Source organism: Lygodium microphyllum, chromosome 27, assembly GCF_053477565.2.
Source record: "Lygodium microphyllum isolate KBCC chromosome 27, Lygodium_microphyllum_v1.1.10, whole genome shotgun sequence".
Taxonomy (NCBI): Eukaryota; Viridiplantae; Streptophyta; class Polypodiopsida; order Schizaeales; family Lygodiaceae; genus Lygodium; species Lygodium microphyllum.
In genome coordinates this window covers 23,923,080-23,995,168 of record NC_141161.1, presented here as the reverse complement: position 1 = coordinate 23,995,168, position 72,089 = coordinate 23,923,080, and positions in this window count along the sequence as shown.

Sequence of the window (72,089 nt, the reverse complement as noted above, 5' to 3'; positions counted from 1 at the left end):
ATTTAAGGAAGATTCAAGCAATTCAGAAGGTTGTAGTACCTACAACAGTTCAAGAAGTGATGCGCTTTGTGGGGCAGGTCAAATGGCATAGCAAGTATTTGAGGTATCTAGCTCATATTTGTGCTCCACTAACATTGCTAACCAAGAAAGGGGTTCAGTTTGTGTGGAGGCATGACCAGGATAAATCTTTTTCTATATTGAAAAAGATGTTGGTTGTAGCACCAATTTTGCAACCGCCACAATGGATATTCCGTTTCATGTATTTGTGGATGCATCTGATATTGCAGTAGGTGCAGTCTTGATGCAGGAAAGGGTTGTTGGTTCGTTCAGACCTGTCTATTATGCAAGCAGACGGCTTACAACATGTGAGAAGAATTATATTGTTACTGAACGGGAAGCTTTGGGGATGATCTTTGCATTGCAAAAATTTAGACATTACTTGTTGGGGAACCAAGTTATTTTTCATGTGGATCATCATGCTTTGTTGTATCTTATTAAGAAGTCGTAGCTTACAGGAAGATTGGCAAGGTGGATGTTATTATTGCAAGAGTTTGATTACAAAATAATACATACACCAGGTAAAAAGCATGCAGTGGCTGATTTTCTCAGTAGAATTGAGTCAGTGGACCCTGTATTGGGGGTGAATGATCAGTTGCCTGATGGAGAATTATTCAATGTTCAAGTAAGTCAATTCAATTCCTTCTATGATCAAATGTTACAGTTTTTGCTTCATGAAGTGATGCCTATAGATTTGTCTAGAGATCACCGTAGAAGATTGGCATTACAAAGCAAGAGTTATCAAGTTATTTTGGGAGTTCTTTACAAGAGAGGCATTGATAATGTGCTAAGAAGGTGTGTAACTGTTCAAGAGCAGCCTGCAGTTCTCCATGAAGGACATGCAGGAATCACTGGAGGGCATTTCTCTGGTCAGATTACAGCTAGAAAGGTTCTTCAAGCGGGATTGTGGTGGCCAACTGTACTCAAAGATGCTCATCAATATGCTAAAGAATGCATTACTTGTATGAAGGAGGGTCAACCTGAATCTCGGGATCGAATGTAAGATCATCCAGTTTTACCTTTGGAACCATTTCAAAAGTGGGGTATTGATTTTGTGGGCCCCATCAAGCCAGCTGCTCGTCAAAGTAAGAATCAGTATATTCTGGTCTGTACCAATTATTGTACTAAGTGGGTTGAAGCCAAAGCATTACGGGATAATAAAGCGGCAAGTGTAGCTCAATTTTTGTACTCTAATATCATGACCCATTTTGGATGCCCCATAGAGTTTGTAAGTGATCAGGGTAAACATTTTCTGAATGAAGTAATCAAAGAGCTTACTGCTAAGCATATGATCCTTCATAAGAAGTCTACACCCTATCACCCTCAGGCAAATGGACAAGCTGAAAGTTCAAATAAGATTTTACTCCGAATTCTTAAGAAAATTATTGCTGATAACTGTAAGGATTGGGATACAAAGTTAGATTCGGTATTATGGTCCTTTCATACAGCATATAAGGTGTCAATAGGCTTGACAATTTTTAAGTTGGTTTATGGACTTGAGGCAGTTGTCCCCATGGAGTTCTTGGTTCCTAGTTTGAGGATAGCGGTTGCTTATAGGTTGTGTCCTGAAGAATCACTTCATGATAGGCTACAGAAGTTGTTGCAGTTAGAGAAAGATCGGATTATAGCTCACTACCTTCAAGGGGTGGTGCAGTCAAGAAGACAGGCATGGGTTAATAGGCATATTAAAAAGAAGATAATCAAAGAAGGGGATTTGGTTATGGTGTATAATTCGCGGCTTGGGAAGCATCCAGGGAAGTTAAAGTCAAGGTACACCAGTCCCTATGAAGTTTTGAAAGATGTTGGTCAAGGCACTTTTGTGTTGACTACTTTATAGGGTGAAATTATTAAGCCTACAGTGAATGGATTTAGATTAAGAAGGTTAGTTCAATCGGATTATGATAAGGTACTCTATGAAGTTGAACAGGAACCTACAGTTGCACTAAATTTAGTTCAAATTCCAGCACTGTTGCCTCATGGAGTAACCTGTGGCATTTTACCTCATGGAGCACATTATGATTCTATGAGTCTCATTATTGTTTTTAGGGTTTCTTGGCTTGATTTTTGGCAAAAAGAACCACTCTTTTATTGTGAGTTATTAGCAGATAATTTTATCTTGTATATCACTTGTGGTGTACATGAAGAAGTTATCCAGACTTCAGTAGTGCTCTATGAAGTGCAAGCTATTTGGCAATTGTTCTATCTCATTTTAAAGGTTCAATGGTGCTACATGAAGTGGTGGCAATATATGACATTCAAAGTTGGCTCTTGGAATTTACTTTGTGAGGATTATTTTTTTAAAGTTTTTTGTCCTGCAATCATGATTGGGCAAAGTGGTATCATGGCCATGGAAGATTGTGCTTTGAAAAGATATTTACCTTCCAACTTGGGATGTTTATGTGATGGTTTAGAAGATCAACTGTCTTTAACTCCAGTTTTGTTGGTATTTTCATTGTGTGAACTTATAAAGTTTCAGTTGCATGAGGTGGGTTTGAAGCGACAAGACTCTCATGTTCAACTTATAGGGAGTACAAGTGGTAATCAGTATGTTACCATAACTCATAATCTGCTAAGGCAAGTGGAAAAAGGGCAAACTATTGCTAAGAAGAGTCATGTGCTGTCGCCTGCACCAATTCAGCAACGTCTCCCTGCGATTTCACGTCATCAGTCTTCATCATTTTCTCCATCTTTCTTCATTCCTAATCCGCAGCACGTCATCGGTGATGCAGCTATGGTGAAGACAAGGCAAAGGAAGAATTTGAAACTCCCACCTGACGCAACGCAAGTGGTTTTAAGGTCACCATATGTGGTAAAGTATCCAACATCATAAAAACTATACCAATCCATAGCCTTACCCTTGAAAGTTGCCGCAAACTGCTGTAATTTGACTTCATCCCCAAACATATTGTTGAAGCCACTGGCCACCCACCTTGTCTCAAACTGAGCGACATGGCAATCCGGGTCTTCTTTCTTCTTCCCTGAGAATTTAGATGTCCTAACCTTAGGGTTAAGTGGTGGATTGGGATTCATAGTTCGGAACTTCCTCTTCTTTAATGGGGGCAAGGGATCAAAAGTTAAAGACTTCCTAGCAGTACCCACTTGTCTCCTCAACAGGAATACACTTCCTAACGCCAAATGATGTAATTGCTATGCTGCACAATCCAGAGGAGTTGAAAGATCTTGCAAGTTAGGTACTCCTTTTGCTTCATCAGGAGAGCTTGAGGGAGATTCGGTGGATGACGCAGGGGAATGATATACAGTAGCGGTACTAGCAGAGATACCAACATCCTGGAACTCCTCTCAAAAAGATGGAAACTCCTCCTCATACAGGGTGTCAATTCCTCTTGCTTCCCGACTGTCATTCTGCAATAACTCCCTCTGTTGTCCTGCCAATAACTCCCGTAATTCTCTGGATTTGCTTTGAGTTAGAATAACATTTGATCGGTATGGGTAATTCTCTGACATATATGCAGAAATGCAAAGTTAAACCTTTAATCTGCATCATGCTGCTTGAAGCAATATACCACTGCCCCAAGAAGCAACTAGATTTTCAGATATATATCATCAAAGAAAAGTATTTCGACTATGGTTCAGCATCCAGAAATAGAAAACCACATAAAAAGAGTTGAATTGTCTTGATTCCGGTTCTTCATCTTTATGCAAAAAACTTCTGCTTCACGTAGAAAACTGTTGTTTCATGCAGCAACTTTGAACATCTGGGCTTAACCTTCATCATTTTGAATAATGTTTTGACACAGAGGTTCTAAGAAGGCAATGGCAGGATCGCCAAAGTGTTGCTTCCCTTTCTATGCAGAATACATAAAAGAATAGAGAATACTTCATGAAGCAAATACCTAATCCCAACCCAGAAATCATAGAAACTCAGAACTAACCATATGAAAGCATAGATACACTATATTCAACACTACTAATCAGAAAATAGAGAATGAATCACACAAGACATGCTACAAACGAGATCAAGACTCCAGCCATGATGGCGCCAATTGCCAGATCCTCTTCATAATTAGGTAGAAACATCATACATCAGGCGTAATCATCATAAGTGATCAGATAGACAAGAAGAACACACAAAATGCCTCATCAGGTCACGTTTTTGCAACTTTCCCAAAACTGCACTTCATGAGGCAGTGAACTTCATAAGACATATAAAGGCTGCTTCACATAGGAAATAGTAATAACTAAGGTAATACACCATTCTAAGGGTAAATGTAGTGTCAAGCCAACGGCTAATAGTAGATTCAAGACAGCAATGTGTTTTTCTGAAATTTTGTCAAAAGATCAAAGGGATTTTACTCCATCAAGTTCCCTGGAGCTTCTTCAACACTCAAGGAACTGACATTGATGCATTCTTAGACTTAAAGCTTCAAAGAATGGTGGGCTATGGAGTCAAAACAGGGCAGCAAGCTTTAAGAATCCAATTTTTGGATTATTTTCTTCAATTTCATGGGGCTTTTGCTCTAAAACACTTCAGGGATCTTCCTTATACTTCAACCACTTAAGATATTGAAGAATCCAAGTAATGTATTCAAGATTGAAGCTCAATCTTCTATTGGATTGCAACTATGACAGGGATTGAAGAAATTTACTGAAATCTTCATCAAATAGGCTTCAACTTTCAAGGATTATCATCTATGTTATTCAATGGAGTTGAAGACTTGATCTGTATTTCATTCTTGGATCAAATTTGGAGCTAATGAGTTGGTTATGGAGCTATTCTTCTCATGATCAACTATTTTATTCAAGAGGAAGGTCTATCAACCTTTGTAACTAAGGATTGACACATACAAGTATTCTTCATCAATCATATTCTTCATCAATCATTAAAAGAGGTATTTCTACTGCTCTTCTTAAATCTCTCCAACCTTCATTCAATTTTTGTTGCATTTCCTATTGTTGAAGGAGAGGTTAAGTAGAGTACTATTGCATTGTTGATTAATCATTGATTGATTACATTGAGCTTCAATTTCATCATTGATTGATTGAACCATAATGTTCAATTAACCAAGCATGAATTAATTGATAAATCATGTCAATTGCAATCATCCCATTGACATTGATTGATTCATTACTCCTTGCTTTGTTGCTTGATGAGACCATATTATAAACCCATGCAATTTCCTTTCACTGATGCTAAAGAATTGCTTAACCTCCAACTTTGGGGTCTTTTGTGATTCAATCCATTGATAACACCCAATAAATTGTAAAAGGTGAGCATAGTAAATCAGCAAGTCACTGATTACTATTGGTAAACCTTTCTCATCCTCATTTTCATACATTTTACCTTTCAATTCTTACATACCATGAAATGGAAAAATTGTGATTTAGCCATACATATCATGCCTTGATTGTTAGAACACTATCTCTACCATGTATATTCCGACCAAGGAAAAAGGTTGAAGCCGAACGAGATAGCAAGACAAAAGAGAGGTGACCCTCCCTTGCTATTTATGACTCCGTAGGGGTGCACAACCTGGCCTGAAAGGAACTTTGCACACCTTCCAGAGTTTCAGAGCCCATTTAGGTGCATGTCTTACCGTTTTATCCCTCACCACAGTTGGTGGACCATGGAAGACCACTTGGGAAAGAGTGGATGAAGATTTGAAGACTCATGGTACCAAACAGAGCAAAACAGGGAAGTTAATGACAATTTTGATCGGATATACAGGTCTATAGGTACTTTGCAGTTGACTCTAGGTGGATGATTGAGCCTCTAGGTCATAATTTAGTTCCCACGTGTGGTTCTTGATTATCTATGACTAAGGGGTTTGAAACAGGGTCCAAACATTGCATTTACAGACTATTACAGATTGCTGTCTAATACTGGATAGTCATAAATAATCAATTTAAAAAATGGAATATTTCACTCTATAATATCGGTTCTTATGCTCAATGCATAGAGGACAAATTTAGCTTCAACCCTAGCTATAGAACACTTCATTTGGACCAACGGATCAAATTTTTTTCCCATTTTAGTGACAGGTGGTCACTCTAGATAGCACTAGGACTAGTTGTTGTTTTGATCTAAAGCAACCACATACCTCTTCCAAACTTGTTATTTCAGTAAATCTGGTATATCTACGTGTTATTAGCTCCGTGTGGAGCTATCAAGCACTTAGATTGTGGGAGAATAGCTTTGGATATTGACCATTCTTTATCAGGCAGTCCTGAATTATCACAGTTTCTATGATGGCAAGGAACAAGAAGAAAGAGCATGTATTGGAGCCCATTAATGAAGGTTTATAAGATTACCATGCTGAAGCTAATCCTACCATTGGAGCCACGCATCAGGGACAATAATTTATGGAAAATAGTACAACAAATGAAGAGGCCCATTGGCCAAGGGTTTCCTATGACATTGAGCCCAAAACTGAAGCAAATGTCACCCATGATTCCAATGACTTCCAACAGTTATCAAAGCAAATTGGTAACATGAATGAAGGTTTAATCCAACTCACACATTCAATGGATAACAAATTGGGTAAGATGGTTACGCACATGGAATAGCAAAGCCATAGAATGGATGCCAAATTTGAACAGTTGGTCACAATATTTAGCAACTTGGGTAACAAATTGCAAAGCAATCCACTTTCCCATGCTAAAGATGTACCTATTGTTCATGGTAATGTGAGGTTCATAACAGACCATCAACATATACCATCAACTTTTGAACATGGAGGACCTTCTAAGATGAATGATTCAGTTCAATCTCATGCCAATTCTTGGAATAGGCCCAACTTTACTAGTTTGAGAGATAGACGACAACAAGATTATTCCCTACATGATGACAAAAATGAGTTTATACATGGATGTCATCCCTTTTACAAAGAGTTTGGTTCTCAATATACCCAAGTTCCTCAAGAGATGATCAAGGGCAATATGCACATGATAAAGCAAGGAAAGGAGGCATTTTCCAGCATCAAGAAGATAGGTTGCCATATGGGATATCCACTCATAACCAACATTCGCATGAAAACTCATTGTTTGGTCATCAACCTTTTGGAAATAATAGAAATGGACAGCATTCATCTACCCCTAATCATGGACAGTAAGCAATGAGTGATCATTTTAATAGACAACAATATTTTAGATATACCAACCATAATGGGCAGCACTATCATTATCATAAGGAATACAAGGACAAGATCAATATATCCAATTTCAAAGGAGATAACCCTTCACTGTCTGAACTTGAAGAATGGGTCAACAAGTTGGAAATGTATTTCACTCTCTATCCACGCAATGATCAAGCAAAGATTTGTTATGCAACCCTACACCTAGAGGGTTATGCGCATACGTGGTGGAGATACATAAGCAAGATTGGAGAGAATTTTCAATCTTGGGAGGACTTCAAATCAGCCATGACTCAAGTGTTTGTGTCACCAATGGAGAAGGAAAGGGGTTCTACCATGAGGGAGTATTCTAGTCAATTTTTAAAACTTTCCATATATGTGGAAGGCATTTTCGATTCAGCCAAATTGAACAAATGCATTTTTTGTCTTCATCCAAACCTTTCAACTAAAGTAGGGGCATCCAAGCCTACAAATGTTCACGCAGCCATTCAATATGTTGAGAGGTACAACCAAAAGTATAGAAGAGATTTGATCTCACTTCAGTCCAAAACAGGAATGAATTATCAATCCAATCAATCTATGAGATTTGGACAGCAATTCAACCAACAAAGAGAAGGATTTAGAGCTGAATCAGTCTATGAGATTTGGACAGCAATTCAGCCAACAAAGAGAAGGATTTAGAGCTGAAAACACGTTTCAAAACAATTTCAACAAGGTGCCAATCTATCCTACAGCATATGCTTCAAAACAGGGCAATAATTTCAGATATAATACTGATCTAAAAGAAGATTTCAAAAGGGTTGAAGGTGCAAATAGACAATATCCCAAAAACAACAGTAATAAGGCACTTCCTAATGATAAATCCAAGGGTCTATGTTACAAATGTGGGGAGAAATGGTCTCCTGAGCATAAGTAGAAGTGCAAGGGATATATAGCAAAGTCTAATGTGGGGAGAAATGGTCTCCTGAGCATAAGTAGAAGTGCAAGGGATATATAGCAAAGTCTAATAAGTTGAATATTAAAGACGCTCATGAAGAGGAGACACAAGAAGGGCATATTTTGCAAGTAGAGGCAGTTCCTACTTGTGATGAGATGCATGAGCATGATGATCAGGACACATAGGAGGAATTAGAGCCGATTTGTAATTTTCCTTATGATTCAGGTGGTCCACTTGATCCTGGTGGATCAAAGACTGATGATCTTTCTATGGTTACTTGTCAGCCCATGTTATGTACCATATCTCAGGATGCATGGTTGGGTGTTGTAAAGGTGAAATTACACTTCGACTGAAGAACACTACAAATTCAAAGGTTGCCCATATTCTCATTGATATGGGCAGCACACATAGTTTTGTCAATACCAAATCATTATATGAGCTAAAGTTACTACCTCAAGAGATAGAAGCTTCATTGAAGGTACAAATAGCTAATGGGGCCCAAGAGTTGAGCAAAGAGATATGCCGGCATCTCCTATTGAATTATCATAGACTTGCACTATTATGAATGACTTGATTATCCAAGATATGGGTCCTATTGACATCATCATTAGTTGTGATTGGCTTAAACAGCTTGGAAAATTTATTTGGATCTAAATCAGATGTTCATAGAGTTTAGTTGGAATGGGCAGCAAGTAAAACTAAATGGCATGGAGAGAAAGCAAGTGGAAATAATCAGCAAGAAGAAGATGAAGAAGGAAATTAATGCTATGTCTTGCATTTTCACACTTCTTCTATCAAAGGCAGATGAAAATCAGCAATGTACTTCACCTAAGGAGCAAGATCCATGTCTATGTAAACTCTTGGAAGAGTTTAAGGATATGTTTCAGCCACCTACGTCATTGCCTCCTCAACGAGAAGTAGATCATCCTATTGATTTAATGCCTGACACTAAATCCATCAACAAACCTCCTTACAAATTATCCAAGTATGAGAGAGAAGAAGTAGAGAGACAGGTTAAAGACTTGATGGAAATGGGGTTTATTCAGCCTAGTCAATCACCTTTTGCTTCTCCTATACTACTTGTCAAAAAGAAAGATGGGTCATTTAGGATGTATATTGATTATAGAGACTTAAACAAGAGCACCATAAAGAACAGGTACCCAATTCCCCACATTGATGATTTGTTGGATGGACTCAAAGATGCAAGAGTTTTCACAAAGATTGACTTAAGGTCAAGATATCACCAAATCAGGATGAAAGCAGGGGATGAGTACAAGACAGCTTTTAGAACAGAATGAGGTCTCTACCACTTCCTAGTTATGCCATTTGGACTTTCAAATGCACCTGCAACTTTCCAAGCTCTTATGAACAAGATTTTTCAGCCATGCTTGTATAAATCAGTCTTGGTATTCTTTGATGACATTCTCATCTATAGCAAGAATAGATATGGACATCTGAAGCATGTCAGAGAAGTTTTTCTTGCCTTGAGAAGACACAAGCTTTTAGCAAAGGAAAGAAAGTATACTTTTATGGCTAATGAAGTAGAATACTTGGGTCACATAGTTGGTGAGAAAGAGATTATGGTTGATCCAAAGAAGGTTCAGGGCATCAAGGATTGGCCTATACCATAGAATTCTACTTCACTACAATGATTTCTTGGACTATCTTCTTTCTATAGAAGATTCATCAAGAATTATGCCCATGTAGCAACTCCTCTTACTGATAGGTTGAAAAAGGAAGCTTTCTTTTGGGATGCTATAGCCACTAAGAGTTTCAATGAGCTGAAAAGTCTACTCGTTTCAGCACCTATTTTAGTGTGCCCAGACTTTTCCAAGGAGTTCACTATATTTGCTGATGCTAGTGGCAGAGGTATTGGGGTTGTTTTATGCCAAGACCATGGTGTTATTGCTTATGAAAGCAGGAAGTTGGATGATAAAGAAAGAGAGCTCCATGTCTATGAGCAGGAAATGTTAGCCATTATTCATGCGATCAAGAAGTGGCATCACTACATTTATGGCAGCCATTTTAAGGTGAAGAGCAACCATCATTTGCTTAAATATTTCCTATCTCAGTCAAATCTTTCTCCCAAACAAAGATGATGGTAAGCTACACTTCAGGGATATGATTTTGAGATTTCTTATATGGCATGCAAGGATAATGTAGTGGGGCTGATGCTTTATCCAGAATGTGGGCATGTTTTGTTTCTAGCATTTCTACCATACATAAGGATTGGATCCAGGACATTCAAGAAGAATATCTTTTAGATGAGCACACTGCCAATATTATGAAGAAATTACAACAAGATGATGGATCTGAATATCCCAATTTCAAATGGAAAAATGGACTTATTTGGTTTAAAGGGAGAGTATTTGGAAAGATGTCGAGGAATATGTGATGCAGTGATTACCATGCCAGCAGAATAAAGACTCAAATATATTGCCTAGTGGACTACTTTCAGTCTTTGCCTATTCCACATGGTAAATGGACTGATATCATCATGGATTTTATTACAGGACTTCCTACCACTAAGCAAGGCTAGAATAGTATTTTTGTTGTGGTTGATCATCTTACAAAATCAGCCCACTTCATACCTACCAATGTCCAATATTTAGCCAACGGCGGATCAATTCATGGATTACCTATGAAGATTATTTCTGATAGGGATTCCAAGTTCATGGGAAATTTTTGAAAATTTATTTTTACTTCCATGGGTACAAAACTAGCTCCAAGTACTGCCTATCATCCGCAAATAGATGACCAAACTGAAAGGGTCAATAAATGGTTAGAAATCTACCTCATACACTTTTGCCATGATACACACAAAATGTATGGCATCATTGGATTCATCTTGCGGAGTTCTGTTATGATAATACTCATCACATGAGTATTGGTATGTCACCATTTGAGGGATTATATGGATATAAAGTCCAAGTACCTTCAGCATTGTTTCATGATGAAGTGAATCCTCTTGCTCGAGAAAAGTTGAAAAAGATGGAAGCCTTAATGAAGTAATGCAAAGAAAATATCAGAAAGGCACAAGAGACAATGAAATCATATACGTATGATAAAAGAAGGCATGTGGCTTTTAAAGAAGGAGAATGGGTATTTTTGAAAGTACCTAAATCTCGTTATGCTTCTCTCAAGGGTGGACATAATAAGCTTGCTCATCGCTATTATGGTCCATATCAAATCATTAAGAAAGTTGGGGATCTTGTTTACCAACTTGATTTACCTTCTACCACATGCATTCACAATGTTTTTCATGTGTCTCAACTCAAGCAGTACATTGGACCTAACATACAAGTTCTTGAAGAACTATCTCCTCTTGATGAAGATGGCTTAATCATCTGTGAGCCCGAAAGAATTGTTGGCAAGAGAGAGAAAGCTCTAAGAAACCATATTGTTATGGAATATCTTGTCAAGTGGAAGGGATTGCCTATGGAAGAATCATCTTGGCAACATGCTACTTATTTGGATCAGTTTCCATGGCTTCTTCAAGAAGATAGTTAGTTCATTGCACAGAGGATAGCTTCATGTATTAATTTTTTATCATGAAAATAATTGACCTGCTAACATCAAACTTGGATTTTGATGTGGATAAATACCTTATCAAGTATACTTCATTTCTATATTTTAAATATGACATTCCGCCATTTCAGTCAAAAGTTATGGGTCATTTATTATCACTACCCTGTTCATGATAGCATTCCAAATTTCCACTATTTTGAGCTTATTTTGGAGATTTTTTTCAATGGAAGATTATGTTTTTCAATGGACAACTTCAACAAAGATATTCAGCATTGGCTTTTTGTTTCTTACCACTTACCATTCATTAGTTCTTTCACCCCTCCAAATTTCTTAGGACAAAACTTTTTGGGCAAGGATGGATTCTAATAAAGCAATTTTCATGTTGCTTTAATTAGGAAATTAGCCTAGTTTGGATTGGAGTATAAAAGGCAAGAGGGTTCCAATTCAAATCATCTTTTAATCATTTTACACATCTCCACTTCTTGGAGCTTGAAGGTATTTCCTTCCCCACCATTGTAAGGGATGAGTTCCTTGCAGCAGCCAACATCAATTGATTCTCAAGCTTCCATGGCTTCAAGATCTCTTGTAATTCTTGGTTGAAAGACATCTTGAAATAAGAAATGGCAAGCTATGGTTTCCAGCACTTCTTGTTAATTCAACATTTCTTATTAGTCCTATGTTAATTTCCATTGAAGTGGCAACCATCTTTACACTAGACTTACCTGGTATGTCAAAACGTTCCTTGGTTTTCCCTCGAGATTTGATGAGGTCACCCTTACTAAAGGTTGTGATTATCCTTACACTCGGTAGTGTCAAGTGTACCCTTTGTGCTACGTAATCAGCCTCACACTTCGTCTCCCTTTTGAAGGGCTATCCTAGGAGGGTTTCCTTTCCACAACTAGTGCTATTTGGAGGAACATGGAATAGGATAGGTAAGCTTTCAGCTTCAATAGTTACCAGGATTTTGCACTTTCCTACGAGTACTTGTGGGTGTCCCCCATACAGACTAAGAGTTTCATTCGTCGGTGTGAGCTCTAGTTGGCCTAGCAGAGTCCATGCTTTGTAGGTCAAGATATTAAAATTTGCTCCTTCATTGATGAGAGAATCGAGACTATGCTCTCTTTTTGCAGTGAGTTTGACCCTAAGATAAGCATGTGGTACTATGTCTTCATCTTCTAGGTCTTGGCTTGTAAATTAAAGCCTTCTGATGCATGGCCTTGGATCCCCTACTACACAGCTAGATTTGGATTCTGTACTGATGTCATGGGTGGTCTGTGCAGTGTCATTCAAGGTGCATCTCTTGTCAGGACTATCATGGCTAGCTATCCTCACAGTAGCTTGATGTTGTTGCATTCTGTTTTGACTAGATGCAATCCGAACACAACTTGTACATGTTTTTGTGGTATGGCCTTTTTTCCCTTGTTGGCTAGATTGGCCAATTGAGGCTCGAGAGTCTCTTGCAGCATCGTCTTACTCGTGTTAGCTTCACTTTGGGGTCTATGACTCCAATGGCTGCTGCTACAGTACTGATTCTTTCAGCAACCTACTCAGGCTGCTAAGTGGCTCTGTCTTCCAAATTCACCTATTCCTTACACCAGAATCAAGTTTTAGCATCGGGATGGCTCCCAAGGTTTGCACGATTGAGATCTAGCTGGGTCTGGTGCAATGTTCCAAGAAATTTGCAAAAATCTAACTCAGCCAAACTCGTCCGAATTACAGGGGCCGAGTGGTGGACTTGAACGGTTGAGAACTGAATATTAAGTTGGTCCGAATGGTTGACTCAGATGGGCCAATAGATGATTGTCCCAATCACATGGGCCTGGTGGGAGGCTCGAACAGGCCGAGGTGCGAGGGCCGAGGGCCAAATTTAAAGGTGTTGGCTAAGTTGTCCATTTGGACGGGCCAAGTCAAAAAGGGCCGACTGGTTGACTCGGATGTGTTGAGCAATAAGTGCCCGAATATTCTTCGGCAATTTCCTTCACTTGAGTTGCAATACTGAATTTGTGTTCTGCCTCATTGATTCGTTCTAATCTTTCTTGCGCTAGCTGCTCGTGGCTTTGGATCTCTGCAAGGTGCAGTCTTTGTTGCATGAAGGCCATGGCCATGAGGGCCTCTGTGGCTTCTTTGGCAACTTCCAACGCACCTTGCAGCCGTTGTACCTCCTGTTGTTGTCTTGCGCTTCCATTGCGAGGGTTGTAGGCCGGTCCCGTGCTAGGAATTCTATCTCTCTCTCTAGCCTATTTTGTTCCTCAAGCTCATACTGAAGATTTGCCATGGCATCCCCCTGCCCCTCGCTCAGCTCACCTTCTTGAGTTGCCAATAGTCCATACCCCTCCAGTCTGGCCGTTCTCTGCTCTAGGTCAGCATATTGCTGCACTAGCAACTTTAAGCTCCATTGCTCGGCCACCAGGTTTTGTTCTTTGTCCTCCAACCTCTCTCTTAGGCGTTTTTCGTTGTCCTGGGCCTCCTTCTTTTTTGCCTCCAGTTGATCTTGTAACGCCTTGACCTCCCTTTGCCGGTTAGCCTCTTGCTTTGAAACTTCGAGCTTCAGAGCCGTCGAGGTTTCCCTTTTCTTTTCCAACTCCAACAGGGCCACCTTCTTTTCCTCCTTTGCCGCCTCCAGCTACGCTAGGAGCTCGGCCACGTAGGTGTCGTAGTCTGCACCTGGTGACAGGGGGATAGGAGCTGTGGTGGTTAATGCTTTGAGTTTTTGCCATTTAGGGTCTTTCCTGGATTCAGTATCAGCAGTGGTAGGTCTTTTTGCTCCAGGTTCTGGGACAATCTCTACCACATTACTGACGAGCATCTGCATCATGCTCATCAGTTGGGCTGTGTCCAAAGAAGGCATGGGTTGTGGGGCATTTGGGGTGTTTGTTGGCCCTGTCACGGAGGGAGGCAGGGGGTGTAATAGCAACTTTCCCTTGCCTACGATCATTGGGGCTGCCCTCGCACTGCCACTCGCTTCGGCCTCATGGTGAGGACCATAGGGGTTGATTTCTCCTTTTCTGTGAGTTTCTTCAATAGACCTGCGAGTGGCCTCAGCCAACTCGGCCAGTTCCTTCATGCTCAAGTCGTGGGCTTTCTCTTCTGCCCTTCTTTGCCGTTCCTCTTCCGCCTTTTTTGACTCCTCTTTAACTCTTGCGAGTTCTTCCTCCTCCTTTTGTAGTTGTTCTTCCAACCTACATGACTCTTTTCGAGCCCTCTTCACCTCGGCCTACTCCCCTTTGCTCAATGTCTTCCCCTTCTTTTGGCCCTTGCCGTCCTTCATTTGCTTCTGAGGCCCGGCCTTTTGCGTGGGTGGTACTTCACGTTCTCCTTCATTGCTAGCTGTCCTTTCACTCGAGCCTTCCTCCTCTCGACGTGGTGAGCCTTGGTGCTCAATCTACTCTCCCTCTACACCGGCACCCTTGATAGCCTCGTCAATGATTGTTGTAAGGATACCTCCGTACATGACCGTAGAAGCCTTGATGGTAGGTTTTTTCCTCATGGATCACGCGGTGGAGGCCGGGGATTCCCCACCGGCTGGTGTTGCGGCTGGAGCTAGAAGGGCGACTGAACTCTTTATAGTCTTCTGGACGAAACCGTTCTAGTCCACCTCCTCTGGGACTCCTACCACAATGCTTTCCAGCAGTGGCATGCTGATTCTATTCATGAGTGTGTTGTATATGTGGCTAGAGAAGAGAGAATGGATCATCTTAGCCTGCATCCTTGTCGGCGGGTCTGGAATGTTGACTAGACTAATTCCATCAACCGTGTGCACATCTTCTTTTTTGACTCCCAGCATGGCATACACATCTCTTTTTGGGCGTCTTTCTTTTTTGGGCACGAGTCCCAGGGCTTTTTCGACAGTGGTTGCGTTAAGGGGCACCTGTACCCGTCTTTCTTGATTACCTACCCTTACCGTGACCGTGCTACAGCTTCGTCCTTCATCGAAATTTCTTAAGAAATCTGCGCACATGCTGTAGTCTACAGCCTGCCCGAATTTCTCTATGTACTTTTAGAGGCTGCATTTGTCCACCAGCTCTCTTATGGCCGGCTCCTCTAAGATGGCCTCATCCAGGTTCATGATATGCTTGAAAGTGAATTGGATGAGTCCCCGCGTCTCGATGCTGATTCCATATTTCATCATCTCTGCTTCTGTAAATGGAAGTCTACCCTATCCTGCCATGGTAGGTGCCTGTCATTACCCAAGTCAACGTTAGAGTTACGATTTGCTTCATTCCTAGAATATCCCAAGAAAAAATGTGTGCACCAGTTTACCGAGCAGATTTAAGCAGATGAAACTTTTTAGAAATAATTAACAACCAACATCTACTTCCTTCTTGCTTTCTTTTCTATTTGAATTTAGTAGAGCACTGTTAGCCTTTACACTTCTTGCTACATCACTTGATTAGTCCCTTGGTTGTCACTGGCTCTTCTCCCCTCTTTTCTAAGTGGTACGGGGATGAGGGAAGGCTCGCATGGGCTGTGTGGGGTGAGCTACTTGGCCATAAGCCAGGTATACAGCTTAGGGTTGTATTCAAACTGGGCATGGCAATTAAGCTCTCATGGCTGCAGGGAAGCTTGAGTGATGTAGGTTAAGAGGTCATGAAAGATGTCCCCCGAGTTGAGGCAACTAGCAATGTGCAACTCCTCCTCTGTGAGGAACTGGTCAATGTACGGATGGGCCAATACCTGATCATCTAAGTGTAGGCTGTGTGTAATGGCCAAAACTCTGAATGAAAGAGGTGCCATGTACGTAGGGTCGTGTTCAATTGTTTTGATTGCCCTCCTTTGCTCAGCATTAGTCATGATCCGGCAGCCTTTTTTCTCCCATTGGAGTCGTAAGGCATACCACATTTGCAGGAATGGAGAAGCAGAGCTGGCAAGCTACATGAGCTCCTCCAGTTCACGTTCAGGAGTAGAGCGAGCGGACTTGCGATATGAGGTGACTAGTCGTCTGAGAATAGCTTGTTCCTTCCAGATTTCTCCATTAGCGATTAGCTCGGCCACAACTTTGGGAAATTTGCTGGTCATGAACTCGTAGTCTTCCCAAGTGCATGGCACCGAGTGAACATTGGAAGCGAGGGGTTCGTCAAGAAGTCCTAGGTCAAACCTCTCGTAGCTTCTAGCAAATGTAGTGAAGGTGTCGTCCAACTCCTTGATGCATGTCACTACGTCATTCCCTGAGGTCTCAGCAAGATCCTTGGCCGATGATAGGAAGGATCATCTTTCATACGAAGGCTTAAGACCTATTGGTGGCGATGGAGCAGTTGGGCTGGACAGTAGTGACTCCGTTGCAAGCGCCGTTAATGGGACTGTGCACTCTAGGTCATTTGGAAAAGCTACGGTGGGCTCTCGTGCCATAGGAAGCGTGCTGCAATCCATTCGAGCGGGTATGGGGGTGTGCACCTCCTTTGACCTGGATGGTGTTGGATCATCTGGTTTGGGACACTGAAGGTGTTGGGTGGCATTAATCATCACCATTGCTGGTTTAACATTCTTTGCGACTTGTGCCTTGCCTGTGCCGGTCTTTCCAGCTGAAGTGGGGTTGCTCAAAGTTGACCCTTTTGGGTGTCTGACCTTAGGCACCCATATCCAAGGGTTGCCCTCATAATATCCTTGTGCTCGCAGGATATCCATCGTGGCGTGGTGGTGCGCCCATGTTGATGGCGCCTGGGATGCCTCTTAGGCTGCGACTGATAGTTTTTGTGTTTAGGAGCATGCTTCTGTGGTCTACTAGGAGGCGGCGCTCGCCGTTTTGGCACCCATATGTGCGTGGGCTCCCTGTCCATGTGGATGGCTTGGGTGGGTTTGCTTCTGGCGATTGGGGTACGGGGTAAGATATCCATGCCCTTCTCCTTAGGCTTGGCCATGGGCGTCTCTATCGATGGCTCTGTAGTTGTAGAAGGCACAAGATGGCCCTTGCTGAAAGTAGTTACTATGCACACATTGCCCACGGTCAGGTGAATGTGGTCTAGGTTGTAGTCCACATTGCAATTTGTCTGCTTTTTGAAAGTGTGCCCTAGTAGTGATTTATCACCGGTCCCTTTAGTGTTTGGTAACACATAAAAGACGACTGGGATACTTCCAGACTTGAAGGAGACAACCGCTTGGCATTTCCCTAAGAGAGGGTAAGTGTTTCCCCCAAATGGGGTAAGTTTCACATTTGTGGGCTGTAATTTAGGCTGACCAATGCGTGTCCAATGGTCATGTATCAAGACATTACGGTCGGCCCCTTGGTCGATCAGGGCATCAAAAGAATATGTCCATTCTGCAGTGACCATGATTCGAAGGTAGGCGGGTCCTACTGCTTCTTTATCTTGATCGGTTAGTTTGGTAATTGTGGCCACATAGACGGTGACGGGGGCTTCACGCATCAGTGGTTCGTGCAATGGAAGGAGGATAGTACTTTTTCATGCGACTGCCATTGAAGAAGCCTATTCCTTCCCCTTCGAGCGTCTCAACATTGCCCGTTCTACTAATTGCATGCACCCGAAAAGGTCCCAGCCCTTGAAATTTCATTTTCTGTTTATGCCCTTTCATCGAGTAGAGTAGTACGAGGTCCCCTTGATCAAAGTTGCGCTAGTTGACGTGCTTGTCATACCACAGCTTTTGTCGTGCCTTTTCACAGATTAGAGCATGGATGGCTAAAAGCCGAGTTTCTGTGAGATGCTCTAGCTCCTCTAAGCGGTTAGTCCAAGCCTCTCTTCCCTCCCAATGCTCCTGCACTGTTATTCTTAAGCTAGGGACAAAGAATTCTAGAGGTAGAATGGCCTCCATCCCATAGGTCAGCCTAAAGGGCGTTTGCCCGCGACAACCGTCTTATAAGCCATCCAATAATCCCACAAGGCAGCCATCAGTTTATTATCCCAGTCTCTTCGTGATGTGGATACTACTTTAGTAAGCACGTTGATCGGGATTTTATTTGTGGACTCCGCTTGGCCATTTTCCTGAGGGTATTAGGGAGAGGACCTTCTATGAATGATTAGGAAGGTTGAGAGCAGGTGGGATATTACTTCATTAACAAAGTGTGCGCCTTGATCACTTACTAGTTCGATTGGACAACCAAACCGTGAAAAGACATGTTCCCACAGAACTTCGCAGTGGTTCTAGCGTTGTTCCTTCTAGTGGCTCATACCTCCGCCCACTTCGTCAGGTAGTCCGTTGCCACAATGATGTAGCATGCATGGGAGTATTGAGCTGCTGGACTGATAGGTCCGATGAAGTCAATGCCCCATTTCTCGAAGGGCTATCGAGCTATTACGGGGGTTAACTCCATCTTATCTTTGCGCATGGGCACCTTAGTCCTCTGGCACTCGTCGTAGTGTTTGACGAACTTAGCAGTGTCGCGGAATAGGGTGGGCCACCATAGTTGGGATTGTAATAACTTACGGGCGGTCGTGTCCCCACTAAAGTGCCCACCAGCTATCCCGCCATGCGCCTCTCTCAATACATCGTGCATCTCATGCTCGCACGCACATCTACGTAACAGCCCGTCCTGCCCCAACCTATAGAGTTGGCCAGCAATTAGTTGGTATGGCTGGATTTTTAAGATAAGTCTCCTTAGCTTGGCTTTCTCAATAGGTCTCTCTGGCAGGCCGTTTTCTAACACTTGGACAACATCGTCTGCCTAGTAAGGTGTCAAATCAGCTCTAAACAAGTCCCCTTCACTAGACAGGCCAAAGAGGTGCGCGCCCGGTAAATCATCAGGGATGACTTTGCCAACAGCTTCCCCTGTGGGTATGTGGGATATGTGATCCACCATGTAGTGCTTCTTTCCTTTATGCACAATCACTGAGAAATCAAACTCCAGCAGGAGAAGTAACTACCTTGTTATGCGACCTGTGGCACATGGCTTGTTCACAAGATACAGCAAGGCTTGATGGTCCATGAAAAAGACGAAGAGTGTGGCCAACAGGTAATGCCTAAATTTCTTTACGGCGAACACCATGGCTAGCCCTTCCCTTTTTGTAGTGGAGTAGTTCATTTTTGTTTCGGTGAGCTGCCTGCTAGCAAAGCTCACAGGGTGATCAAGACTATGTTCACCAGGCTAGCATAGAACGGCTCCGATAGTAAACTTGGAGGCATCTATGTGTACATGGAATGCTACAATCCAGTCTGGGGCTCGCAATATTGGTGCAACGGTGAGAGCCTTCTTTAACTGCTCATATGAGTGTTGGCATTACTCAATCCACTCGAATACAATCAGCAGCTTGTACAATGGTCTAACAATCAACGCGTAGTTTAGTACAAAGCGTCGGTAATATCCTGTGTGGCCTAAGAAACACTGGACGCTCTTGTAATTGGTGGGTGGTGGGAGGTCGAAAACTGACTTTTGAGAAGTCATTGGCAATGCCATTCCGTGACACTACATGCTCTAGCATGCATCCGTGCTTCACCCAAAACTGGCACTTCAAGGGGTTCAACGAGAGTTTGTATAGCCGACATCATTCGAAGATGGCTCCCAGCCTCTCTAAGTGTTCGGTCCAATTGGAGTGTATGCATAAGTCGTCTACAAACACCTCCAGCTCGCGTCACAGCATATCCTTGAAGATTGTGCACATTAATCGTTGGAAGGTTGCAAGAGCATTCATTAGCCCAAAGGGCATAATGATGTAGGCAAAGACACCCCACTCCATGGTGAAGGCAGTCTTATGCTTGTCATCAGGACGCACTTGCACTTGATTATAGCCAAAGAAACCATCCAGAAAGCTGTAAGCTTCCTTGCTTGCTACTCTCTCCAGCATGTGCTCGGTATATGGCAAGGGGTAGTTATCCCTCTTCGTAGCAGCATTCACCTTCTTGTAATTCATGCACACTCGAATCTTACCATTCTTTTTCATAACGATCACAATGGGCGATACCCAATCTGTGTGCTCAATCTCATATATAAATCTTGCCTTCATGAGCTTATTGATCTCTTCCTTCATCGCATGGGCGTGTTTGGGATTCATAGGATAAGGCCGCTGCTTTGTTGGCACCGCTTCTGGGACCATTGGAATATTATGGGTCACAAACCTAGGATCGACTCCTCTCAGTTCCTCCAAGGACCAGGCGAACACATCGACATACTCTCGCAGGAGAGCAACCAGTCTAGCCTCCTCCTCCTTGGTCAGGTCGTCAGCAATGAACACGGGTCGAGGTTTCTTGCCTTCCCCTGCTAGGTCGACTTCCTTGACCCTGGCGGGTCCCTCAATTGGTTCACTGGCTTGCCCTTGTCTCTTTGCTCCTAGCAAAACCACCACTTTATCACCCTTCTTAAACTTCATGAAGCGTTTGGGGAGGTCCTATGGTTTCTTTTGCCTCTCTCCTTCTGAGTCTCTTGTTTTCTTCCTGGCTCCCTCCTTGATCCATCTGCGCCTTAAATGGACTGGAAAGTCCACCTTGGTGCATCTGACCTTAGAGGGTTGGGGTATTTTGGGATCACTCTCTATACTGACTTCAGAATCCGAGTTAAACTCACATCCCTCGCTTGAGGAAGGGGTTTTGCCCAGGAGTTGTAGTTCAGTAGGTGAATTCGTCTTCAGTATTGGGACTACCAGTGATTGAGCCACCCCTGCTTTCTCATAATCCATGGCTCCCACCTGCTCCATCCAGGTCCTATCGCATTCCATCCACATTACTCCTTTTCCATTCCTACCTGCCCTTTCCCTTTTTGGCTAGAGTCTGCCTCGATCTGTTCGATTGCTCTCCCTTCAATGTCATAATCTATCGTGTTAAACTCTTCTTCACTCTCGTCCGTCTCAGAGCAACAATGCTCGTAATCCTCATCACCGAAATCTTGCTCCTTGGACTACTCATCATCCCCTAGGTTCTCCTCTTCGATCTCCTCTTCGTTGTTGATTAAAGCCTAGTTGTATAATAGGTTAAGATCATGAACTTTGGTCCATTCCCATTCAGGCCGAGCCAAGAGATCGCTTAGGGGTTTTAGAGTTGCTTGCTTTTTGCCTTTCAGTTTAGTGGTCAGGTACTCTACAATTCCCTAAAGCTTGAGCTTGTTAGTGGGGGTGTGGAACGAGACCGGCCTCCCTGGATCCCGTGAGCTTCCCACCATCATGCAGAGTGGCACAGTGGGCTCCTCTGCTGGCATGCTTGGTGACTTAGCAGCTTGCTTATACAACTCTTCCTCGTCTAAGAATGGCAGGTCAACGGTTTCCAAGACATGCATCCAATCCCTCTCGTCCTCAGGGCAGGGGAGGTACTTGGTCAGTGTCCCATAGGGCTTCCACGCCTGGGCATCACCTTTTAGCATGGTTGAGATAGCATCGAGGTTGGCTAGGGTAGTATTCCATGTGTCCATCTCAACCCTTACCACTTCCATCCTATTCCCCAAGAATATGAGTTTGTTTCCCCAATCTTCAACCACTTGTACATTCCTCATCCATGGCCGACCTAGCATTATGTCGTAGTCCACCCCCTTTATGACAATGAAATTTACAGAAAACTGCACTCTTGCGACCTTCACTGGCTAGTTTTTTAAGATGCCGAATGGTCTGACCTTCATTCCATTGGCCAATGTAACATTAAACCTAGCCGCTTCCACAGGTGGGTTTCCCCAGGCCTGTAGAATTGCGTGGCTGAAGACACTGACCTCGGCGCCGGTGTCCACAATTCCTTTCTGTGTTGCATCCCCCAAGGCTAAAACAGGTTGGACTGCATGCATCTTTGTGCCTTCCTAGAAAGCGTTGATGTGTAGTGACCTTGGAGCTGAGTGCAGCGTTAGGCTTGGAATTTGCATGACTGCGTCCTGCTCGTGCAAGTCAGTGGTAGCATGCTCCCCCTTCCCCTCCACCCAATGCCTCAATTCTTGCCACAATGGAGGGTGCTGCCGAAGCAAGTCTCCCAAACTCACGATCACTGGGGTGGTAACTAAGGTGGTGAGGAGATTGCTGGGTAGTTGGCTTCCTCCTTGGTCACCACTCTTCGGCCACATGTTGTGGCTAGCTTGTTGACAAGCTTCTCCCTAGTCTTGCCTTTGTGGCATCTCTTGTGGTGTAAGCGTATTCCCTGATTGAGGTCGCCATGGCAAATCGGGTGTGCTTGCACTAGAAAGGTCCTCCATCAGATCCTCCAATATGGGTTCTACATCTTTAAGGTGTTCTTGGGAATCCTTGACCCGCTTCTTTACCTTGGGGATAGCCTCAAGTTGCTGTCTGGGATGAGGGTATTCCCTCACCTTGGCACTACCTAGTTTCGACGTCTTGGGGGCTGAGCTCTCTACCTCGGCATTTGTGACCCCCTTTCCCGCCACTAAGGTTGTAGCTTCCTCAGTCTTAAGAGTGATCCTTGCGTCTGTTCTCTTTCTCCTTCTCCTCTGGCTTTTCTTCCCAGTGAGGCTGTGTCCAAGTTACTTGGCCCAGGCCACTAGGTGCATGTTCGTCTTGTTTGTGCTCGCATCATGACATGCAGTGGGATGGGTGTGTCCTCCCCGCCAAAGGTCTCCACCCCAAATAGCCCCAAGGGCACAGAGGGCACGTTAGCCAGACTGGCTGATGGTTTCTGCCTAGGGCAGTCAGGAAACAGGTGTGTGATCCCACATTCGGCGCATCGAGGGTCAGCCTTGTCCTGGTTTGCATGTTCCCTTTCTGGGCAGCGTGATGAGATATGGCCTGGATGACCACAGGTCCAACATGAGATTGGGTCCTGGCTTGGTCCTCCAAAGCCTCTGTCTCTTCCTCTGCCCAACGCCATCATTGGCACCGGTCGATAATCCATTAGGACTGGATTGCCTTCCTCGTCATAGGAGATATATGGATTTACGTAGCTCTCTTCTTCACTAGGTTCTTTCACATAGTGAATAAGAGTGTCACTTGGGTTGAGTTACGTAGGGTCCTGGTGGTCTGGATATGCCTATTGGGTTTATCTCTAGCCTAGGGATGGCTGGTCTCATATCGTTTGGTGCTGGAAGTGCTAGCTGGGCTCCCTTGCCAAGGAAGTTAGATGGCCTGTTGCCTAGGTAAGGAGGGTTGTATTGCTATGCATATGGAAACCTCCTGGGCAATCTGCAGTGCAATACGTCATGTCCGAACCTACCACAGTTCGAACACGGCCTAGATCTAGGATCTTGACACTCGGCTGGAAGGTGGTTTCCACCATAGTGTATACACTGCACATGAGCTCGTGTAGGCTTTCCTATTTGTTCCTGCAAACGTGCAAGCTCCATCCTCACCTCAGCCAGGTCCTGGCCTTAGTGAACTCCCTTTCCCTTATCCCATGTGCTAGAGCTCTCTCTCTCACCCGATGTCGTTGACCGCTCTGAAGCCCTCTGGCCTATACCATCCTGACTGGTGTTCCTCATGCTTCGCTCCCTAAGCTGGTCGTCCACCCTTATTGCTTCATCAAAAACCCTAGCCAGCACATCTTTGTGTAGGGTGGAGTTACTAGCCAAGGCCTTATAGAGTTCCTTGCTACGGATTCCATTTATGAACACTGTAGACACAACCTTCTCGTTAGGTCACTCATTGGCTGGGATCCTCTTGAAGAGGCTACGTACATGTGTGACGTAGTCTCTCACATCCTCCTTTTCCCTCTGACTGACATTCATCAAGCGGACAATGAGGTTGTCGGAGTATCCTGCCTCAGAGAGCCTCTTGATAAAGTGGTCTTTAAGATGGGAAAGGTTCCCGCGCTCGACTGCATCGAGACTAGTGTACCACACCCTCCCCTTATCACCTAAGCACATCCCAAAAGCTTGGGAGTATTGTGCAGGGTCTATGAGGCCGTTTGCTTCACAAACTTGTTTGAACTGCTCCACAAAGCTATATGGGTCATTGCTAGGTTCATACTTGTCCAGTTGTTTCGCCACTATAGGGACCCTAGATTGCCACTTTGCCCCTTGTGTGACCCCTAATCCTGAGAGTAAGGCTGTGGCTAAGGCTGTCGCGCCCTGCTCAGCGGACATGTTGTCCATGAGCCACCTGGCTACAAGTTCACTTAATGACAAGTCATCCTCCATTGCCCGCTCTCTCTCCACATTTGGTCTTGCCTTTGCTGCTCTAGCCAGGGCTAGCACGCACCGGGCCTCGTACATATCCACGTCTTGTTGGAGTTTCCTAGTCTTTTGCTCATGGTTATAGGCAATCATGCTCTCTAGTGCCCTTCTGATCGCCTTTCTTTCCTCTCCTAGGGTCGCTACCACTTCTTCTACTGGCCTACCTTGAACTACCGTCCTAGCCAGCAAGTCATACTCGTTGACTAACTCCTGCACCATGACTAGGAATTCTCCCAAGTCCATTCGGTCCTCTCCTTTGTCTGCCTTGGGATCCTGATATTGCTTCCACTTCCAGTTTCACCATGTCATCGATTAACTTGAGTAACTCTGGCAGCGTCCAATTCTCTATGTTGTTGCCCTCCTCTAGATCTTTGTGTCCTCTTAGGGCCCTACAGATAGGGTTCCCTAGTAGCCAGCTATGCTTTAGGATCCTCTCCTAGTAGTGGGTTCCTTGATATTATTATGTTTCCTGTTAAGCTCCTTGTTACTAGAAACCGTCGTTAGTCTTATCCACAATTTGTGCTTCGTGCTTTCTAGTGCTCAGTGTTGTGGAAGCAGGCTTTTCCTTTCCTTGTAGTGCACCCTAGGTGATGAAATCAGAAGGTGAGGTGAGGATGCACTAAATGCATGGTCCTAGGTGAGGTGAGGATGCCTACGTTTGTAGCCTGATGTGGCTCTAGGCGTAGGTCCTGGCCAATCTAAAGTCTTACAGAAAGACCTTGTTGCATTTCCTATTCTGCCTCAGGGTTGGTTAGTTGGTTGGCTGGTCGCCGAACGTCACGCCCAATTTCAAATTATGTATGCCTGGTGTCTAGCTATTCGGGATGAATCTTCGGTCAACTTGCCTAGTCTCCAGCTTCCAAGATTAAACTAAGTTCCCTGGGGGATCAGAGACGTGACCAAGGTACCCAAGACTGTGGCCTAGGTGAACCACCTTCTATTCAAGCTCTGGTGCTCTGATCCAATTCTGGGAATTGGATGGACTGGTCTGATTCTGGGAATCGGATGGACTGGTCCGATTCTTACTCAGGTCCGACTTCCCTTAGTCGGATGGGGATGGTCCAACCACTGCAATGGGTCGAGTGGCTCAAGTCCGGGACTAGAACATGTGGCCTGACTTGATGGGCTAATTTGATTATAAGAGTTGGATCGGACCAACGGTCTGATTCTCTTTTTCCTAATTCGATTATGGGAGTCGGACTGTCCAACTCTCGAAATCAGACGGTCCAATTCTAGGAATCGGACGGACTGGTCCGATGGCACGGCCGACGGCCCGCAAGTTGCACACAGCGCCTTTAGGTCAATGCTTACTCTATCAAATCGTGCTGCGCTTTCCAAATAAATGCGAGCAACAGAGGGAAATGTCTGGCATACCTCGAAGCGATGGGGCGCTCAATCGGTCAGCACTTCACGATCTCCCACAGCTCTCTCCCTCTTTCGCTCTCTCCCGGGCTCTTAGGCTCACAGTCTTCTCAGAAGGTAGGGTGTCAAATGTGGACTCCCTTGGTCTCCTGGGCCCCTTATTACCTCCCTCAGTCTGCTGTAGACTCAGAGATTAATCTCATACACTCCACCAGCCAGATGTCTGAATCTACACCTCAACTTCCCTGTCTCCAGTAGCAGCAGAACCCTTCTATTCCCTTCTTTTTCCTATCCTACCCTCACCTATTGCAACAGAAATCAGAAATAGAAATAAAGACAGATGGTCCTACTCTAACATTCAGTAGCAAATCAAAATAGTTACTTGCTCTAGGGATTAAAACCTCCTAATCCTCCTAACTATCTCGAGCACCGGTTCAGACTGCAAACCCTACTGCCATGCTCAATCTGATGCGCGTGGCGCTCAAGGCTCGATTCTGTCGGTCCCAGAAATGGAATGAAAATGTAGGGGAGCTACGAAGCTCTATCCCGAGACCTATGGACCGCTTATTGATCAAGCCTTTCAAGCCGAGCGGCCATGGCTACCTCTCACATAGCCGACGCGCAATGCCTACCTTGCAGGTGTAGTGAGCTTACCTTGATGCTCGATTGAGCTCCCTCCTCTCTCTCACACTCTGGTAGCTCCACGATCCTTGTGGCAAGTTCAAGCAACCTCAAGCCCTCTTCGTCAAGCTCCATCCTCCATAGCCGCATGAGACGAGAGAAGAGAAGAAGGGAAGGAAAGGTGAAGAGAGAAGATGGGGAGCTTCTTCTCCACGATCCCTCACTCTCACACACTCACTCCCTCACTCCCTCACACTCCCTCAATCCCTCACTCAAGCACAAACAAGAAGGTAAGAAGCAAGAGAAGAGGAAGAAGAAGCTTTAGCCACACCCAAGAATGAGCTTCTCATTCACTTTTGAACTTTATATACATACCCTACCTTTTGGGCGGTCATCCACACTTTTTTTTACATGGCCGGCCATTGGCCTAGGCCCTCTTTTCCTATTTCCCACTGTTCCAACTCATCCCGTTCCTACTAATGCATACAATTTGCACAAGAGTGAGCCCGGCGCTCTTTTTACAAAGATTCGAGAGCGCCTTCATATCTAATGGCACGCTTTTACTCTTTTTTTCGAGGCGACACCGTCGTTTAAATCATTCAATTTTCCAGGCTTCCATTTTTTCTGCTTTTTTGCTCCATTTTCCGTTCCTCTGTGCTGTGGTAAACATCCAGGATCCGACTCTAGAATGTTGTTAGGAGACCTTGGCCACTAGAAGCCCAAATTTCAAGTTGATCCTAGTGGGTTTGTCTGTGAACATTCTATTGCGAGGTAGATTTGGGAAACCCTAGGCGACAAAACTCGGAACATTCCATGGGAGTGCCAGGTAGCGACACTTAGATTCGTTTCTCAATAGACCGCTAAAAGAGTGCCTGGAAAGGCGATGGGCGGGCACCTTATAGTGACCTACTTGCATAACACTATATGTGTAGCTTAGAATCTTTTGTGCTATACAATGAGTAAATAATGAAAAAAGAGAGAGTACAATGTTCACTATTCATGGCTCCCATTCTTGTTTGTCTCTTCCCCTCTCTTTGCACATTGAAGTCCTAGCTAATTTTCCCATGTTATATATGTGAAGATATGACCATCTTAATTATTAATACATCTCATATTCACATTAAAGAAAAAAGAGGGAAGGTTAGCAATAGTAAGGATAGCAATGGGAGAGACATTGTGGTAAAGGCCAAAGGCCAAAGATTGAGTGAATACCCCTTGTACTAGTACACACTTTATAATCGTACATAAATGAAGATAGTGATGAATAATGGTAACTGAATATCCACTAAAAAGTTTAATAAAACATCTATTATTTTTAGGTGTAATACTTGTTCTTGTGTCCAAAGACAATATTATTAGTAGGTTTATGTGTTAAGAGTTCTTGCCAATCTTTGGTTTTAGGTTTGGGAAACCTCAAACCTCTAGAAGACCTTTTGAACCTAGAATCTCTTCCGAATCTCATCGACTTTTGAATAAGCTTAAAAATCCAACTCTCACTCTAACAAGATAGCTGACAAACATGCTCTTCTCTCTCTCTCTCAACAATGAGTGAAGTGATGATATATATGTGCATGTGTGTGTGTGCATGTGTGTCTCTATGTCAACATAAGCAACAAGCACAACAAATAGTAATAGTTGGAGTAGGCATGATAGGCTACTGGCAATGGACATTGGCTAGCATAGGTAGAGTCCCCTCTCTCTCTCTCTCTCTCTCTCTCTCTCTCTCTCTCTCTCTCTCTCTCTCTCTCTCTCTCTCTCTCTCTCTCTCTCTCTCTCTCTCTCTCTCTCTCTCTCTCTCTCTCTCTCTCTCTCTCTCTCTCTCTCTCTCTCTCTCTCTCTCTCTCTCTCTCTCTCTCTCTCTCTCTCTCTCTCTCTCTCTCTCTCTCTCTCTCTCTCTCTCTCTCTCTCTCAATGCAAGTACCCCATTGCTTGGCATGTAAACAATAATAGACAAGGAACATGGCTCCAAACTAAAGAATTAAACCATAGTTGGCATGTTTGATTCCTACTTTAATCTAGCACTCAACTCAATTTTTATTAGGGGGCATTCGATTCAAACCTTACTTGGGCACTCAATGCTAATTATGAGGTTTGATTCCATGGTTTGGGGGATCCTTGACAATGATTGTGGAGTCTAATAGTGGGGTTCAACACTCATTGGATATTGCTAGGTGGCACCTACATGAGAGAATGAGCACCTTCACTGGTTCTCTCTTGTGTGTATGTTGATGGGATGAGTACCTTGAATGGTTCTTTGTTTTAGTGCAGGGCACGTTCCTAAGAGTGAATTACCTTTTTTCTTGGACAAAAGGTTGATGGGGATACCTATCCTTTTCGGGCGTGAGACTTGCAGGTATGAATGTGGGTGAAGCCCTTACATGGGTGATGTAACATGCCCGCTTATCAGCTGTCCAAGCACATTTTAGTGGTCCACGAATCTAAGTGTCGCTTCTCGACACTCCCATGGAATGTTACAGGGTTTGTCGTGGAACGTTCGCGGATGAACCCACTAGGATCGACCTAAAATTTGGGTTCCTAGTGGTCAAGGTCTCCTGATAGCATTCTAGCGTCGGGTCTTGGACATCCTACTTTACGCAAAGATACCCAATCTGAAGCAGATCCATGCCGCACTTGGTTTAAAGAGAATGGGAAACGAGAGGGATGTGTCGCTCAACCTCTCTACTAGTAGGGTATAGTCCCATTCTGGTCCCCTAAAACGGCATGAATCGGGGTTCTATCCTAACAATTTCTAAGGGTTCGTCGTTGGTAAAACCTTGTGAGAAGCCTCCTAGTTCTCTAGGACCACCCTGCCGTAGGACAGACCCGTCAGGGGTTCCGCCCACCCGCTTCCCTTAGTAGGAATTCTTTAGTTTTTTAAATTAAGTCCTATCACATTTATGTGTGACATTTAAAATCAACTTCCTTAATTAAGCCTTTTAGGAAACAGGGTTCGTTCACGTAATTTATGGCATAGACATGAAAACAGAGCAAGTAGTCCTTTTGACAAACAAGTTCCTGAACTTATCTTCAAGTTAATCTTTGTCTCTTGGCCCATATAGGAGAAATTATATGTCCCTTTTCCCTATAGAAGTATCCAGCCCAAATCACATGGTACCATAATTTCCATCCTTTATCTAAAATAGGATCTTCCAATGCCATAGACTTTGGGGCCATGGCAGTCTTCAACTCCGTTTCAGACTTGGAAAGGGGTGTCCAAAGCTCCACCTGACCCCAAGCTGCCTATCAAGGAGTGAAACACCATTTCTATGGTTCGCCTTTTCACCACTCAACCTTCAGCCCGTGAATCGAGCAATGTCCTTGGGTTAATCCGCAGTGCAATCTTAGAGATGATCCACCCGTGCAAAATATCATTTCCTTAATTAATTCATTTAAGAATCAAGCACAATCAAGGCTATTAGCCCTAATATCATCTTCCAAGAAAACATTCATTTATCCTCATAGTAATTTGTCATCATAGACCCCCGCCATGAATTTACCATCAATCACAAGCATTTGGAATAATCATCCAAACCACAATCCAACAATCAGTTGAATGTAAAAGCATTTAGGGTGTTGTTCGATTAACCAACAAAACCAATTGTATTTTTTCCAAACAATACAAGAATAGACATGATAACAATTCCATCCCATATTCGCTCTCCCCCTTGGGATCAAAGAGCGATTCTATGCAAAATTTACTTAACACTTATATGCACAATTCTTAATGTCATTCCATCCCATATTCGCTCTCCCCCTTGGGATCAAAGAGCGATTCTATGCAAAATTTACTTAAGACTTATATGCACAATTCTTAATGTCATTCTTTTTATGATTATGCCATTCATAATCCTTGACCGATTCTTCCTTGTAATTGCTCTATCAACGAATAAGCCATATGCAACTAGGTGCAATTAACTTCCCTTGATAGATGCACTTCACAAACTCCATCTTTTGAATATTTGCGATGAATTTATTCTTTTCAATAATCCATTCTCGTACAGCATAGCATGGGCCTAATGTGTCTCATGTGAAACTAAAGTAAGCAACTTAACAACTTGGAAATCTATTATTTATATCCGGTAACGTAGTTGTATTGGCGGTGATACCCTTGCCCGAAGCTTCATTGTTGGTTGTGGGATTGCCATCCACACGTGACATTCTTTGCTTGGGAGCCATCATCCGCAAGTAGATTCAAGAGATAAAGAAGGAATGGATTTTGAGATGGAAGAGCGTAAGAGAAGATGCCTTAGTCAAAGACCGGGATAGGGGGAATTTAACTAACTCTCTCCCTTGTAGCCTCTCTGGGTAACTCCTCTCTCTCTCTCTCCCAATCTCCTTCTCGCAATCTCTTAGAGGGGTATCCTTCTATCTCTCTCTCTCTCAGCCTCTCGAGGTCCCCTTATGCTTCTTTGTGTCTCCTTAACTGTCGCCATGCCTCATATTTATAGCTAAACAAGAGAAGAAGGGTTGTGACTGAGAAGAAGGGCTCTTTGTGGAGAGGTTCTTGGAAAAGTCAGTGATTTGATGCTCAAATCATAAATCTGACAGTTCCATTGGCTCTGAAAGGGGGGTAAAACTCCAAGACACTTGATTAGAAATCTTTCAGATCACTCCTTTTTCTCCCTGTTCGAAGTGTTGTCTACTGTTTATAGACTGCGATGGTGGCATGCCCGATTTTGCCAATCTTATTTTTTTCTTTTTAATAAAATCTCTAAAACTAACTAGAACATCACTTACTTTTTTTATAAAAAAAAGACATCCAAATCTAGAAATCTCCATATCTTTTTAGGATAATATCTAAAATATGCTAGTTTTGCCCACAAATCTAATATTTTTGGACCATCCATACTATACACATTAACACTACTAATTAATATGGTTTATAACTCTCGTTCACGTTGTAATTTCTGTGAAGGGTGGCTACGATCCTTGTCAATTTGAGAAAAATGTCGGATTACGACTTTTGATTTTTAAAATATATTTTTAATTAAATAAAAATTATTAGTTATTAATGTTAGTTATTTTTTACTTTAGTTAGTCTTTATTTAGTAACCTTACTAACTTATTAATTGACTAGCTGACTTTTGAACAAACCAACTAACTTTTAATTGTGTGAAAATATTATAGGTGATACCATAATATTCATATATCAAGTGTTAATGTCTACGTGATTTGATTATTTAATGGAATTCTAATGATTAGTTGATTTATTATGGCTAGTTGTATTTATTCATTTAATTAATTTTCTAATATGATTTTTTGAATATTTGACATAGTTAATGTGTAGAGTAAGATGAATTGGATATATATGACAAGCACAATTTATTCCAAAGACTTATTTATTAAATTATTTAAATGGATGTGTTGTCATTTATTCTAAGGTGTGCATACATCCTCTTTGTGAATATATATTGATACTTGAGATTTTTAGAAGATATACTAAATATATTTTAGAAATATTATATGGCTCTCAACAGTTGTGAGTTGTGCAACTGATTATAATCCCAAATCCCTTTATCTCTTCTTAGAAATTTGCAACCACCCCTACCATGGTGCCATCATTCTGTGAGTTTTAGGCTAACACAAGGTTGATTTTAGCTTCATTAAGCTTTGTATAAGCTTAAAAGCTTCATTTTTTATTTTATAGGGGGAGAAGGGGGCTTTTTTTTATTATTGCTAGCAAATCGACGCCATACTCTTGTCCTTTGAGATCAAGTTTTTTTAAAATTAAGACTAAAATACTTAATCAATCACTTCTAACTTACTCAACTCCAACTTATTCTACTCCAAGTCACCTGTTGCATAGACTACTTAGATTAGCTCAAATCACCATTGACTTCTAGCCTTTAAGAGTGATTTTTGCATGGTTACTTCGGGAATCTTGTGAAACTTCATCAAAATACCATCAAATATTTTAATCTTTATTGCCTATTCTATCTTATCATTTTAGCAAGAAGTCACTCTTTATTTTGGTGTTTACATGCCCAAAATTTTATTGCCACATGCAAAGCGTCTTTTAATTTCAAGGTGTCCTTATTAATCGAATAACTTCGTCAAGTCATTCACAATCATCATGTCTCATGAAGGACCATCCAATATTGAAAATTTTGATTCTACATCATGGCTGCTTCTTAAACCAATGATGGAGCAATCCATGGATTTATTGGCCATGCAACTAGAAGAAGAGCATCAACATTGAGCCCAACTAGAGCAAGAGTTGCGATCTCTCGAGCGTCCATCATCCAAAATTTCCTTTGCCGATGATGCTATGGTTCATAGCATCAATACCACCCTCCTCGAAGCACAATCTAATCGCAAAGAGGTGAAGATAAGCAAACATACCTTTAAATTTAATACTTACGATGGTATTAAAGATGGTCGTAAGGTTTTCTCTTGGCTAAGTCAATTTGACTCATATTTGATATGAAAGTTATGCTGAAAATAATAAAATAAGTGTACTTCACATTATTTTATCGACAAAGCTTCTTTATGGTGGGATGTCATACGCACAAGACCACTGATTGCCATCCTCTTACATGGGAAGCATTCCATAAGATGATTCTTACTAATTTTATTTCTGCCCAATTCAAGCTTCGCATGCAACAACAATGGGATGTCTTTATGCAGCAAGAGCGAGAGATGATTCCTTAGTACACCGAAAGATTCTAGAATACTTTGTTGCAACTTGAAATGGTCGAGCTTATAACCAAATCGACCTTTAAAAGGAAGTATATATCCGGTCTTCTTTTGTTTTTCCAAGGTGAAGTCAATATATTTAAACCCAACACATTGGATGAGGCTATCTCTTTGGTGTATGATATCGCAAAGAAACATCGATGATAACTTTTAGCTTCCATGGGAAATAATATAGGTAATAACAATTCTCATTTTAATTCTTTTTGTGCTTTCAACTTTTAATTTGGAAAGAATCATCCTAACCGTCAACCTTGGATGAGAATTTTTTAAATAATATAAGCTAGTTTACTTCAAATTCTAATCCCAAGATCTCATATGCCTACTACTCTGACTAAGTCACCTGAACCTAAAAATATTAATCCAAGTGTCTTAAATACCAATTCCAAGAATATAATTTGATATAAATGTAATTGCTCTAGCCATATTGTGAGTCATTGTCGTATGGGCAACACTTAATGTGATTGGAAAAAGCCTACTGCACATCTAAATTGTCTTGGAGCTGATGAAGCAACTAAAGAGCTTGAAGCAATGCCTAATTTTGATGAAGCCACGCTTATGGCAGAAAACTCTAACAACATTGATGAATCTGTTGGTAAAATTTCTATCCATGCTTTATTGAAAATGAGATGTAAAATTCATAATAATGAAATGACTATTTTGCATGATGATGGAAGTATGCATGACTTTGTTAAAAGATAGTTAGAAAATTGTAACTTAAAGCAATTCCATCCACTTATAACATTAAGGCTACTGTATTCAATAAGATTGACCTTAAATCTGGTTATTATCAAGTATGCATGGCTACCCTTGAAGTTTATAAAAATGCTTTTGGGACCCAATTTTGCCATTACGAATTTCTAGTAATGTCCTTTGGTCTTACTAATGCACCTGCTACTTTTAGTAGAATGATGAATTGAATATTTCTAAATGTTCAACATTGTGTTATTGTAGTTTTTTATTATATTCTTATTTTTAATAAAATTTTTAAGAAACATGAAAATCATTTATCTTTAGTCTTTAGTTTACTCAAACAAAATCATGTTTTTGCTAACCCAGAAAAGAGTACTTTCTTTCAAACTGAATTGAAAATTTAGGTCATATTGTATCTACTAAAGGAATACAATTTGATCCACACAAAATTAAGGCTATTAATATATAGCCTACACTAAAAAATATGCAAAAGTCTGCTCATTTTTATGTTTAGCCAATTTTTATCGTAAATCTATTAGAAACTTTTCATTACTTGCTTTGCCATTAACTTTGTTACTCAAAAAAGGTTTTGTATTTCATAGGGGCAATAACAAAAAACGATCCTTTGATTTACTAAAGTATACATTAACTCATGCACTTGTTTTATAACTCCCTGATTTCAATAGACCATTCTTTCTAGTCATTTATTGATGCTAGTGGTTTTGGCATTGGTACCGTATTGATACAAGATGACCATCCAATTGCATACTTTAGTTGTAAATTGAAACCTTTTGAACTTAAGTATAGTACTTATGGCAAGGAACTTTCAGCTATAGTACATGCATTATGAATATGGAAACATTATTTAATGGACTCAAAATTTATGATTAAGACAGATCAACAAAGTATTAAATACCTTATTTCTCAACTGCAAATTTTTGATAGGCATATACAATGGGTATCTTTTATTCAATCTTTTCATCCTTTAATCCAATATTAGCATGGTAAAGATAATATTGTAGCTAATGCATTAATTCGTAGACCGTCTTTGTAAATAATATTTATGTGCTTTCTACATCTTCATTAGATGCTATGAAAAATACTTATTTGCATGACTCTGATTTTCATGATGCTTGGTTGAATTTATCTCAAAATCAATGGATTCATGTTAATAAACTATTTGTCTTTGATGGATTCCTCTTTTATGAGAAATGTTTGTGTGTTAATCCTTTTGTCATTTTGTTCTCTAAGAAGTTTACAATCCACCTTATATGGATCATCGTGGTATCATTGGCATATAAATCAAGATATTGCTATCTTTGTTTTTGAATGTCTTGTTTGCCAATGAGTTAAAAAACATCATGGTAAGTATGGTTTGTTAATGCCTTTACCTATTCCTAACTCACCTTGGGAACAAATCTCAAAGGATTTTATTACTGGTTTGCCATACTTCTTTGCAAAATAATATGTTTTGGACTATTATTGATAGATTTAGTAAGCAAGCATATTTTATTTCATGCAAGAAAACTCTAACTCCTGCTAATCTTTTTCTTAAGCATATCTTTATATATTATATTTTGCCAAACATTATCGTATCTAATCATGATCCCCATTTTTGCAATAACTTTTGGATAACTCTATTCTCAAACCTTGGTACTAAAATTGATTTTAGTTAAGCCTTCTACCTTGAAACTAATGGCGAAATTGAAGCTACTAATAGCACTATTCTTGATTTAATTTGTGCCTATACTATCTCTTCACTCGACAAATGGGATCAACATTTGTATCTTTTATAATTTTCTTATAACAATACATCTCACTTTTCCCACCAACAAAGCACTTTTTGAAATTATCTATGGTCGCAAAATGCCCCTTCAGGTAATGATTGGGTCCATACTTATTTCATTATTTTTGAACAAGTTTAAAAATTTGGTTGCTAAGCCCTAGCAATCCTATATCAAACAAGCTAATACAAAATTCCAAGCTATGTGTTTTAAAGAAGGTGATTATATTTGGTTTTGCAAATTGAGAAATATAGATTGCATATTGTTGAGATGAATTCTAATATTAAACTTGCACCTAGATTTTGTTAGATATGATCAATGACCCACCCTCATTAGGTGCCACCAATGATCCATGGTGCTCAAAGTTGTAAGGTCCCCATTATGAGGAGAAGCCAAATGTGAGCCTGGACATTGGTTAAGTCCTGACTTGTATATCAGATGAGGTCTATGTGACCGGATGGCAAAAAGGTGACCATTGTGGGTCTAATCTTTGGGTTAGACGGAGTGGTTAAGCTGGTAGCAACTCCAGGCGCATTGCATCGAGTTGTGGGGTAAGGGAGTTAAAAGGGGCCCCTATTTTGGGGTCCGGGGCCGCAGAAGCGGTCCTTGGCACTAGCCCCCTTGGCGGGGCTCCGGGGGCAACACCCCCGGCCCGATGGTAAAGGAAATATTCCCTTGAATATTCCCTGGCCGACTAGTGGAGGCTCATATGGTAGATCGATCAGGCTGACCTAATGGCCTTCGCAGGCCATAAAAGCTAAACCCCTTCACAACCATCCATCATTCATCTTTCACCCAGTCAGAGTTGTTGCTCCAGCTAGCCTTAAGCTCTTCACCTATCTTCTGTCTAGATTTCCATCTAAGCTTCACATAGTGGAATCTCACGGGTGGACAGAGCCATCTTTGTATCAGTTGTTTGGAGCTAAAGAATTTACTGATTCTCCTCTTATCTCTTGTGTACTCTCTATCTCTTTCTCAAATTCTGTTCACTGCACCGTGTAATTTTTTACATGGTATCAGAGCCCAGGGGGCTCTAGAGATCGGAGAGTGTGCAAGAGGGAAAGGCTTCAACAGCAAAGAGAAACTATATCGACTTCCGGAAGCGGTTCTGGTGCATTAGGAAGCGGTGCAGGAGGTGTTGTTGTTGTACCGGCTATTCAAACACAGAGGAAACATCCACCAACCTTCAGCGAAGGCAAGTTAGATGGTACAAACTACACCTTGTGGAAGTTCAAAATTACAACTATCCTTGATTCTTATGAGCTTCTGGAGACAGTGCTGGGGACTGACGCAGAACCACAGCCTTCCCCCGACCCATCAAATTCTAGTGTGATGATTCCTCCGAATGCAGATCTTCTATGATATTGGAAACGAAGGAATGCAGATGCATTGTGTGCCTTAGTTACAAGCTGTTCTGACAGTGCTCTGACTTTGATTCAGCATACAACCAAAGCGTCAGAGGCTTGGTATGTACTAAGGAGTCAGTATGAAACACGAAACTAAACAAGGATTCAAAACTTAGAGAATCAACTAGCAGCGGAGAAGTTTGCTAAAGGAGAGACGATTGAAGCATTCATCACTCAAATTAAGAATCTGCGCGACCAGATGGCTGGCATTAGGATACAAAAGACTAATGAAGAGCTAGCTCGGAGGTGTCTTCGGATTTGTCCACAAAAGTTTGATGGACTAGTAACTGTCCTTAATACTCAGGTGAGACCTCAAGCTTTGACTTTTGAGGAGTTTTGTGCATTATTGATGGAGGAGGAGTTGAGACTGAAAGCCTGAGAAGGAAGAAACAATGGAGATGCTGCATTCTTTGCCAATGCAAAAGGCAAAGGTGGTTCCTCCACCAAAAATGATGGTGACAAAAAGAAAAAAGGTGGCAAGAAGAAGTTTCAAGGAGAGTGCTTCTACTGCAAGAAGAAAGGACATGCAATTGCAGATTGTCGTGTCAAGAAGGCAGATGAATGACGGTATCTATCACAAGAAATAATAGATCTATTTCTATGCTCTTTAGCATAAACTGACTAGATGGTCCCTAATTAACCAAAGTTTGAAAACCATTACTTATTAGTAGCTCCCAGGAAAATGCACCACTTGTCACGATCTAAAATGGGCCCGACACTAGCTCTAGGGCTCTAGTTGAGCTCCTATGCTCACCAAACCACCCTCACGGCCTTTGCGGCTAGGAGCATCTGGAGGCTATATAAAGATCTAAATAAATCATGCATTTGTATAATTTTGTAGTCCAATGATTTTCCCCATCCCAACTCCAACAGTGGGAGTATCCAAACATTTAGGTGGCTAGCCTTGTATCACATACACAAAGAGCTCCTCCCCAACTAATCGTTGTGGCTCCTATGGCTTTTCTACACCCTAGGGATTGGTCCCAAGATGCATCGTCTTAAAAATAAAACACAACTATAACATTTTCCATGCTCTTTTCAAGTTCTATGTTCTAGGAGATATTTATGTTTCCTCACTTAATTAATCCCCAAAGAAAATCGAACTATGCTACAACTTAGGGATCCTCACACACTCTCGTATTTGGTCAATAGTTTTGGCAACCAGTTGCAATGTATCCAAGATATTTTCTCTTTATACCATGTATAAATCTAGATATAATGTGCAATGCCATATAGTGCTCAGACAAATTTACCACAAAATAGCTAACATGTCATGTGTAAAACATTATTTCAATGATTTTCTTTCTAACACATGGCTATGTTGCTTAGAAACAATATGGGACTAATTTGTGCTATTGTCCCTTTAAACTTAAATGAAGTGAGTCTTATATGTCATGATATGCATAGAAACCAAAATTTAATTGATAACTTTTCACAACCCCTTTGCCCCTATCATTTAGGTTTTGCAATTGTGCACTAGTTTAAGAGGGTATTTTATGTCATTTTTTCCATGTAGAAAAGCGATAAGTACACACTTTCACATAAAGATGGAAGTAGGTTGAGGCAAATCCCCATGCTCTACCTTCACCATACATCCACACATATGTATCTAATTTATTGCCATTTTTATGCATGAAAATTAAAATTTTCCATTAAAAATCTATTTTCATGATTTTAATAGTTTATTTTAGTATTTATTGTCATTTTTTCTTGATTTTCATATTCATAAGCTTATATTGATTGTGATTTAGCATCGTATTCGATATCACTCCATAAAAATACAATTTGAACCATAAAATCCATGAAATTATCACTTTTCTATTCAATCTCGCATTGTGGGTTTAATGGTTTTGATTTTCATAATGTGAATTGCTAAAAATTACTTATTATTCCATGATTTGAGAAATATTCAACCATTTTCAATATTTTTCATCATAAACATAAAAGATTCATGATAAAAATTCAATAATAGGTGCTTATGCTATAATTTGCATACACATGCATCGTATTTCAAAAATGGAAAATTGCTAAGATTTATTTATGGCCGTTGACACCTTCTTTGCACTTTCTTGATCCATTCCTCACATTTTGTCACGAACCAATACCCATTTCCCCTCATTAACCATGTTTATGGTGAGATAGAAAGAGGATAGAGAAAGATTAAAATATGACCTTTTCATTTTATGCATCAAATTGTGCACGGTCTATCGGAGAAAAGAATTGTAGGATCTCATCCCTCAGAGGAGGAGGCCTGATCCAACAGTCACAAACTTCCAAATTTGGGAAAAATTTTGGGGTACAAAAAATTTATGCCCCCCTCCATCCCCATCTTGACACGTTTTTTGAGTTTAAGGCTCTTTTAATCAACATTAATTACTTAAACTTAAAAATTTCATTCACTATTTTGTGTTCACACTTTTTTTAATATAATTTGTGTATATTGAGAGAGGGAGAGGAAATGAGAGAGAAAGAGAGGAGAGGGAGAGGGAGAGGGAGGGAGAGAGAGAGAGAGAAAGAGAGGGAGGGAGAGGGAGGGAGGAAATGAGAGAGGGAGAGGGAGGGAGGGAGGGAGGGAGGGAGAGAGAAAGAGAGGGGGAGGGAGAGGAAATGAGAGAGGGAGAGGGAGAGGGAGACATTAAACATAATAGGGAAATGAGAGAGGGAGAGGGAGAGAGAGGGAGACATTAAATATAATAGGAAAATGAGAGAGAGGGAGAGGGAGAGGGAGAGAAAGAGAGAAAAGTAAATAGGACTTTACAATAAGCTCATCCTAGGCTCATAGGGGTTAGGCCGATTCTCAACAAACCTAAGGGATATATGGCTAGAGAGCCCTAGCATACTTGTGCCTCCTAGCATAATGTTCTTCTTGCAAAGAGACCTCTCATACATGGGGCTTGTCCTAGCCTCCACCACGCAAATATACAACGGAGGCAATCAGCCTATCAGTATGAAAAACATTCATTTTTCATAACGTAAGTCCAAAAATAACTTTGGATATTCCATAAAAATCAATCTCTTCTTAAAAAGACAAATACAAAAAACAAAAACAGCATCATTCATATGCTTCGCAAAACTAAAACAGCATCACCACAAGATCTCTTAGGAAACTCATCCTCAACTATCAATTTTAATTAATAAATATAATATAAAATCACTTGCAAAGAAGGAATCTTTTATCATTAACCCTCTTTCTTCCTTAGAATAGTCTTAGGAACAAATTTTTGCTCTAACAAGCACATATTTGAGCATAATAACTATTTTAACGTTTATTCCATGAGTAGTAGTAGTATATATGCAACCATCAAGCTAGAGATGATTCTTTGGTATCTATGGAGATCCCAATCTCGTGCCCTCATAGAGATTGTAGTGTGTAATAGTGTGGAGAGAAGATGGGTGAGTTGTAAATGGTAAAGGAGAATTCTATTGATGATGGAGAGAAGATGAGGTGAATTGCCAATCCTATTCTTAGTGAGTGCAACCTACCCATAGTCACGGTCATTGTGATCGTGGTCATGGTCGTAGTCATGGTCGTGGTCGTCGTAGTCGTAGTCGTGGTCGTGGTCGTGGTCGTGGTCATAGTCGTGGTCGTGGTCGTGGTCGTGGTCGTGGGTAGTGTGTCATGGATCATGGTTGTGATCGTCGTGGTTGTGATCGTCGTAGTCGTAGTCGTAGTTGTAGTCATAGTCGTAGTCGTAATCGTGGTCGTGGTCGTGGCCATGGTCGTATCGTAGTCGTAGTCATGGTCGTGGTCGTGGTCGTAGTCGTAGTGGTGGTGGTGGTGGTCGTCGTAGTGGTGGCCGTGGTCATGGTCGTGATCGTGGTCATGGTCATTGTCATCGTCGTGGTCGTGGTCGTGGTCGTGGTCATGGTCGTGGTGGTGATCGTGGTCGTGGTCGTAGTCGTAGTCATAACGTAGAAAAAGAGAGAGAGATGGAAGGAGAAGATAACAATTTAAGAAAGAAAAAAAGAGAGAGAGAGAGATGGAAGGAGAGGATAATAATTTAAGAAAAAAAATGATAACAAAAACAAATTGTTTGTCGTGACCTCGACAAAATGGAAAACGATAAAGGTCCTGTTGTTCAAGATCGCGAGGCGTATCTTAATCAGCGTGTCCCATGTCCTTGCTCTCAATGCAAGTTGGCAATTAGATAAAAACGTCGATTGTCTATAGAACACGTACGATGATTTGGCGAGTTTCAATCTGAGATCATTGATCAGGCGATTGCGGATTCTCAGTAAATGGTAAGAAAAGTTAATATCAATCATGCATTGTACTCGCAAGCTAATTGAATACCATATATAATAAGATTGGGTCTGGCTGGCAAATTTTCTATCTAGGGAGGTGATGTCTCGTCCCAAGGAGAAGTGCACCCTTTGCGGCCAATTAGAAGAGTTCATGGGCGTGCAATGGATGGAGTGCATGAGCCAATCCACCACTTGCAAGGCCAATCTATACCGTCAATGCCTGAGGAGACATGCAGCCTTCTAGACCTACCTACAATCTTTGAGCCTGAGATGGAGGCAATGATCGATGCATTGATTCCCATGGATGTCGAGACTTCTGATCCGCTTAGAGAGGAAGCATCCATACCATTATATGATGGGTGCCGAGTATCTCGCCTGAAGACACTGCTTGCACTCTTAAGTGTGCAAGCAAAATACGGGTGGAGTGATGCGAGTGGGATCAAGTTGTTCAGGTACCTTGTACATACGCTTCATTGATTTTTTTTTCAGCACTATTATTAAAAACATTTGTGCTTTTTTAAGGTGTTTATGATTTTTTTAAGGTTATTGAAATATCATATATTACCACCTATAAATACCATGCCTGAGTCTCATGATGATGCATGACATGTTTTACGAAAGCTTGGCATGGACTACAACAAGATCCATGCATGTATCAACGATTGCATACTATTTCGAGGAGAATATGAGACTATGGAGACATGTCCAAAGTGTGGTGCTCACAAGTATCGACAAGACTTGCAAGGGCAAACCATCCCTCAAAAAGTTCTCAGACACTTTCCGCTTATCCCCCGCATAAACCACATGTTTCGTACATCCAGCATGGTGAGCTTGACAACGTGGCATGCGCAGAATAGGTCCACGGATGGAGTTTAACAAATATCAGCAGATTCACGTGCATGGAGCCACATTGACTCTACCTTCCCAGGCTTTGCCTGAGAGCTAATGAATCTTTGGCTCGGTCTTGTAATGGATGGCATGAACCCATTCGCTCTGCGCTCAATTCTTACAGTGTGTGGCCTATAGCCCTTCTCAACTACAATATCCCTCCATGGCTTTCTACGAAGAAATGACATCTCATCCTTAGCTTACTCGTCCCCGACCGCTACAAAGTAAAAAATATGGACGTGTATCTTCGTCCATTAGTCGATGAGCTCAAGATTTTGTGGGAGGAGGGGGTCACTATGCAAGATATGAGCAAGCGCGATGGTCGGCGGTCTGCCAATATTCGAGCCATTCTTATGTGGACGATGCATGACTTTTCGAGATTCGGAGAGTGCTCAGGTGAATAGGCCTCCGTTCTCATTGGTAATATCTATATTTTATCTCGTTCAATCTTGCATTCACTGGGTCGTGGTGTTGGAACAGGTCCGATTACCTCAGGTTATCATGCATGTCCATTGTGCGGGCTACAGTTAGAGTCCCGAAGGTCACGAACCATGAAGAAGATGGTATATCAAGGATACGCTGCTTTCTTACAGAGGATCATGAACTCAGGGAAGGTTTTCTTAGACGACCTCCAATACGTATGAACGCCGCAAGCTAGTATGAGCTGAAAATGGTCCAGACGGAGTCACATCCAAACGGAATGCGGCGGTTCTCAGGTTTCTACGAGTTGCCATATTGGACCCACTTACAGGTCAACCACTTGTTGGAATCCATGCATATTTTCAAGAATGTGGGCAGCTTGCTATGGGACCACATCACACGAAAGAGAGACACTATAGGGGCATGAATGGATTTGAAGGAGATAGGTAAGATGGAGGTGCTTTGGCCACAGTTGAGTGCTGATGGTCGTGTGCAACTACCTCGTGCTCCTTGGGTTTTATCCACTAAAGAAAAGCGCATTGTGAAGCAACTAGTCAAGTCTATCCGCACTCCGACGGGTATGATGCATTCTCTCATATCTGCATTTTCTAAAGACAACCAATTATCAGGGCTAAAATCCCATGACTAGCATAAGATATGTCAGGTTTGTACTACGAATGGATTGTAATTGGCATGCGCATTTTGCTATTTGGAGTGTGGCCACTATTCATAATGCTTTCTCATTTGTGGCAGTTTGTACTACCGATCGCGATCGCAGGATGTCTTACTCCAGAAATACGCGGGGCCATTTACAGGTTGTTGACTTTGGTGCAATGGATCTCACAGAAGGAGATTAAGACGTCCTCTATTGGATCCGCGAGGCAGGGAGCAGTGGAGATGGTCTATCTCTTTGAGAAATACCTGCCCACTAGCATACTCATGATACAAATCCACCTTCTTGTGCATCTTGTAGATGAAGTGGAGATTGCTGGACCTATCCATACACGATGGATGTTCTTCTTGGAGCGCTTCATGAAAACCATGAAAGGCTTTGTGCGACAATGAGCTCGGCCAAAAGGTAGCATGGCTGAAGGTTGGTTGGTATTTGAGGCGCTAGTGTATATTTCACAATGGCTACCAACGGTGGATCCAGACAACAAAATGCTATGGTCGCTGAAGGATGATGATAGACTGATTGGAGATGTGGTGGTTGGAAATGGGTTAGAAAAAAGAATGGATGCTACAATGGAGGAGAAGGTGAATCGCTTTTGTATGTTGCACCATGTCTCTATGGAGATGTGGCTCGCCAAGTACCAAATCGCTAGGCAAGATCGAGAGGAAGCACGATCTGAATTCCGACATAGTACGCATCATCGACCGATTTGATATCCCGAGGGCATGGAGGAGATGCCGCGGTTTATGTCAACGTGATGGTTGCATGGAGCTTTGACCGTAGCATCTCGCGAAGGGACAGATGTCTCAATGGAGGAGTGGGAATTCTCGAGGGGATGTAGTCCAAAGTTGATGAGGTGTTTAGGATTTGTCGTATCTATATTTTATATGCGACATTTAATTTGAGTGTTTCAATGTACAATACAAAATATATAGTGCAGCATGGTTGCACGGACGGCATTTTTGCGTGGAGCGTATTAACAAAATGCGCTCCACAATGGATTGTGGTATCATGGCAAGGTTCGAGCAAGAGAGCCGGCGACGAGCAACGGATCCAAACACGGTTATAGATGAGATGGAGTATTTTGGGAACTTGCAAAGTATTGTTACGGTGGATTACCGTAGCTTCTCCATGATACTATTCAATGTGTAGTGGTTCAAAGTGGTACTTGGAGGAGCTGGAGCAATAGTTTGACGAGGTCCATCTAGATTTCTTGAAATAGATTCCGAAAAAAAATGGACGGATTTGCGCGACACCTTTGTGTTGCCGGCCCATTGTGAACATGTGTATGGACTCATTTGTTTGTTAATTATATTACGACATGGTACATGTCACAATAGTTTAAAATCTCTTATACGTGTTTGTGAATAAGTAATCTTCTATCCAAACCCCTGATAACCTCAATGGTGGTATGTTATACATTCAACTCCCCGAAGTGTGAGAGTATATGATCAAAACGATGTTTCGAGTATAGACAAAGACAATATGCAAATAGAGGGCTCGATATTGCAAGGGATGGAGGCCACCAAAAGCTTGGAACCAGCATCGGCTCACGATGATGGAAATACAAGAGTACAAGAATTCTTTGAGAATGAGGTGGACTCATCCTTTGTGGTGACATGTCTATTGACCTTCCAGTATATGCGGAGTTGTGTTAGGAGATTGATATGGGACCATAGGATACTTCATACTTGGAGCATCCACTTACTCAATTCGTTGACCAATCGCTTATAAGGGAGCATAATATATGCATTTTAAGTGAAATCTTTTTTTTAGGATTTACATTACTGATTTAAATTGATTCTAACATCATTTTTTGTCTGTACAGGTGACATTTTCAGGATGAGTCGAGGGATAAGCGATGAGGAGTTACAGTATATCTTCACGCGCATGTCTCCAGACCAGATCGCGAGATTCAGAGACATGGCAGACCAGGAGCTGTCTCGGTCTTCGTCACGTCGCTCTGCTAGATCTACTTCAGCGCGATCGGATGCTTCAGCTTCAAGCAAACGAGGTCAACGCTCCAGATTTGGGCCAGAGAGAGGAAGTGCTTCAGGGTCAGGGGGATACTGCTGAGATACGGAGGCAGTGAGCCTACGGTCAGCATGGGATACAGGTACGAATCCCCGCTCTCGTGGCGGTTCCAGGGAGAGTGGCTCAGGCTCAGGTGGATGTTGTGAAGGCACAGATTCAGTGTCTCCATCTCATCGTTCAGCTAGAGTTGCGTTACCTCTAGGATTTGTCACACCTATGGGGACGTCTACTCTAGTTACTCCGGCTTTTGCTCAGTCGTCTGCAGGTGGCACCCCTATGGGTGCCACTCCGACAGATATTACCCCGGTCGGTACACCGGATACACAGGGGTCTCCTGGATATGCCCAGGAACGTGGACGCAGATGGGAGAGGATCCATCTTAGGCATACCCCAGGGGGATATGCATATCTAGTTGATGATGGGTCAGGAGCCATCATCATGAATGATGAGGGGAGGAGGGTGATGGCTCGCATGAGAGAGTTGTACCAACAAGTTTTTCGACACAACGTCTTAGATCATTGGAAGAACATACTGAAGGGAAGCAAGGACTACATAGTAACATCCTTGCATGAGGAGTTTTCGGTTCCAAGCTCAGTAGATAGATTTTCTATGGGCTGGATGATGGATTGCATGCGTGCATATATATCACACAGACGATCGGACGCACGCAAGGTACTCAAGAGTGGGGCTGCAAAGCCCGAGTGGTTAGACATGGACGACTGGCATCGACTGAGGGAGGAGGCTACAAATTCTCTAGGATGTTGGAATCAACAGTGCAAGGCGGCGAGGGCACAACTCGAGGCCGAAGTGCTTCATCATCTTGGGAGTGGCGGCCACAGGACATATTTGGACGACTTTGTAAGTTTTTCTTTTGTTTTGCTTGTTTGTTTTTTTGCAATATCCTTTGTACTGACAATCATGTTTCTAACAGTTAGTATTTTGTTTTCTTTGCAACACTCCATTACAAATCGCAATCCGACCGGCCTTGAGACTCGATATGCAGAGAGGCACGATCTCATTTCATTGATCAACCGATTGTATAGACGTGGCGGCCCTGTAGGTCACTCATCTTTCTTGTTCGTAGTTACCATGTTTAATTAGAATGCATTATTGTATGGTGGACTGATGTGTTGTTGTTTCTTTTTTTGCAGAGTCCGTTCGATGCTCCTTTGCAGCGCGACGAGCTTTCAGATGGCGAGGATATCTAGCTCGCCCTTGGATTCCTAGAGCTCACACACCTTTATTTTTTGGTTGCATGATCTATGTAGATATTTTCTATGTATTAGTGATATCTTGTCATGATTGTACCAATCGCTCTCATTATGCGATCGTGTATTTATTTCATGTATCAGTGTTATGATTTCAGTATACTTTGTTTTTGTTTGCACGAGCATTGTACACAGTGCATAAACTATTTTGTATGGCTTAAATAAAGCACACAGCTGCCTTGCCACAATTTTTTTTCCCCTGTACCGTCGCTATTAGCATCGCAAATTTACTGCTCGCGTCGTTATTGGCGTCATTATTTTCATTGCAAACCGTCGGTATCAGCATCGCACTGACGCCAATAACGACGCTGATACCGATTGTTCTATGGCGTCACCAATAACGACGCTTTTTGCGACGATGGGGGCAAATTTTGTTATTTATATTTTCGTCGCTTTTAACGTCGGTATCAGGCCTATATCTTGTAGTGAGACTCAACATCCCAAGATTTTGGTTGTTGGGGTTTTAGGGTAGCCACTTCAATGGCTAGATGTGCTTGTCACCAACATAGTAGCCTTGTGCTTTGAGTAGAGTTTTAGGAGCCTATCCAGTTGGATTTTTGGATATAATGTTTGCATCACCATCATACTTGGTTACAGGTCAGTTTTGCTTGGTGGCAACTGCATGAGTGGGTGCCTTTGCTTTTTCCATTCAGCATTGGCACCCACTCTTGATGGTTTGTATTGGATTGATGTACATAACTAATTGGCTTACTCTATGGTCTACTTAAGCTTTGAGAAATTCATTGAGGAGAGTATCATTGCTCTTTTTAAGGGGTAAATTGGGATGTGTGGGGAGTGTCGATGGCCCTCCCTTCTCAATTGAGATGTTAGTATACTTACTGAAAGTTATGATAATCATGATGAAGGATAACTCCAAATAAATACGTTGTAATTTGAGATTGACTACACACTTGGTTAGACATTTAAATGGGCATCTCAAAAATGTCTCATTACCAACTCCTTCGATGTTAGAAAATAGGTAGAATATGGCAAGTAAACTTTTAGTTTCTATAATCAACATGATTTGATATTTCCCTAATCATGCTTAAGGAGATTCTTTGTATGGATTTACTTTTGTAGTTGTTGGTGTGATCAATCATTATACGTCAAAATCTTACAATCCACACCTTCATCAATTAGGGTAGTGACTTAGGGAGATTTTCTTGCAGTTAATGTGATACTTAGGTAAGTTGCAATTATGGGGCTTTTATCTTCAAGTTCAAATTTGATGATTATAATCGTGTGTATGGCAATAGGCAGTAGTGCCACTAAGGATTTGTGCAAGTGGATAATATTTTTTTATTCGGCTTCCATTGAAGGAACCATTCAATGTTTCAAGCTCGACATTACTGGTTTTACTAATTGCATTCACTCAAAAAGGTCCTAAACCTTGGAATTTCATTTTCTACTTATGCCTTATGAGTAGAGCAACATAAGGTCATCTTTCTGAAAATCCTGTTGTTTGATGTATTTGTCAAACTAGACCTTTCATCATGCTTTTTCATGTAAAGGAGCATGTGTCACTAGCAATTGAATTTTTTGCAATTGTTTTGATTCTATTAAGTAGTTGGTCCAAGCTTTCTTTCCTTCCCACTACTCTTGCACTACCACTCTCAAGTTAAGGACAAAGAATTCAACTAGTATTATTGCATCGATACCATAAGTCAAATTAAAGGGGGTTTCGCTAGTCGCAGCCTTGTAGGCTATTTGACAAGCCAAAGTGCTACCATTAGCCAGTTGTCCCTACCACTTCAAGACGTAGAGACAGTTTTGGTCATGATATTAATTAGAATTTTATTTGTAGCTTCAGTATTAGCTTGACCATTTGCTTGTGATAATATAGGGAGGATTTTTTATGCATAATCATGAATGTGGACAGCAAGTGCAAAATCACCTCATTGATGAAGTGTGTGACTTGATCACTCATAATCTCAATGGGACAGTTGAACCATGAGATCGTTTTTCTCCCATAAGAACTTTGATGTTGTTTTCACATCATTTTGCCTTGTGGCCCTATAATCATCAGTAGAAACGATAATGTATCTAATCTAAGAATGTTGAGCTCTTGGACTTATAGGCCCCTACAAAGTCTATCCCCCACTTTTTAAATGGTTGTCCTATGATCACTTGTGTTAGCTCCATGTTGTCCTTCCTAACTAGAACTTTGGTGGGCTGGAAATTTCATCATAGTGCTTGATGAACCTTACAACATCATGGAATAGAGTTGGCGCCCCCAAGGCTTGCAACTCTAAGATATTTCAAGCCTCCATCTCCATCAAAGTGACCGCCTAACAATTCCAACATGCACTTCAGCCAAAACTTCATGCATGCCACCATGCATGTAGATGCAATGCCTTACGAGGTCGTCTTGGCCTAACTAATATAATTTTTTGGTGATTAGCTCTACTGATAGGGTTGTGTTTTGATTGAGTCCTATTGGCTAGTTAGATATTCCATTTTCTAATATCTCAATAATGTTATTAACCTAGTGGGGCACGAGGTTGACTTTAAAGAGATCTTCTACTTTAGACATTTTGAACAAATGTGCATCCAACAAGTCATGTACGATACCTTTTTCTACTAGCTTTCCATTGGGTATTAGGAACAAATGGTTAGCCATGTAATGCTAATTCCCCTTTTGTACTATGGCTAAGAAGTCAAATTCAAAAAAGCACTAACCATCAAGCTATGCGACTGATAGCACATGGCTTATTAATAAGATACAATACAACTTGGTGGTCCATGAAAAAAGTGAAGGACATCACTAGTAAATAATGCCAAAACTTCTCTATAGCAAACACCATCACCAATCCTTCTCTTTCAGAAGTGGAATAGTTCATCTTGGTGACCATGAGCTAGCGATTGGCAAAGCTCACTAAGTAATCTAATTCATATTCTCTGGGTTGGCATAACACTGCTCCCATGGCAAACTTCAAGGGATCGATGTGCACATGGAAGGTTATGTTCCAAATATGGGGCTTGTAAATTTGGTATTGTGGTTAGAGCATTTTTCAGTGTTTCATTGACATTCTTCAATCCATTCTAAGAAAATCAATATCTTATATAGAGGTTGAGTGATCAGTGTAGTTTAACACAAATAGTCAATAATACATTGCATGGCAAAGGAAGTGTTGAACTCCTTGCAATTCTTCAATGGTGGCAATTCAATAATGACTTTGACTTTTGAGAAGTTTGTTGCAATCACGTTCATTGATACCATGTTTCCTAGAATGCATTCATATTTCACCTAGAATTGGCAAGAGGGCTTGTAGTTTCGTGAGATGGCCTTCCACTTGGTGTACACGCATAAGTAATCTACAAACACTTCCAACCATTTACGAAGCATGTATTTGAAAATAGTGCATATTAATCATTAGAAAGTGGCAAGTACATTGGTTAAGTCGAAGGGCACTATAATATATGTGAATGTGCCCCATTTAGTGGCAAAATTTATTTTGTGCCTATTGTTTGGATGAACTTGTACTTGATTATATCTCGAGAATCCATCAAGGAAGTATGTAGCCTTCCTTTCCTATGAATCTTTCCAACATGTGCTCAGTATAAAGCAATGGATAGTTGTCCCTTTTTGTGGTTGCATTAACTTTCTTGTAATTTATGCACACTCTACTTTTTCTATTTTTCTTCAACATAATGACAATGGGTGAAACCCAATCTTTGTTTTTGATTTCATAGATAAATCCAGTATTTAGGAGCTTGTCAAATTTCTCCTTAACTACATCAGTGTGTTTTGGATTCATTGTGTAAGGACGTTGTTTAACTGGCACCGCATCAAGCACCATAGGAATATTATGGGTGACACTACTAGTGTGTATTCCCTTAAGTTTCTCTGTGACTAGGTGAACACATCCTTGAACTCTCACAAAAGACGCACAAGATTAGTCTCCATGTTTTCCATAAGATCATTAGCAATGAAAATAAAGACTGAGACCTCTAACTTTCATATTTTGTTTGTGGCCTCTAATGGAGAAGAGCAACCTAAGTTGCCTTCTCAAAGTTTCATTATTTGATACGCTTGTCAAACTAGTCTTTTCATCTAGACTTTTTGCAAATTAAGGCATGTATCACTAGTAGCCTTGCTTTCTAATAATCATTTGAGTTCCATAAGTGATTGGTCTAAGCTTCTCTCCCATCCCATCCTTCTTGCATAGATATTTTCAAGTTAGGAATGAAAAATTCAACTAGCATTATGTTAGCCCATCTGTCAATTTAAATAGGATTTGGTGAACTGCTATCTTGTAGGTTGTTCGATATGCCCATAAGGTTGTTATGAGCTTGTTGTCCCAGTCACTTTGATAGGCAGAGATTGTCTTGGTTAGCATAATGATTAAGATTATATTCATGGCTTCTACTTGGATATTTGTTTGAGAATAGTAGGGAGAGAACTTTTGGTGAATGACCATGAATGTGGACAATAGATATGCGATCACTTTGTTGATAAAGTGTGTACCTTTGTCACTCACAATCTCAAGTCGACTAACCGCATCTAGAGATTACCTGCTCCCACAAGAACTTCATTATTATCTTAGAATTGTTTTTAGGAGTGGCCCTTGCCTCAACCCATTTTGTGAACTATTCAATTGTGATAATAATATGTTTAGCATGTGAGTGTTAGAGACTGATAGGCTTGATTGAATCAATTCTCCATTTCTCAAAAAGTTGGTGCAATTGAGCTTTTGTAAAAGTATCCTCTTGTAATTCCCACATGTGCTTCTACTAAGTTTGGCAATTAGCTCTACAGTAATCAACTAATAGGGTTGCACTTTGAGAATAAGGTAATGAGTTTGAGCCTTCTTGATCGAGTGATTGTATATTCCTTTCTCCAACACTTGTATAATGTCATCTGCCTAATATAGGTAAGATTGGCATTATATAAATCTTCCTTTTGTGATATTTTAAATAGGTGTGCATTAGAAATATCATCCATAATGCCACTTTCTATGAGTTCTCTGTTAGGCAGTTGAGACAAGTAATCAACCATGTAGTGCTATTTTCCTTTCCTTACAACTATTGAAAAGTTGAATTTTAAAGCAAGAGTAATAACCATTCGGTTACGTGACTAGTTTCACATGGCTTGTTTACTTAATAAAGTAAAGCCAAGTGATCAAACAAAAGGTGATTGACATTGCTAGTAAATAGTGCTGAAACATTTTCATAGCAAACACCAACTCCACCAACTTGTTCCCAACAAGCCACAACAAAAATCACTCTCTTTTATAATTACATTCATGATCTCAAACTCAAGCCAATCTATTTGCTACTAGAGCTACTAGTGTGGTCATGTAATTTGATGCTCAAACATAGGGAAAGGGATCCAAAACATAAAGCATCAAGCTCACCCTACTGGACTGAGAGTAGGTGGTTGTAGAAGGGCCTACTCTTGCTTTGCAAGGCACTCTAGTTCATTACATAGTGATAGGTTTATGTGGTAGTTGATATCTAGAGTCATATATATTGCTCTATGTGTATGTTACTTTGCTTCTTAGCCTCAAGTTGCAAAAACATGGTTATCCCACTTTGGCCTTTGGATGCCATGGTAGCAATCTTAATTTGGCTTGGGATGTTGATATAAAGTTAGAAATGCCAATGAGTTGTGTTTCCCTTTCAATGAAATGATGCCCAAAGATTGGCTAATTTGATGAGGTCCATGGATTGTCTATGTTGCCAATCTAGGATTTTGAGTCAATGAAAAGGATGATAATTATTGGCTACATGAGCCATGTACAAAAGATGGATGCTTGAGAGTTTCAGAACCAAGTGACCCTACAATTGGCCAAATGGTTGAGGTTCCACATGTAAACTCTTGTGTAGTTCCTCAAGGATCATCATGATTCATGTTATCGTGATGCTTTTGGAGGAGTCTATCTAAGGCAATAGATGTCAGTTAGGGTTAAGCTGGCCTAATAATGGTACCAACCCATTTGAGCCATCGAGTCTTATTGAATGCGATTGCCTGGACACATCAGAGTGGTCCATCAGATGCCTGAGGGGCCAAGGGAAATTCCATGGTATAATCATGACATATGGTGAGACAAGCATAGAGCTCCTATTTTTTCAAGAGTTCAACTATCTGATGTAGACAAGCTCTCACCTAGTCCCTCACCTCTCTCCTCCTAGCCATTAGCCACTCTCACTATCAATAATAGCAACCAATAGTTTTGAGATTGTAGTAGACACAACTTGAACTAACTTGCCATTGTAGTCCCCTGCAAGCTGAAGTGGGTCTCACAATCCTCATGTAGTTGCCTTATTCAACAAGCTCTCAATCTAGGAATTTTACCCACTACTAAACTCAAGCCATCATTATGTGAAGGATGTATGTGATATCCCAACTTTAATTTCAAATCTTTTTGACTTCCCACAAAATGGACTTGAAATAACTCTAAATCATTAAAAAAAGAAGATATGGAGCACAATCAGCCGAGGATCGTAAACTGATATTTTCTCAAATTTGTAATATCTCCCCCCCGTGACCCCCATGCCTCCCCCCATGAGAACCCCCCCTTTAAACAATTTAATTTTAATACAAAATTTTTAACTCCCCCTCTCTCTCCTCGACGAGCTGTAGAGAGAGAGGGAGTGAAGTGAGTGATAAGGGGGGCATGCAATCCCCCCAGGTGGGAGGGGTGGCGGCCATACCACCCTCCTCCCCCCCTATAAAGGGTATCCCCCTCCCCCCCATCACCTGCATCGTCACCCCCCCTCCGTCTACGACGGTTGCAGCTCCTCCCCTCCCTCATCAACGGATGGTGGCCTCCTCCTCCTCGGCTTCAGCAACAAACCCTGCCCTAGTCATCAGAAAACCCCCCCCCCCCATGATGAGAGAGAGAGAGAGAGAGAGAGAGGAGAGAGAGAGAAGAGAGAAGAGAGAAGAAGGAGAAGAAGAAGAGGAAGAAGAGAGAGAGAGAAGGAGAAGAAGAAGAAGAGGGAGAGAGAGAGAGAGAGGAGAAGAAGAGAAGAAGAAGAAGAAGAGAGAGAGAGAAGGAGAAGAAGAAGAAGAAGAAGAGGGAGAGAGAGAGAGGAGAAGAAGAAGAAGAAGAAGAAGAGAGAGAGAAGGAGAAGAAGAATAAGAAGAGGGAGAGAGAGAGAGGAGAAGAAGAGAAGAAGAGAAGAAGAAGAAGAAGAAGAAGAAGAAGAGAGAGAGAGAGAGAAAAAGAAGAGAAGAAGAAGAAGAGAGAGAGAGAAGGAGAAGAAGAGAAGAAGAAGAAGAAGAAGAGAGAAGAGAGAAGAGAGAAGAGAGAAGAGAGAAGAGAGAGAGAAGCTTCTTCTCCCCCCTCCTTAAAGAGAGGTCACACACCCCTCTTGACATCTCCGGATATACACCCCTCCCCCCCTTCAACCTCTTCCTCCACTCAAGGAAAGGCGGTGAATCTTGCATAGGAGAGTGCGAGAACTCTATCACTCGTACACATGTCTTCGAGTATGGCCCCGAAGCATACTTCCACAAAGATGGCCGGAGACCCTGCAAGCGTGGATGGAGGTTCGAAACAAGGTGGCACTGCAACCGCGAACGGTCTATTAGGCTTCAATATCACGGGAATCATGGCATCACTCCAAACCCAGGTTGTTCCATTATTAAATCATAGGTTATAAATATCACGGCAAAAAATCATATTCACATGCATCACATTAAATTGCATGTTTGATAATTTCCTAGGTATGAACTTAGTTGTGATGTAGGTAACGAGCAAGATAATTTCTGTTGTAAGATGGCATCACAATACGTGAAATTGATTAGATAATCGCATCATAATTTACCAAAAATGACTTGCAAGAATTCCTACATAAAGTGCATTGTTCCTTGCACAAGTTCTTGAAAGGTGAGAAGGATCGAAGCTTGCACGCGAGCTATGGCGGGAGAGCAAAAGCAAGAAAGAGTGAGACAAGAAATGGGAGCTCCAACAGTCACAATGTGTGACCGGGCCTTCCTTTATTCAAACTGTCACTAAAAGAATAAAGAATAAAGTGATGTGACGGGCGCCCGCCATCTGCAGTGTGCACTGGCGGGTACTGTCAGTGTAGTAATACACGGGGTGGCATGGCGGAGGCGCCTTTACCCCCAACAACCTCCCACTTAAAGGCGAATCTGCCCTAGTGAGAGAAAAGAAAAAAAGAAAAGACAGTACAAATGTACATAGGTACAAGGGATGAGGAAAGGCGACATCTCATCCAACGCCCATCAACCTCCTGAGGAAGGCAAAGCGCTCAGTAGTGAGGCTTTTCGTGAGCAGATCTGTAGGATTCTCATCAGTGGAGATCTTGACAAGGTCAACAGACCTGTCCTCCATGACACCACGTATGAAGTGATACCTCACCTCAATGCGTTTCGTCTTTGCATGGAAGACCGGATTCTTAGCCAACTGAATGGCACTCATAGAATCCGAATACAGTGTAGGTGTAGTATCAATCCCAAGGTCAGCAACTAAACGGCCTAACCATATGGCCTCCTTGCAAGCCTCAGTGGCTGCAACATACTCGGCCTCAGTGGTAGACAAAGCCGTACACTTCTGAACCCTGGACATCCAAGAGACAGCCCCTCCAACATAGGTGAATACATAGCCAGAAGTGGACTTCCTACTATCTGCATGTCCTGCATAATCGGAGTCAGTGTACCCCACGACCCCTGTATCCTGGCTGCCATAGCAAATACACATATCTGTTGTGCCCTTCAGGTACCTCATGATACCCTTCACGGCATCCCAATGTGTGCTGCCAGGTGTAGCCATATAGCGTGCCACAACACCAACTGCATGCGCAATATCTGGACGAGTGGCTATCATGGCATACATCAAACTCCCCATGGCTGAAGCATAAGGGATCTTGGCCATCTCGGCCCTCTGCTCATCTGTCTGCGAACAATCGCCTGTGATACCTTCACATAAGAAGGTAATGGACAGCCAATAGGCTTTACGTCCTGCATGCGGAAGCGCTCAAGGACTTTATGAATGTACTCTCGCTGTGAGAGATACAAAAGCCCCTGATGCCTATCGCGCTTAATGCGCATCCCAAGTATATGTGAGGCCTGTCCCAAATCCTTCATCTCAAAGCTCTTCTTCAGCTAAGATTTAAGAGCATCCAGCTCATCATGAGCTTTCCCTGCTATCAGCATATCATCAACATAGAGTACCAAGATAAGCAAACTGCCATCACGGGCTTTCTTCTGTAAAGACACAGATCCATAGCACTCCTGCTGTAGCCCTGTGACTGCATAAAGGCATCAAACTTATGATACCATTCCCTAGGTGCCTGCTTCAAGCCATACAAGCTCTTCTTCAACTTGCACACTAGGTGCTCCCTACCAGGTTCTGCAAAGCCCTTAGGCTGATCCATATAGATCTCATCATGCAAGTCCCCATGTAGAAAAGCCGTCTTGACATCCATCCATATAGATCTAAGTCAAGCTGTGCAACCAAAGCCAAGACCAAGCGCAGGGTGGTCATCTTAACCACAGGAGAGAAGACCTCATCAAAGTCCACACCATGTTCCTGCTTAAAACCCTTTGCTACCAATCTAGCCTTGTATGCCAGCTTGGGGTGTCCAGGGGTACTTTTCAGCTTGTACACCCACTTGCATGGCAAAGCCTTCTTGCCCTTAGGCAAGGCAACCAAATCCCCAAGTCTCATTCTTATGCAGGGAGTCTATCTCAGACTGCATAGCCCTCTCCCAGGAGTGACTGTCACCCCTATGCATAGCCTCATCATAAGTGAAAGGCTCTCCTGCATCTGTAACCAAAACATAATGCAAAGAGGGCTGAAATCTGTCAGGTGGACGTCTGTCTCTAGCAGACCGTCTCACCGCAGGCTCTGCTGCCTGTCTAACTGCCTATCCAACACCTTGGCCCTGTGGAGGAACTGCTGCAGGCTGTACTACTGGCTGTGTTGGAGCTCTAGGCTCCTCCTGAAAGATCACTCTACGGATCTCAACCACCTTCTCAGGCTGCCTGTGCATCTTGTCTTCATGGAAGACGACATCATGGCTGCGTACTATTTTCCGCGCCTGCGGATCCCATAGGCGATAGCCCATCTCTCCTGACTCACCATAGCCAAGGAATATGCATTTAATGCTCTTTGGATCCAATTTACTCCTCTTGTCCTTGGGCACATGGCAGAATGCCTCACATCCAAAGACACGGAGATGCGCATAAGAGGGTGGCTTACCAGCCCAAACTTCCTCTGCAACCTGGAAATCCAATCCACTAGAAGCCAATCGGTTTATGACATGCACTGCTGTACTAACTGCCTCAGCCCAAAAGCTCTGTGGTAGGCCTGCATGGCTAAGCATAGAGCGGACACGCTCCTGAATAGTCCTGTTCATGCGCTCAGCCAAACCATTCTGGGCGGGGGTGTAAGGGGCGGTCAACTGACGCTTAATACCCCTGTCATCACAAAACTGCTCAAAAGCACGTGAGACATATTCTCCCCCATTGTCAGTCCTAAGGCATTTCAGCCTATACCCAGTCTGGTTCTCAACAAGAGCAAGCCAACGCTGAAAGACTGCCAAGACATCGGACTTTTGCTTTATGGGATAAGCCCATACTTTCCTAGAAAAATCATCAATGAAGGTAACAAAGTACTTCGCGCCACACATAGACATACACGGCATGGGCCCACAAACATCTGAATGCACCAAAGCCAAGGGCTCACTCATGCATGGCCTACCCGATTTCTTATGCGTAGACCTATTCTGCTTACCATAAAGACAATGATCACATGAGTCAAAATGTGCATAGTCCAAAGGCGGAAGATACTGCAAACCAGATAACATTTTCATTCCCTTCAAAGACATATGCCCCAAACGGGCATGCCAAAGTGATACATGTGGGATAGAGCCCACTACCAAAACATGGTCTACAGAAGACCCAGATACAACAAGAGGATAGAGGCTGCCAGCCTTGGTGCCTCTAGCAAGCACAAGTCTGCCTTTGGTGATCTTCCAGGCAGAATCCCCAAAACAGACATGAAACCCTGCATCATCCAACTGTCCTGCAGACATAAGACTGCGTGTAAGCGCAGGTACATGACGTACATCCCTGAGCAAAAAGGAACTGCCAGTGGAGAACTGCAACTGAATATCTCCACAGCCCACAATATCAAGAGACCTGTCATCTCCAAGTCTGACTGATCCAGATACAGTACGGTAAGAGTGAAACCACTCATGATAAGGCGTCACATGGAAGGACACACCTGAATCCAATAACCAGCACTGTGCATACATACTAGGTGTCTCAGTCAAGTGTGAAGCATCAGAAGAACTAGCTGCAAGTATAAACTCATCACTACCATCAGAATTCTCGGTCTGCATGACATTAATTTCTTCAATCTTGACGTTGGACTTCGCAGGTACTATGCTGCGATCAGAGGACGTCTCCTGCACTTTCTCTTTGCCCTTATCCTTGCGCTTCTCATTGCGCAACTCATGACACTGTGGTCTAATATGGCCCTTTTTCCCACAATGATGACAAGTGGCATTTGCATTGCGCCCACGCGACTTACTACACGACTTGCGACGAGATTTAGACCGACCCTTCTGTGAGTCACAGCCTCGGCCATTACCACGGTCATACCTGTCATTCCTGCCTCTAACTGTCAAAGCATGACTACCACGAGAGGCATCCAAGTTTTTGCGATTCACCTCTTCCTGAAGAAGAGCACTCTCAACATCTGCCAATTTTAGAGTAGCACTAGAGGCACAAAGAGCAGTACGGAAAACATCCCATGACTCATTCAGAGTCCCAAGCAAGAAAAGAGGAGTTACTTCCTCTCCAAAGGTGATATCCTGTGAAGTTAGGTTCTTCAGTATAGCATGGAACTAGCTCAAGTGAGCAGACATAGTCGCATTATCCTTCATGCACAGATCCATAAGCTGCTTCAACCAGTACATTTGACTTGCCGGACTTTTCTTATCATAAAGATTCTTGATCTTATTCCATAGATCCCATGCACTCTGTGCTTCCTCAAATACATTATAATGTACCTGTTCAGTGAGAGACAATACAATCGTGGACTTGCATAGCTCATCAAGTTCAAGCCAGTCGTCATTGTCCATAGTTTCAGGCTGCTCCCCACTCAACCGAAGTGGCTTAATCTGAGATTTCTGCACCAAGACCTGCCAAATTTGACTCTTCCAGTAAGAGTAGTTGGTACCATCCAACTTTGTAATGTTAAAGATGGCACTATCATGCGAAGATGACGCCATTATGCAGGCTGGAAATGCCCAAACAGTCCAAAACTGCTTCCTATTTTATTGCAGAAACTACCAAAAAATGACCAAAACAGGGTCCAAAGGGTGAGCAAAGTGTGCCAAAAGTTCCTGCCCACTTAGTACTAGGTGTGGTACACCAAATCAGGATATTTCAGCAAGAAAAGTACACATCAGTCCACCAATAACTGCTTGCTGTAATAAATTGCAGGTATGCAGTCTAGAGAGCAAACTGTCCCAAAATAGGATCCAATGTCAAGCAAACAATGCTAGGTCCAAAGCCGGCATGAAACGGACATAAGCAAGGCCAATGACAGTGAAAAGAACATGAGCTCAACACCGAAGCATGTCAAAATAACATCTGCCAGTGAAAGGCACACCCCTAAACACTCTAGGCAAAGTGTTCCTGTAACTGCCAAAACCTGACACAAATAGGTGTCTGCTCAAAGAGAAAGATCCAAATATGAGACTCAGCTCATAAGCATCCTGTGAACCAAGAGTACATCAATGCATATCCATAAAGATCGGAGTATGATCCCAAAGTCTCAATGCGTATGTAGCTGCTCAAGACATAAACTGCTCCAAATACATGTAAGTGCTCCAATAGCATGCAACTGTCAAAGGTCAAGCAAGCATGTAAAATGCTCCCACTGGCACAAAAGGCATACAAAGCGAGCTCAGAAGCTCAAACAACCCAAGAGAAAGCACCAGTGATAAGTGACCCTGTCAATGCATCAAGCGCATCCAAGAGAGCATGACATACATGAAGCACCGGTCGTATTAACCATGAAGCAATACATAAGCCCAAATAAGCTCTCAGTCAACTCAATGACATCCAAATAGCAACCAAGATCAGTGATCAAGTAAGCCAGGAATGATCAAATACATCCAAATCCAAGCTCCAAATGTCGGTATGGCATACACGAACCAAATAGCATATGTCACGAACCAAAGCATGTAATGTAAAAGCCTAACTGTCAAGCAGAGACATGAGGCATAGGCGGTCCACGAGCATGCCAAGTCGGTCCAAATGCCAGTGAAGACGGAGCTAATGTGAAGCTCAAAAGCATCCCATAATCTCATACATATGCTCCAAGTCGTCCCTAAATGTCAGAGACATCATGCCAAAGCTCAAAGCATACATCCGGTATCGGTAGGTAAGTGCCAAAGCATGTAAAGTAACTTCAGCCCACTGTTATTCCAGCATGTATTTACTATTCTAAACAGTAGATTTCAGCCCCGTATTCAAGCCAAAATCGCTCCAAGTCGTCCCAAAATGTCAGAGACATCATGCCAAAGCTCAAAGCATACATCCAGTATCGGTAGGTAAGTGCCAAAGCATGTAAAGTACCTTCAGCCCACTGTTATTCTAGCATGTATTTACTATTCTAAATAGTAGATTTCAGCCCCAAATTCAAGCCAAAATCATGGTCAAACCAAATGCATACATCCCCAATACATCCGGGTAGGAAGTAGACCGCATACGGGCATCAAATAAGGTAACCGGAGTAGAGTATAAGCATCAAATGCCAATGCCAAGGGTGGCTGCCCTGTTTCCAGCACTGTATAACAGTAAATAACAGTCCCAAATCAGCCAATATTTCAAGCCAAAATCATGGCATAATCATGTGCATACATTCCCAAGGCACTAGGCATCATGTAGACCGCATACGGGCATCAAATAGCACAACCGAAATGGAGCATAAGCAACAAATGCTAATGCCAATGGTGCTGCCCTGTTTTCAGCCTGTTATGATAGTTTATGACAGTCCCAAATCTGAAGAAATCAGCCCCGAATGATCAAGACCAATGCCCAAAGCTTGAATGACATCAAACATGAAGTCTATAGCCCTCTTGATCAAGGTAGAGAGCGAGAAGCAATGGCCAAGTGTGGAGCTGAAGTAGACGAGTGCTAACAGCCTGGAAAAAAATGGTGCAATCTGCCCTGTTGGTGCTGAACTTGCTGCTGCTTCACATGGGCTGAAAAGGGGGTAATGGGGGGCTCAAGAAGGGCCTATCAAAGGCCTATGTCAAGCCTCTTTGAGCCTTGATAGGTGTAAGGCACAATATGAGGAGAATAAGCTTCAAGGGTTTGAAGCCATGGCTGCCCTTGCTGTTTGCAACCTGTAGACTGAAATAAAACCCTGAAAGAATGATCAAATACCTCAGTATCAATGCCTTGAAGGTGCCTCAATAGGCCGGGAAGGTGCTCGGGAAGCCGGGGAGTGACGGGAGCTCGGGAAGATCGGATATGGCTGCCGGGATGGAGATCCAATGCGTGAAGGGAGTCGATGCGAAGGTAGAGAAGCACCGAGTTGAGCTCGAGCAAGAGGAAGCCAAGCTCTGATACCAGTTGAAAGGTGAGAAGGATCGAAGCTTGCACGCGAGCTATGGCGGGAGAGCGAGAGTAAGAAAGAGAGAGACAAGAAATGGGAACTCCAACAGTCATAATGTGTGACCGGGCCTTCCTTTATTCAAACTGTCACTAAAAGAATAAAGAATAAAGTGACGTGACGGGCGCCCGCCACCTGCAGTGTGCAGTGGCGGGTACTGTCAGTGTAGTAATACACGGGGCGGCACGGTGGAAGCGCCTTTACCCCCAACAGTTCTTGCTTAAAATGCATTTCGAAGGACATTGAAAGAGCCAAAGTGCATGTCCGTATCGCAAGAAGAATTCTAAGGTACATGTAATAATCTGCAGAAAAGGTTAAGTGCAGCTAGTCTCATACAATGATCACATAAAGTTAGATCCTTCAAGAAGGTTATAGATCATGTAAATAATCACCTAGAGGATAATGTTAAGATTGCATGCATATGAAGTGCCTTCGCATGTGCGGCATAAAATATCGTGTGGATTATATCAAAATTGTAAGCATTGAAATGAAGGCGTGGCATCACGTTGCATGCATTAGAGTTGTTGGAAAAAATTCAATGTTGTTTGTAATTCACCAAATGGGACTGAGATCCATAACTCCCATGTCAAAGTCCTTGGTGACTTCAAGAGGAATAGGTAAAAGCTTAAGCGCCTATGAGCATTGTTATGAGAACTTAAGAAGATTACACTTAAGTTGGAGTAGGATCTGTTCTAAACAGAACCATCTTGACCAACCATGGTCAAGGGAATAGACAATCTCGATCAATTAAGATCAAAGATAAATGTACATAGGCACTACAAGGGATCTAGGAAATAACCAGCAAGTTGACCAACCGAGGACAATGGGGTTGTCCATGATCTATTTTACAAGAAGACCTAAGGTAATGACAATTAGGTTGGTAGGGTACAAACCCTAACCCAAAGATAAAAGGGAAACAGGCAACCTAGCTTGCCAAGCCCTTGGGATCTCGCCAAGTCGCGAACAATCCAGGATCGAATGCTGGGAGCATCTGGGAAAAAGGAATCACACCTTAGCAGTTGGTCGTACAAATGAACTTTGAGATAATCGTAATTGTATACTTAAGTACATTGTTTGAACTTCTTTGCTCAAGGAGCTAACTCAAGGCAAAATACTTAATGCTTCAGGTTAAAAGCCTGGAGGGAGAGGCAGGTTCAATTACCTTCGACTGTTTGCCTAGCCCTATCCAAGGAGGTTGTTAGCCGCGCCAGGTATATGGACCTAACCCACCGTGAGAGGTCTCTCCGTGGGTGCTACTTGGAACGAGAGGATGCTTGGGTGCCAGGGGAGGCTCTGGCTCTGTAAATCCCTTGCCTCCGGATCCTGTACAAGAGGCCGACGTGACTCGAGATGGGATCTTGAGGCCCGTGTACTAGTCTACGGGTGGAAACTTGGAGCAGCAATCCTATTGATTGCTGGGATAGCCTTCGAGGAGGATACTTGATGTACTCCGAGATTATGATAAATAAAGATCAGATATTTGAAAAAGAACTTGCTTGACATTGTTTTTGTGCCAGTCCCTAAGTTACGTGAAGGAACCTGTGTTTACATTGGTTAATTAAGGAAGGTGCTTTTGCATGTCAAACATAATGTGGTAGGTAATTAGATAACTAAGCAACCCAAGAAAAGTGCGGTGGACGTGACTTGGGTCCGTCCTACGGAAGGGTGGTCTCGGTTAGCTGGGAACTTTTCTCAAAAGACGAGATAACAAGACTATGAAGACCTAGCATCAGTAGAGTTAGAATCCCGATTTATGATGTTTTAGGGGAAAGGAATGGGACTATGCCTTATGGCAGAGAGGTTGAGCTTCGCATCCCTCTCGTTTCCCATTCTCCATGAACCAAGTGCCGCATAAATCCGCTTCGACTCTATTGTTCCTACTCAAAGTGGGTCATCTAGAGCTTGACACTAGCTACTTCCTAGAGACTTTGCCAATAGGAAAGGAACCCTGACTTCAGGTCGATCCTAAGTGGGATCGGCCGGACACTTCCGCTCGGGGCAGACTTGGGAAGACCTAGATCGCAAACCCTGTGACATGCCTTATGAGTGCTAGGCGGCGCTTTCTAGACTCTCTTCCCGATGGGCTGCTAAGACATGTCCCACAAGCGGATGAGCGAACACGTTACAATTGATAAGAACTGTAGCCATTCGTCATAGAAGTTACCATGTGAATGAGAGTTGAGAGCCATAAGGCGAATTTGACCAAACACATTTAAAACTTGGCAAGTAAAATAGATCACAAAGCTTTAAGCTTTAAAGCTTGAAAAAAAATAGAAGAAGGAGAGGAAGACGTTGCAAACAGGCCGCCCCCCTCTCCCCTTCCCCCCTGGCCTTTTTTAATTGAAAAAAAAATGGCACCCTCATCATCCCCAAATTTGACAAATCAAAACAAGAAAAAAATCCTGAAATCTCCCTTCTCAATCTCAACTAGAAAGCTCCAACAATCTCACCCTCTTCTCAGTTTGACGAGAGGCTTGGATTGAAGCAAGTTCATCCGAGAGCTTAGCGAATCAGTCATGGCATCTCTGGCAGCCTCTTTGGACCTCAAAGATCAAATCACCAATATCAGATTGCACCTTGAAAGCTTCTAGATTGTTGATTTGCCAATATACCCTCCATAAAGAGCTCTTCTTCTTGGCCACAACCGTTCTTCTTCAATTTAGCTATAAATACAAGGCATGGGGAGCAGTTGAGAGGAGTTCGAGCAAGAGAGGAGAGGCCCTTCTCAAGAGTATAGAGCAAGAGGAAGTGGGCAAGAGAAGCATGAGGACGGGAACCTTCGTTCCCATGAAGACAAGAAGGATATTCCGCAAACTCTCGGAATCAAATTCTCCATCCCTTCTATCCTATTTCTCTATGAAATCAATACTCTTCTTGATTTTTATAAATTCTTGGTGATCGCCTCCCCCCCCCCCCCCCAAATCAAAATTTCATCAATCTAATTACTCCCAAGATCCTTTGCCAAAATCCCCTTTTCAATCTTGCGATTAAAGTCCATGGCCCCGAAGAAGAAAGTTACGAAGGTCGCAAAGGCAGAAGCTGCAAATAACACTGTGGACACAATTACTACAAATAGAATGGAGAGTACACGGATTACAAACAAAGCCGTGAATACCATCAACCAAGCACCCATCATGGATCCTTAGGTACTATTTTTTAAATAAAAACAACTCACAGGCCTTCATCCCATGAACGGACAACAAAAGCTGCATTCGTGAAATAAGATTTTGTTCAATTCTTGCATATAATCTTTTTCAAAGAATTCTAAACCACAAATCCCAAGGCATAACTTGGGTCTGTACGAGATAAACCTAAGCAAGTACAAGAAGGTACTGTGTCCCTAAAAGATTTAATATTTTTGATTTGTACTGATCAAATGAAACTTCTGATGGGGATACACATAGATCCTCGATATGTAAGAGACCTTGAGATGAAATTGGCAAAGAATACTGTTCATAATTAAACCAACCAAGATTTTCTTTTATTGCGGGCAAGGACCCATGAAACTCCAAAGGGGTTATTCTCAAGAAAAAAAAATATTGTTTAGATTTGAAAATCCAGGAAGACTATTGCAAGGTATTGCCACTTGTGCTAATTTGTCTCGATGTTATTGTTTTTGGAAAGAAAAGATTTGTCTTGGAAATAAACTTGTTAAAAGTTTATGTATAATGCATTCAAAATAAGATGTTTGTGATTGCAAGTTAGGTAGTACTAATCTTTCCTAAAATTATCAGGCTAAAAGATGGATGATTGAGTACAAATCGCCGAGCGACTGAGGCAATATTTCGATGAGCATAGAACACTGACTAAGGCAATGTTCTTGATGGCGCTAGACCTCCCCAAGGGCAGCATAAATAAAACCTACTCTAAGGGGTTATCTTTTTTTGTTTTATGTTAGTGAGTATAGACCAATCATGATGCAAAAGGTTTTGTCACAGGGAACTCTAGTCGGCAGAAGGAGGTGAGGAAACCAAGTGTTACACACAAGGAGTGCGTAAGGTAATTATCCCCAAGCTTACTTTGGCACAACACGACACGACACGTCGCGGCATGACACGGCACGGCACGGCATGACACGACACGACACGACACGACACAATTGCAAGGAAAGAGAGTGAAGAGAGTTTTCAGAATGAAAGTGAGAAGATGTATTAGATTGAGAAAGCTTTACAAAGGAACGGGCAATAGGCTCTTATGAACTGCCAACTACCCTTCAATTTCTAGATTGTATCTTGGAAGTTCCAATACTAGTTGGGGAATAGAACTTGGAGAGAATAATACCTTCGAACAATAAAATATTTGTAAAAAGTCATTTTTCTGAAAGGAACTATTAAGAAGGAATTGCTTTACTTTATTTTTGTGTCGTGAATTAAAGGCGTATAGTGAATTTGTATCAGGAGATAATTCAAAGAAGTTGTTTTTATATATTGAACCTAAAGTGGTAGGTAATTAGGTAATTAAAACTACTCTCTCAAGGGAAGCTGGAGGATGGACCCCGAATGATCTAGACCTATTGTGGAGGCAAGCGCAAGCTCAACTGCCAAGACCCATGGACCGCTTATTACTCAAGTGTTTCAAGCAAGCACTAATGGCTACCTCTCACATAGTCGATGTGCTATCCCTCTCTACGAATGTAGTGAGCTTACCTTGATTCTCAATAGCTTCATAATTCTTGATGCAAGCTCAAGCATCCTCGAACCTCCACCTCCAAGCTCCATCCTTCATAGCCGCATGTGAGACAAGAGAAGAGAAGGGGAGAGGAGAGAAGAAGAAGAGAGGAGATGGTGGAGAGCTTCATCTCCTTGATCCCTCACCCTCACACACTCACTCTCTCACACTCCCTCGCTCAAGCACACACAAGCAAGCAAAGAGAAGAGAAGGAGAGAAGAAGAAGAGTCCACTTTGCCACACACCAAAGAATGAGCTCTAATTCATTTTTCTTCACATACAAAGCCCTAAATCCCATTTGGGTGGTCATCCCCTTATCCCCTTTTTTACATGGCCGGTCGTGGCTATTCGCTTTTTCCCATTGTCCTCCTATCTTCCTAGCTTCTTTCCTACCGCCATCTACTTTTACAATTTGCACGGGTGAGAGCCCGCCGATGCTCTTAAAATAAATCATGGTATGCCTTGCACTTTTTTACAAAAGTATTGACTTGCGCTTTATCTTATGCGCCTTTCTCCTTGATTTAGGACTTTTTAGCACTTCTCGTATTTCCATATTTTTCTTGACATGCCTTCCTCTACTTTAGAGTTTCTCGTGTTTCACTTTTGACTTGGCCTTGTCCTCTACTTTAGAGTTTCCCAATTTTCCACCTTATTCGTCTGAGGGTTAACATTACCCTCCTCCTAGATGAGTGCTAGTCCCGTGGCACTTGCAGGTGGTGAGGGGGACGGTGGTGCTGGGTGGCTAGGGGTGCCTTGAGGTTGTGGACATACCGTGTTGAGGGTGTGTTGGAGGGATTTTTGGAACTAGAAGGCTCTTAACATTGAAATAAGCCCTAGTATTGGAGGGATTTATAGACATGTTTGGAGGGATTTATGGAACTGAAAGGCCCTAGCATTGAGTATGATCCCTGGTATTAGAGGGATGTTGAGGGGTGAGTCCATCTTTGAAATTCAAAATGGTGTTAGATGGATCTGCACTTGGAGGATGGCGTGTGGACAGATCCTTGTTTGAAATTTAAGATGGTGTTATGCGGATCCGTCATTTAACTCTTTGTGGGTGAGTTCACCTGCATTGTTCCAAATGAGCTTCTTCGTTCACTTTTTGATCGAGGCTGTCACATCCGCCCCTTGCTTGTATTACATGGATGGCATGAGGCATTGAATGGGGAGTGCATTAGATGGATGATGGGGTCTCTGAAGCCGGTGGTAGGGCCTTTGCTTGTATACCTAGAAAGAAAAGAACGTCCGCTAGCCAGGGTGTGTCTACCTGACCGTGGAGTATGTGGTGTCGATGCTTGTGGAACTAGGAGATGGGTCTACCTTGGGCAAGCCCTTGGTGGTGTCCCACCCTTGAGGACCTAGTTGGTGTAGATGGAGGGTGCAGTGCATGTAGCTTAGGGTGACAGGTCTAAGCATAGGAGAGTGGTACCTCCCTAGGTGTGTCCTTCCCTTGTCGTGCCCTAGTGGGGGGTGGGGCTAGGTATGAAAATGCAAGGTGCAGTGATTTGTGGCATGCAAAGTGCTTTTTTTTTTGGATACCTGGGATGCTCTCAGACTCTACCCTGATTTTCCTCAGACGAGTCGTGAGCTAGTCTTAAGAAGACACGACTCTGCAGGTATTCCTTGATGCTAGCCCTCGCATTGAGAGGTGTGGTTGACAAAAAAGGGTGGTTTCACCTCGTAAAGTGGCTATCATTCATGTCTTCAAGGATCCTCTGCAAAAGAGGGAAGCAGGGTTGCCCTCATCATGAGCCTAGCCATAGCACAACTATCTATTCCTAGGTTAATGCCAAAAAAGAGTGGGGGGAGGTGGGCTTCCTCAACTACTGGCTTTTGTTTAAGTAGAAACCTAATGATCTAAGGTAATTACAAGTGGTTATGAAGGTTGGGTCTGGGTAGGAAGAGAAATCCTCGAGGAAGCGGTTAATAGAAGGGTGCAAGTCCCGTACTCTAAAGGTCAGGCATTTCTCGAGAGTTGCTACATTGGCATTGTAGATCTTTGGAAATTCATACCTGCCATGCACCCCCTATCGTAATCCACTTCGTGTCTACAAGGGTAGGGCATGTAGGCGGGATCATTTCGTTCTTCCTGTAGCGTGCCGCAGAAGGCCATCCATGCATCAAAATTGGTGTCCCAAATCCTCCTCTGCCACTTTGGCTGTGCCTTGTAGCCTTGGATAGTTTTGGGAACCTGATAGACCTTGTCTTGCCAGTAGTCTGTGGGATCCCGTCTCCATTATGATGATGATGCTCCGCTCCTCGAAGACCTATCGGTTTGCTAGAGTATTGCCCAAACGAATGATTCCTTCCACTACTTCCAGGGGTAAGACTCAATTTAAGGCCCGTGGGTAGAGGAAGGAGAAATAGAAGGGTCAGGATTGGAGCTCTTATTGTTGCTAGATAGTCAGCTCTCCTGCGGTTGGTTAATGGGGTGGTGATCCTTACATGGTGGCATTGGCTCGTCAGGAAGCTACTATGGTCGTGGCTACTGCGCCCTCTACTGGGCTTGCTCCACAAGTTCCCATCTTCTTCTTCTTGCAACAATAACGCGCTTGGGAACTTGGGTATCCTTCGACTCTTCTGGGGGTAGATTAGGTAAGGGCGGACTGGCCTCCCTGATTTGCGGTTCTTCTTCGAATGCTTCATCGAGGTCAGGCCCTTCCTCGGTGTCTTATTTCATAGAGAGTTGGATTGAGGGTGGGTGGGGCTGCTCTTGTTCCTTGAATCCAAGTTCCCTAAGCTCATTGGTGGAGAGACTGGCTTGTCGCAAGTAGCTACGTTCTTGCTCTTTGGTTATACCAATGCCGGTTGGAAGTGTGCACTCTTGCAGGCCATATCTCAAAGCTCTGGTTGTCAGTTCCAGCTTCCTCCTCATTCTCTCCACCGAATCCTTTCCTTCAACTTGTGTGACATGAAGCATAGTGCTCAAAAAGGCTTGGCTCTATGTGTTGGAGCACGCTTCAACGGCCTTAGCTTTGGACTCTGCAAGCACCCTCTCACATTCTGATATTGCCAAGAACTCTCTCAGTCCTTGCACTCTTTCAAGGTTGTGTTCCTCCCACTCTTGTGCCTTTTCTTCCATGTTTTCCTTACCCCTCTCCATCTCTTGAGACAACATCATTACCACCCATTGCTGCTCGCTCTAGATTTCCATCATCTAGAACTTCCCTTTATCTCAGCGGTTCAGCTGTTCCTCAGCTATCCTCCTACCTTGCTCAACCACAGAGTACTATTGATAGGCTTTTGCGATCTGTTTTGATAGATCTTGAGTGGTTTGCGCACAACTTTCAAGCTCTACCCAATGCAGCTTTCTTTCGGTCATGGCCATGGCCATTAGTGCTTCTACCTCCTCCAAGGCATTCTTCAGGTCATCTTGTAGGCTTCCTGTGGCTTTATCGATGGCCTCATCCCTCATTTCTGACACGACTTTTATTTCTCTCTCCGGCCTTCCTTGCTCTTCCATTGCCATCCACAAATAGAAATACCAAGGCATCCTCCTGTTCTTGGCATCGTTCTTTTGGTGCTTAGTCTCCTTCTTGCAGGCTTCCCCGTAGTTCTGCATGCATATCTTCCACCTGTGCCATTCACTGCTGGAGCTTAGCATATTGCTAGATGAGCCATTTGTGGTCCCGCTACTCTGCCTCCAAGTCTTGGGCTTCATCCTCTAGTCTTTGCCTTAGGCGATCTTCATTTTCTTGAGCCTTCTTTTCTTGGGCACTAAGTTGCTCTTTCTAGCTCCGAATTCTTTCTAATGCTCAGAGGCTTGCCATGCCATCTCTAGTCGTAGGGCTGCGGCAACCTCTCTTTCGGCCTCTAGCTCCACAGCAGGTGCCTTGTTCTCTTCCTTGGCCCTCTCTAGTTGGGCTAGGAGTTCAGCTACATAGGCATCATAGTCCACAGTCGGGGGCATCGTTGGTAGTGCTGTTGTGGATGCTTCCAGCTTTTGCAGCTTGAGGTCTTGCCTGGACTCAGCGTCCGCCACAAATAACCTTTTGGCTCCTTCCCCTAGCACCATTTCTTGTACTTTTGTGACTAGGAACTGCATCATGGACATGAGCTGAGTGGTGTCCATGGTAGATGTTGGCTCCTGTGTGTTGGAGGTGGTGGTGACGATTTGAGGCATGAGAGTCAAAAGGAGGGGGTGCAACGGGGCCTTGCCCTTTCCCACAACAACTGGGGCTACTTTAGTGCTGCCGCTTGGTTCACCTTCCTCAACTCGGCCCTCTTGGACTCTTTTTGGGCCTTTCTCAACTCGGCCCATTCCTCCCTTGTTATCATTTATTTTGTCTTCTTCTGCAAATTTGATGGGGTTTCCTATGTCTGTGCCTTTGACTCCAAACTGATTGCACTATGTCTTGTGCACAATAGAGAAGACTAGCACTACCCCTAGGGAGAGACCACCTATGAGAGGTTTTCAATTTCTGGTATCGAAGACTCCAACAACAGTGTCATTCGCTCTTCATCGACCAACTCCAACAACCCTACCACCAGCCACCTAGGCCACCAATGTGCCCCCAACGACCTTCCTCCACACCACCACCAACACTCCTCCACGACAGTCACCAATGTCCCTGTCACCCACGTCTTCGGTACATGCTAAAGCCTGCTACCTACGACGGTGAGTGCCAAGAAAAATATGGAAGCACAAGGAATGCAAAAAGGTCCTAAATAAAGGAAAAGGGCGCACAAGAAAAAGCATGAATCAATACTTTTGTAAAAGAGCACAAGCGCATCATGGTTTAATTTAAAGAGAGTTGGGCTCTCACTCGTGCAATTTGTAAAGGTAGATGGGCGGTAGGAAGGAAGCTAGGAAGATAGAAGTGCAATGGGAAAAAGGGCCTAGACCACGGTCGGCCATGTAAAAAAGGGGATAAGGGGATGACCGCCCAAAAAGGATTTAGGGTTTTGTATATAAAGTTGAAAAGTGAATGAGAAGCTCATTCTTGTGTGTGGCAAAAAGTGGCTCTCCTCTTCTTCTTCTTCTTGCTTGCTTGAGCTTGTGCTTGAGAGAGGGAGTGTGAGAGTGTGAGGAAGTGAGTGTGTGAGGGTGAGGGACCGTGGGGTGGAGAAGCTCTCCATCTTCTCCTCTCTTCTTCTCTTCTCTTCTCTTCTCTTCTCTTTCCTTGCTCACGGTGATGGAGCTTGGAGCATGGAGCTTGAGGACGGAGCTTGCTTGAAGCTTGCACTTGGATCGTGGAGCTACCAAAGTACGCGGGAGAGCAGGTAACTCGAATGGCATGGAGGTAAGCTCACTACACCCATAGACATGGATGGCGTGTCGGCTATGTGAGAGGTAGCCATTAATGCTCAGCTTGGAACGCTTGAAACAATAAGTGGTCCCTGGGTCTTGGCGGTTGAACGAAAACTCCCACAGTCGGTGTAAGAGAACTCCAAGATGGGAAATTCTTCAGGAGATACTCTACAACAATTGGTGCACATATTTTAGTAGACTCAGCAACAACAAATCCAAATGTTATAACAACAACAACAACAAAGGCAAGACAAAGAGAAGATTAATTCCACAGCTATCAAGGCCCTATAAGAAGTTGGGCGTGAATTAAAACAATTTAATGGTCAAAATGTATATGTTTTCATTTGTTTTTATGTTGAAAAAAATACTCTTCTTTGGTATACCACAACATGCATGGAGTCGCTATTTTTCCAGACTAGCCAAGCATGGTCTTTAAGAGAGAATCCATGGTCTTTTTCAGCAAGATGCGGATTGGGCTACATTCAAAAAAGCCCTACACGAAGAATTCTTCTTAGAAGACTTTGGCCTTATGATAAAGAAAAGTTTCATCGAATGGGTTGAGAAATCCAATAAAGGTTTAGCTACAATAGCTCTATACCATGAGTTTGAAAGTAAATTTGGACAACTTGATGCTAAAGACCAACAAAGTATGGAAGATCAGAAGATTGAATTATTCCTTAAGGCTGCAGATCCCATTCTGCAAGAAAAGCTTGCTGATCGCCTAGAAGATGCTACCTCCGAATCAGGAGTCAAGACTGCATGGACAGATGTTACTGATACACTTAACATGATTGCTCGAAGAGAGCGGATGTGACTAAGATTGGGCTCTACTTCAACTTCAATAACTCCATTGATGGAGCTCGTTCCACCTTCAAAATCCCCTATTCC